The sequence below is a fragment of the Plectropomus leopardus genome, chromosome 8, assembly GCF_026936395.1.
Source record: "Plectropomus leopardus strain MGB_pleo_1.0 chromosome 8, ASM2693639v1, whole genome shotgun sequence".
NCBI classification, from domain to species: domain Eukaryota; kingdom Metazoa; phylum Chordata; class Actinopteri; order Perciformes; family Serranidae; genus Plectropomus; species Plectropomus leopardus.
In genome coordinates this window covers 16,038,204-16,110,292 of record NC_142183.1, presented here as the reverse complement: position 1 = coordinate 16,110,292, position 72,089 = coordinate 16,038,204, and the positions used below count along the sequence as shown (strand labels likewise).

Genomic DNA, 72,089 nt, shown 5'->3' with positions numbered 1-72,089 from the left:
CCATAGTCCATAGGCAGCATACCGCAAAAGTAAACCCAAAAACTAGAGAATTATTTCAGCGTATGTCTCAGACAAGCAACTCCATAGGAATGAATAGACACCATTTTTGGTCTGCCTTCAAGATATCATATAAGAGATGCGTCACGTTGGGCCCTCATCAGCCTTCAGTAGGCACTGTTTTGGCTCTGGTATTACCTACCTTGCCAGCTCAAAGGCGAGAAAACTCTGTCCCCTCACTCCGCAACCATAACTTTTATGCAGAACAGCGACGCAGCATAATGTCACGATATTCCTGCCTTGAATGGGCAGTGTAAAAAGGGCGACTGTCATCTCCATCTTCCCCAGTTCATCTTCTATGGAGCAGCTCTAGACTTAATACTCTTTAACGTCACAAATTCCAGTTTTAGCATTCCAGTTTTTTAATTTGGGGGACAGTTGTTCATAATTACTATTATTTTTGACTGTCTCAGACTTAAGGAATAACAGGTATGAATTTATAAAATGGGGTTAGCTCCCCTTTAATCAATGAACTGAGAGCATATTGTATGTAACTACAATTTAGATCTCTTCTAATTACTTCTTACCAAATGTGTCAACGTTTAGTTTTATTGATTGCATCTTACATGGGTTTCAATGCAATCTCTCAACAACACTGCTTTTATTTTGAAGGATTTTCCCGGAAGTTTCACTTTTTATGATGACTGCTGCTTTGGCACGTCGGATAGATAGTAATCAGACATATTTGTGGTTTCCTCTGAGGTTTACAGTGGCTCTTCGCATACCATGGACCTCCTTACTGAATGGTGGTAAACGGCGACAGGGAATCGACCAGCTCAGTGATCATACTGGACTGACTCTGGCCATCCCAGTTTACCCACACCAAAAAACATCAAGCTGTGAGGCTGAAGATCTGCTCCATGTGTTCTCAGTGAGGAGCTTGTGCGCCCCCATTTGGATTCAAAAACATACTTTTACCCTTATCATGCAATGAGACCAAAACAACACAATTCGCAAAGGAAATGAGTGGGAAAGACCACTTCCTCTGAGGGTTTCTGTTTATTTCAGTGTTAACATCCTTAAAAACTAAAGACACAGGACCAGATCTTTGCTGTCCCCAAACCTTTTACCGACAATAAGAGATATATCAAATGGCTTAACATGCTTTTTGGAGTTCAATAGGAAGAAAGATGTACAGTACAATGCAATTGTGTCATGGGTGACTCCTGGTTGGTTTCTTTTCAAAGAACACTGGCGGAAAGTGTGACTGCAGGCTTTTTTTTCCATGGGTTTATGCTGAGGCATTCAGCCACATCCTTCCGCCCTCTGTCCCACCTCCATTGTTTCACTGAGGCCATAACAATGTAGGGTGTTAACCGCGCAAGGGGGAGCAGGGGATGGAATCAGGGTGTCATGTGGGGTTAGAAATGAGAGTGTTGATGTGAAGCGAGAGATCCGACAAAAAGACATGTTGACTGAGTCGTTTTCCCTTATGTTGTGATTTTGAAGGACACATGCAGAAACACAGAAAGGGAGGGCGAGCAGAGGGATTTGCAGGGATTTATTTAGATTAATCGCCGGAGGAAAAGAGAGCAGATTGTGTACACGCAGCGAGCAAAGCACATAGAGGGCCCGGTGCTCACACTGAGGCCTATCTCTGATCTGACACGTTTTAAAGTAAGAGCACAAATGGAAGGGCAGAGTTCAACAATAGGCTACCGCTTTGCTGAAAAGTGCACTGTGGCAGCGAGTCTTCTTACTTCAGCATCAGAATCAGAAATTAATTTATTCCCGGGCAAAGTGCTATGTTACAGTCGCTCTGATGCCAAGCAGCAAGAGTTATAGAAAGTAGAAATAAATAGGCTACAAGCACAAAGTGTGTAAAAATACAAAATATAAATACAGTGATAATAAAAACAATTAGCATATTTATAAATATGTGATTTTCTGAGTTTGTAAAGTGTGTGAAAATATGAAATAGAAATGCAGTAATACTGAGAAACAATTATCACTGATATGTGAATATTTATAAATATGTGACATTCTGAGTGTTTAAAGAGTGTAAAAATATGAAATATAGATATTGTAATAATGAGAAAAAATAGCACTAGTATGCAAATATTTACAATTCTGAATGTGTATAATGTGCTGAGTGTGTAGTGTGTAAAGATATAAAAGTTTGTACCCATATGCTACAATACAATGTAAGTTAGAAATTTAAAATATGGGTGAAATGCAAATGTACAACAGATATATGCATGAGTAAGAAGAACAATAAGAATTTAAAAATGTGTATAACATATTAAAAATAGCTTGCGTTTAAGATTTCAAAGAATATTGCACATCTGAATAAGTGAACAGAGGATTGCTGTTGCTGAATAAATTATTGCAGTTAAGACAGTGTATAAAAAAAATGCTGCACCTTAAATAATATTGCACTTAAATTTAATAGGCTATGTTTGTGCTGATTGATAGGACTTGTAGACTTACTGTGAAGTGACATAGATCTCAGTTATAGATTGTTTATTTTTCTCCCCTTGCATTATCACTCAAGCGTAAAGATTGCAAGAAATTTGCAGGCCGAAAACCCTGTCTGACCTCCCCTGGACTCAGCCCACATTAAGCGCTCTCAGCGGTGAGACTTTGGTTTCACCATTAGGATTAAAAACAAGCCAACTCTATAGCTCATGCAGTAGACGTACAGCAAGTTGCTACCGGTTTTGGGTAGGTCTATTGATGCATCCTGCCATGGGTCCACCCCATGAAATGCATGCAACCCTGTGCTTTTGATTTAAGATTAGAATTAGGGTGACAATTGTAAAAAAAAAAAAAAGCAAATATAATGAAATTGTTCATACTTTCCATACTAATGGTGTTCTGACAAATTACTGTATTATTAATGCAGTATAATATAATCATTATTATACTGAGGAAAAAATCTATGGGTTATTATTATTATTATTATTATTGTTGTTGTTGTTGTTGTTGTTGTTGTTGTTGTTGTTATTATTATTGTCATAACCGCCTGCTTTGGCTGTGCTGTGACTCTGTGTTGTCACTGGAACAACCGAAATAGCGACGGTCGACCTCAGAATCGTTGCTACGCTGTTGCTATGATAGAACGTTGGAACGTTCTGTTAGAATGTACCAACAAAAACAGAAAAAGAACGCAGATAAATCAGAACGCTGACGCCATCTGCAGATAAATGTGAAGCTCCAGCAGCAGGGGAGGTACCAGAGCAAAAGTGACTACACTTCTAAAATAGTTTCAGAATAAAAGCATGATTTATATAAATGGGTGAGGCTACCCACATAGTCAATCATGAAAAAAATATAATGAAACAAATAACATAGATAAAATAATGTAATAAGACAAAAATAATGATTTTATTTCTGATTACAATATGATTGTGTTTGTTTATTGTCGAGAGGATGGCTACGTTTCAAAAATCAGTGCACGCATAGAGCCTTTACTGTAGGGTGTAATGACCGGTAGCAACAGCTTGAGGCAGCAATGCGCCTAGTCTGCCATAAAATCCAACAGAAGAAGAAGAGTCTTTACGTGACGTAGCAAAACCGGAACTTCCGGTAGTATGACTGCTGTTGTTGACACTTAGCATCTTAGCACCTAGCAGCACAGTAGCACTACTATTTGGTAGATGTCGGTGATTTAAACATCGCGCCTTTTTTTGCCTTCTCATGCCGTCGTGTTAATTTGGTCGCAATATACCGTTTTATTGTCTGGTCGTTCGTTTAATCTCCGCTGACACTGCTAATTTTGCGACGTTGGTAGCTTAAGACGCTAGCCTTCAGTGGAGGAAGCTAGCTAGTTAGGACATCATGGAAACATGATTTAAGTTTAGACAGATTTTAACGGTATACTTTGCATTTTAGCTTTTACTGTAGCTTCGTGCTTGAAGCTGGTTGGGGAAACGTTCAAAACAAGGTATATTGTGTGTTTGATGCTACTTGTAGTGACGCTAAGCTAATCTCACATCTGGTAGTTGATTGCTACTTAACATCTCCTGACCCACTTGCTTATTCTTTTTTCACACAGATGGCAGTAGAGCTGGATGTGTTCGTGGGTAACACCACTATCATGGATGAGGAGGTTTACCAGCTCTGGTTGGATGGATACACAGGTTTGAGTCACAACACAGATTTATTGAGTCGCATTGTAGGACTACCTGAGGACACTGTGGACATACGTCCTTGCATGGTTGAATTATCTTGCAAAGATGCACACAGTGTATTGTTTAATTGAATTTGGGTAAAACATAAGTAAATTGTAGTGGTTGCCAACCGGGCAGGCAGTTTTGTTTATAAAGCTCACTTCATTCACAGAGGTATGTTCAAGGTTCAATACAGTCAATTAAAAGGCAAAAAATAATTTAAAAGATTTAAAATTGTAATATCAATATAATTATAACAAGACCATTGGACTTAAAAAAATATTTAGTTAAAACCACTTGAGGGAGAACCCTCAGTGTGGTTTCCGAGGCTTTAATTAAAATAAATTAATAAGTGACGACCAAAAGGTAATTGGCTGTGCTGCATAATGACTAAAAGCCACTGCTCCTTGTTCAGATTGTTCAGACACGCAGCCCGCTCCCCAGTGATCTGAGAGGTCTTGCAGGGCTGTATTGCTCAGACATGTCACTCATATTTAGGGCCAACTCCATATGCAGATTGATAAATAAGCAGGATGCTTTCAAAATCAGGTCTGTGACATGCTGGCAACCAGTGTAGATTGGCGGGCTGGGTTGATGTGGGCTGTCCTTTTGGTTTTGGTCACACTGATGATCTCTAAGCTAGATTTGGGCGGGGATGTTGCCAAAAAAAAAAAAAAAAAAAGAAGGTTGCTACACGAATTATATGTATGTCCATGTATATCTCCACTTTTGCTTTTTTATGTAAAAACAGGGATAGTGCTTTTACCTCTTCAGGCCTCTGGAAACTATTCAAATGAAATAATCATTGTTTGATAGTAATATATGCTACCTATGTCAAGGGGTTGCGAATAGATGTTTTTTGTTGCTTTGAAGAGTTACTGCTAATGCGCTAAATGTGTAACAGAATTTTGAAAAGACATAATGAAGCGTATAATGAGCTGCACGTCTCCTGCAGCATTCACATCCACATCCGGCACATTACTAGTAGCCAGTATGAAGTATGATGATGGAGTAGCGGTTTAGTGCTGCTGTATATTCACACCACACCAGCAGCTTTGTTAGTAGCGTTGTCCCAACACTGGAATCCTCTAACTTTTATAAATTATCTTGAAAAGTGTCTCTCATTTTCAGTACCTCAGGGAAAAAAATGAATTGATGAAGAATACAAAACAAAATACACATAATATGACAAGAAATACTTTTCTTTTTTGATTGGTAGCAGAGAACAGCTGTATGACTGCAGTAAACATAAACAGAGAGAAAGCAAAGCCGGAACAGATGTGTCGATGCTGCAAAAAAAAAGCATTAAAACCATTCATAATCAATTTAATAATACTACTACTACTAGTACTAATTATAATGATACTGATAATAATAATGATAGTAATAATAATAACTTTATTTACATAGCAACTTTAAAAACAGAGTTTACAAAGTGCTTTGACAAAACAAAACAGAAGCAGGAACGATTTCTTGCAAATGCAAAATAACTTTAGGAGCCAAACAATAATGCCGAACTAAGGCCAGGCAAAATTTTAGGTAGAATTAAACATGACTTATGAGGCAGAAACATATTTGAAGGAAGACAGATAATAATGAGAAATTTAGATATAACAATAACAACCCATACCACTAAGAGCAAATACAATTCAAAGAATATAAGCAGTAAACTCGGAAATTATATAGTAACAGAATCAAGCATGATCAAGATGGAATAAAAGAGTGAATTAAAAGATCAATTATCAAATAGATTAATTAAACTAGGCGACATCACATTAAACAAGTCTATAAAAATGGGTTTTAAGAAGTGATTTAAAAGATGTCACTGATATGAAGTCTGTCAGTGGGTTGATATTTTGGACAACCGTGTTTGTTCGTGCAGGTTATCACACATAACTTCAGCCACGATTGGCTCACCAAGCTTTCCTGATTGCAGTGAACGATGCAGTGAAAGTAAGAATGGAAGGAGGAGTGCTGGAGGAGTGTGAGGCGAGTTCGGACGTTCTGCTGAGCGACACCATGGACCAGTACAGGACTTTCCAGATGTGTGAGCGTCTGCTGCACAATCCATCCAAACTGGCCAACCAGCTACTGTTTCAGATCCCACCTCATCGACAAGCCATGCTCATAGAGAGGTGCGGTAATGATGCTCTCGTTATTTCTCCTTCACTTATTTGATTTGTTTGTAGGGTCTAATATGAAGGTATATGACACATATGTGAAGTATGTTATTCTCCTCTCAAGGCAGTTACCATGACATGTATTTGCTTTTAAACAACACTACTTTATTCTTGTTTTTTTGACGTAATAAATAAGAATATATGCTCACAAGTTTCATCTTATGCATCTGTGTTTCCTGTTCAGATATTATGCTTTTGATGATGCATTTGTTCGTGAGGTCCTGGGAAAGAAACTCTCCAAAGGGACCAAAAAAGACTTGGACGATATCAGTGCCAAGACAGGCGTGACGCTGAAGAGCTGCAGACGACAGGTAAGAGCCTTCTAAACAGCATAAGTTAGGACTTTTTTATCTGTGTTATCAGTTTTTAAATGGTCACTGCTCCTTGGTTTGCTCCTGGTCCTATGTGACGCCTTGATTAACAAACTACCTTTATTCTAACTTTTGAGTTGCAGTGACAAGTTAAATTTCCAACACTTATACATTTCAAAAACATCTTTTACTGTCTAATAAAATATATTTTTGTACATGTTTTATGTAGTCATGTTGTGAATTCCATAGATCTCCTGCGTCCTGTGTTTAATTTCAGTTTGACAACTTCAAACGTGTTTTCAAAGTTGTGGAGGAGCTGAAGGGACCCCTGGTGGAGAATATCCGTCAGCACTTTCTTCTGTCTGACAAGCTTGCAAGGTAATCAGTTTGAGGAGCAGAGTAAAAGCCTTCCTGCCTCAGGTTTATTTTCCAAAGCACTGGTACTGCTTCAAATATTGTTTTTTTGCAGTTTTTCTGATGAGTTATTACATGGGTTTGTGTTTTTAGCTAACGCTAACAAAACCGCACTAGAAAAGGCTGCCATTCAGGATATTTTAACAAGTGAAAACATCAGAGTTCTGTCTGATTGTCTTGTTTTAGCTCATATAAATGCCTCCTCTGCTTATTTCAGGGATTACGCTGCCATTGTTTTCTTTGCCAACAATCGCTTTGAGACGGGGAAAAGAAAGCTGCAATACCTCACATTTCAGGACTTTGCTTTCTGTGCCGGGCAGCTTATCAGCAACTGGACCGTTGGGGCTGTTGGTGAGCAGTTTGTCTTGTTTCCTTTGGCAGTTTGCTGCTATTTTTATCTGAGATTTAAGGGACATGTATAACATGTAAATCACTTGTATAACAGATACATTAATCATCTGGAACTCTCTTAATGTATCTTAGTTTGAAGCCTACAGAGTGATAAAACACTGGTGATAAATCCAAAAGCAATACAAATAGAAAAAAAAACATTTGAAACTGTGAGACAGAATCTATAAAAGGCTTAAAGGAAATGTCTCACATAAGAACAAAAAGTGTTCAGCCAGACAAAGTGACAGACTGTCACTACTATAGGCATTTTAGGCTTTGAGAATATTTTACAGTATTCTAAGCACCTCCTTTTACTGTGTCTGCAATGTAAGAACAAGGAATGATTGTAGTTCTTAGATCGCCATTTTTGGGGCTTTTTAAAACTCAGATATCAGAGTATTCTACCAGCATAACGTTGAGTGAGGTAAGTTTACGTTCATTGGTGGAATACATGAGCCGATTGCCATTTTTAAAAACCTTCAAGCTGTGTAAAGAAGAGACAGCACAAAACAACAAAAGTCTGCGTTTAGGAAAAAATGGAAGAAAAGAGACAAATGGACTGATGGTGAAGTCCAGGCTTTACAGAGCATTAGACTGTGTTTGTGTATTGCACAGAATTGACTTTGCAATACCAGCTGCTGGCCGGTATACGTCACCTCAGTGTTCATATTGGCAATGCAAATTATGGGTCGACTGATTATCGGCCTGTCTGATTAATGGGGCTGTTATTTGGCATTTTGCCGATTATTTGTGTCAGCGTTTTATTTTAATGATGCTGATAAAATGAATTGATTAAAAAGTGCAAAGAGAGTATCAGCATGGGAGGAAATTTTACTTTGTAAAACCTCAGAGAGCCATTTTTAATTATTCATTTTTATTTAAATTTTCACTCCCAGCAAGACCTGTCGCACAAACACACAAACAGTCAGTCACACAGACAACATCGTTGACTTGACCAGTGGTTCCCAACTGGTGGTTGTGTTCCAAAACTGGGTTGCAGGTCCGTTCTGAATGGACCACAAGTGACTCATGAACGTGTGAAGTTCGTAAAAATCACACTTTATTTTGAAGAACAGTGAATTTTCAGCACAGATCTTTTATTTTGAAGTGCTGTTTCTCTCGCGCTATGCTTTATTTATTTTTGTTCTCCGCCAACGTGTTGTTTACATTTTGTGAAATAAAATGGCATATGTGGAGGTTCATAATGTGTGGACTCTGGCCTAATGACTGAGGAGTAATCTGGACCCCATGAACTGACCAGCTTGGAACCGCTGGGCTGGACGATGTCACTTACATACATAATTTACACAAATACTGTCAAATACACCCTGATAAAATGTTAAGAAGGTATAAAAAATAGATAAAACTCCAAGCCTAATAGTTTTTATGATTAAGGAACAGTAAGAGCAGTACCTCTTTCAGTGAGGCCCGATAACCACCAGAGGTCCTTCAGGTTTGAAGTTCCTCGTTGGAATGAAGGCTGATTAAAAATTTATCAGTTACCAATTAGTAAAGCGGACATTTATAATTGAGTTAGGCAGATATTAACAGTAAGGAAAAGAATAAGCTGCGATAACAAAGTCTTACTCGAGTTTTCTTTGTAGATAACATGGTGGAAGACATGGACGTAGATCTCGATAAAGAGTTTTTACAAGAGCTGAAAGAGCTGAAGGTGTTAATCACAGACAAAGATCTGCTGGATCAACACAAAAGGTAAATGAATGACGGGGAAACCCTCACGTTTTGCTCATTACTGGCTATTTTACTGGCTTTAATTAACAGTTTTATCCACACTCTCTTATTGACGGTGTCTCTTTTTTCCATTCTGCCCTGTCTGTTCAGTCTGGTCTGTACAGCCCTCAGAGGAAAGACTAAAGCTTTTACTGAGATGGAGGCTAATTTCAAGGTGAAGAACATTAATCCTCCATTAATATCTAAAATGTAATTGGTCAATGATGTCTGCAATGAAAAGATAATTCTTTCCTTCCCGTAGAATCTTTCCAGAGGTCTTGTCAACATTGCAGCAAAGTTAACCAACACAAAAGATGTCAGAGATTTCTTCATTGATCTTGTGGAGAAGGTGTGTACTTCTACCTATTTTTTTCCAAGCCTTTTAAGCCGAAGACAGATCATTCGACCCGGTTTTCCGAGGCCGGTTTTTAAGTCTGCCTTTGAGATGTCGTGATGTAACATCTTCCCCTCCTCCTTTTTCTCTCTCAGTTTATTGAGCCGTGTCGTTCAGACCGATGGACAGCTGCGGACATGAGACTCTACCTCACTCACTACAGCAACTCTGCACACATACTTGACACTTTCAAGTGAGTTAATGAGCTTTTATTCTATAATGCTTATCAGTTAGGGTGCGGCTCCAACCGTGCTGGAGTTATCAATCCCCACACGGGGGGAAGCAAGGCTAAAAATACACTCAAGGTTTTGTAGAGCTCTTTGAGAAAACTAACCAATAACTGAGCAATATGTACACTTATTTAAGCTGCTCGAATCTTACAGTTGTATGTTAAAATCCTCCTTAATATTGACGTCTCTGTTCTGCCAGTGGGTGTCACCCTATCTCGCCCCTGATTTCTTAAACTGTAGTTACCTTGTTTCTCTTGCAAACACTCTGGAATGTAGTTAAGGGTTTACACAGCCCTGCACCACTACATGCTTAACAAAGAGATATTCATAAAGAGAAACATAGACCCCCCCCCTATTACTCTGAGTGGACAGAGATTGCCTCATTACTTTCCTCACCCAGATTTCACAATTATACTTTGTCACGAGACCTCTCTGCTCCGTTTACTTACAGTTTGCTCTCTTTTTGTCTCTCTCTTTTCTGCCCTTCAGACATCAGGTTGTGTGGGACAGATACATGGGCGTCATCAAAAGCTGTATCTTTAAAATGTATCACGACTGAAGCGTTTTCTTTGCAGCTTGCCCCTCATTTCTCCCCACTCTTCCCTCTGTATGTTTTCCGGCTTTTCTCCCCCGCTGTAGCCGTTATCTTCAGTTTGTGCTTTCTGTGTCATTTTGTCAGCACTGATAAATCCGCTTAAAGCTCCCTGGTTGCTCCCCATAGTGTCCCAGCAGTGTCTGTACATTTGATTTGTAAATAAAAAAAATAATGTATTTACATCAAAATGTCATTCTATTTTATGTTACCGTTTTATCTGCCGTGTTATATGGAGAGATGTTAACATTAACTCACTCCAGGGACAAGATTTACTCATCTTGTGAGTGTTGGATGAAGATGAGAGGCAAAGGGAGGGAGAGAGAGATACAAATCATAGTGTAAAAGTGAACAAGGCAGGTTTATAAAGCACTTTCATACTATTTTCAAACTGGTGACTGCTCAGCAGTATGAAAATATACTGTATGAATGTTTTTGACCTTAAATACGACCTGTACTTTACCTGCGTCATTAATTATGACGTCTCCCAGCGTGTTGGATGCAGAGATATCATAGTTTTGTATTTTTCATTAGTTTTGATTTTTATTTTGTGTCTAATTCAATTCAGTATTATTTATAAAGCCTGGTATCAGTATACAGCCCAATATCAACATCAAGCCAGGTTAATAACAAGTTTTAATGAGACATCAATGTTTGCAAATAGAGAGAGGAGAGAGGAGCTCAATGAATTAGAGGAATTCCCCCAACCGACTAGGCCTATATCGGCCTCACTAGGGGCTGGTTCAAGATAAGCCTGAGCCAGCCCTTAACTGTAAACTTTATCAAAGAGAAAAATCTTAAGTCTTCTCTTAAATGTGCAAACAGTCTTTGCCTCCTAAACCCAAAACTAGAAGAGTTTTTCTTTTCAGTTCAGTTTAAGTTTATTTGCAGCAGAGGTTTGACGGTTTTGGTTTCTTTTTTTTATTTGTTGTTTACAAATGTTTAGCTTTAGTTTGGTTTTGATTAGTTTCAGTATTAGTTTTAGTTTTTATGAGGGGTACTTTTTCAGGGTTAAGATTTAAGGAGGTAAGGGTATCACAGTACAACACAGATGACTCACAGTCACACTGAAATCCAAGTCTTAACAAACATGCACCAATCTCTCTCATGGTTGTTATGGTTGACAAATTTGACCAATTTAACAAAGACTGAAGATATTTCCTATACTTTTATTTTATTTTTGTTAGTTTTGTAGGCATGTAAGTAATATAAACTTTATATTTAAAGCACTTTATAAAAACAAAGTTACAAAGTGCTTTCCATGGTTTAATTATTTTACTTACTTACTTTATTTCAAACATTAAATAATAATAAAATACAATGTTATATTTAAAAACAACAAACCTATCACGTGTAAAAGATTTTCAAAAAGCAGCATAAATTTATATTTCATGTCTAAAAGTAGCTTGTCTTACCGCTGCTCTATTCTAACCCATTAATATGCAATCAGTCTCATGACCTAACTCTCTGTTCAAGTGTCCTTCCCTACATCTAGACAACTCTGTTTACGCTCTTTATATAGTTATATATAGTCAACAACACTATATAGAATAAAGAAAACCATTAACAAATATCTTCATGAGCGTACCTCACAAAAATTCTTCTTTCATACATCTTTTTTAACTGTCTGATATTTTTTTTTTTTTAACTTTGTTTAATTTCCTCCTGCAGTCCTTTCCACAAAAGCCCCGCAAAATAGACTCACACTTTTAATGTCGCTGCAAGCATAACATTGATCCATATTTGTACCAGGACATAAAATGATTCAGGATTTAGCAAATAAAAAGATAATTATTATTTATAATTTTTTAAAGTCATTTTTTAATTTTTATTTTGGATTACTAAAACAAATTTTTCACACATAGTTTTAGTTTTAGTTTACTATAATAGCCTAGGTTGGATGTCTGTGTGTGGTCACAGGAATAATGGACCAATGCAGGGGGGCACAGTTGGTCCAGCCAGGGGGTTGTCAGTGTGACTTTTAACAACATCCCCCGTAATGACAGCTGCCACCTCTGCCACCACCCAGGAAGTCAGGAAAACAATCTGAGGCTAAGTGGAGGTTTTTAAACCAAAGATTTACTTAAAAAAAAGAAACAGGAGAAAAATACAATAATTACTCTCATAATGTTAAAAAATAGCATGATTGTGCACTCCGAAAAGATAAGTATGTCTATTAAAGAAAATTTGGTTGTAAACTTTAACAAATGCAATCTTTTTGTAATTGATGTCATATTAAATTCCTCAAGTATTTTGCAATAATACCTGCAATTATAGCAAAGTGACTGCTGCTCATTTAATTTTGAAGAGGCTTTTATTTTGTGGGGAAACACATGAGTGACCTTCAAGATGAGTCAGACTAAAACTAATAAAAGCTAACTTGGATTAAGCAACATCTTGACCGGTTTGCAACATAACAGACGGCTAATTTTGCAAGAAGAAACAGTGCCGGAAATGATTCCAACAGCAGTAATGGATTAGTCATGTGCAAACAGAGCAGCAAAGTTGGTCAAGAATAATGATAGCATTTTATTTTCTCTATTTCATCCCAGAAAGCGGCACTGGTTTATTCTGAGAAATACGCTGACAAATTTTCCGAATACGTCTCCACTCTCTCTCTCTTCCACTCTCTAATTTTTGTCCACATTCCATTAACTTCTCTCTCCCCGACTATAAATATCCTGCATGTCAGATTGGACGAGAGCAAGGGCTTTAGTAGCTTTATGGAAAAAAAAAAAAAAGACGGGGGAGGTAAGTATAGATAGATGGGGGGTAAATGGGAGAAGGGAGGGAGGAAAAAGGGTGGGAGAGCTTGGGGCTTTTGTGGGGGTTTAGTTTAAATGAAACCAGGTGTGTTGTGGGACCCGTAAGAGGGGGATTGGTTAAGAAGAGGGGGGGGGGGGGGCAAGTGTGTGAATCTGTGAGTTGTTGTTCCGCCTGCGATTTGGACGGATTTGGAATTTTGGTATTTGGGCCGCAGACCAGGAATTTGCATCCTGGGGGGTCAGGGAGAGGGGGTTTGGAGAGTGGCAGTGCAGGGGCCAGATGGGGGAGGAGGTCAGGGGTGGGGGTTGGGGGTGGGGGGTAAGAATGGGCTGTCCCGCTCCTCCCTCTCTCCTCTCAGTTTCTCCCTCGCTCTCTCTCTCCCTCCCTTTGCATGTGTTCAGCTGCTCCAGCTGTCGGTCTCCCCACTCACTCTCTCAGGGTCATACAGGCAGGAGTTTAAGGGACCACTTCTGTACGCCAACTCAGCCGGGACGACCACAGCCAGCAGACGGACACACCGGTCAGCGGAAGAAGATCCATCCAGAAAAATCCTCTGTGAGTTCCCCTTTGTTTCTTTATTGTCTTGTAAAACAAACTATGCTGAAAAAGAGAATGACTTGTCCTGTTTGCTGAGTTTTAAGCAGTAGTAACAGAGGTGAGATGTACCTCTTACCCACTTTTCTGGTACAGGCCATACACGTCACAGCTGCACCGCTGCTCTGCTCTCCGCTCTGCTCTCCGCTCTGCTCTCTGCTCTCTGCTCTGCTCTCCGCTCTGCTCTGCTACACTTTGCTCCTCACAGGAGCCAAGATACTGTGGCTCACAGTCTGTGTTGTTGCTTCTTGGCTCTGTGCTTCAGAGACTGTAATAGGGGGATACACAGGAAGAGAGGTAATGAGTCACAGGGCATGTATTATTGTACAGTATGTTACAAAAGTTCTTCCACTTAATCCATCTTCTTTATTTAAAGTCGGTGTCACAATCTCTGTTTAGTCACTCAGAGTGGGGGGGAATTCTTCAGAGCTACGATTGAACACGACGGTGAAACAGGTGGCAGCTACAGAAACAGACACACAAACCTCTCTGGAGAACAACACAGACAGTGTAGGATGCCTCTATTTGACAGTGTATTTTACCGCTATTTGCACAGTAATAGCTAACATGTGACAGCTCCACCGTGACTGTAATGAGTCAGATGGGATTATAAAGGCAACATGAAGGAAGCACACTTCCCCTGAGAGCCGCCCATCATCTTGTGCCACATTGTATGCATACACTAACACATCACAGCCCTTTAAAACAGGGAGACAGAGCAGTATCAGTACTGAGAGAACAGACCAGCCCCGGAGGGATTTATCACTGTTAAAGTGTGTGAATTTCTCCTGCAGGCCACTATCCATCACTGACGGAGGAGTTTCCCAGAGCAGGAGTTAGTGTGTGTGTGTGTCTGTGTGACCCCCCGGATTGTGGATTTGCAGGTTCACTGCCACAACGGTAACAAAGCGCAGCTGGAGGAGCGCGCTGGGCCACCATGTTCTCAGGCTGCTCCACGCACAACCGAGCAGAACAACACAACGTTGGCTATGTATACACTACAACACATGATGACCATCCTGCAGTTTACACTCTGTGTGTGTGTGTGTGTGTGTGTGTGTGTGTGTGTGTGTGTGTGTGTGTGTGTGGTCCAACTGTGTGTTTTTTCTGGTCCCCATGTGGTCACATTTGTAAGGCGCCTGACATTTTGCTTGTTAAATTGTGCTGACTGTGTGAATTTAGAAATGGGTCAGCCTGCTGTGACTGAGGCCAACACAAGCCCCAAATGGTAATTATATTATTGTTGTTACTAAACACAACAGGTGCTGGAGCAGAGATATTTTGAGGTTTTACAAGGGCCAGAGGTGGGGCCAAATCTTTGTTTTGCAAGTCACAAATATAGGTTTTTGCACTCCCGATTCAAGACAAGTCCAAACTTTGACTTTCTAGTTCCAAACAAATCTCAATGCACTCTTCTCCAAATGTAATGTCATTTTAACAACAGACTAATAATATATTAGATTTAAAATAATCTTGAATACTTTTTAAAATTTGTGTTTATTTGTTACTACTGCGACTGAACTTAATCATAAAAAGGTATCGTGATGTTGTACTTTCAAGCACAAGAGCTGTTAACTAGTACCACAAATGTTACTCATAGCACCCACATTAGCTTGCTTACTATGTTTCAGTTTGGCTTCTTCAACATCTTCCCTTGTTCTTTGTGCACCTTCAGATGCTGAATGACGTAGACATTTTTTTTTGACACGCCTTTTGTACTTATTGCAATTCTTTTCTGGGGACCATAGTTCTTGTATATGAACAAAATGATCTTTGGTCTCATTTTTGCCAGCTGGCGCTCAGTAATGTAACATGATGTTCTTCATGGTTCAGTTGTTGGGGATTTATAGTGTTATTGTTAGTTGATTCAGTAAATTAATTGTTCTGTTGTAGACTTCTTAGATGAAATATTTTTCAATCTTGTGGCTATAGGAAAGATATCAAGTATTTTCAAGTCTAAAGGCTCAAGTCCAAGTGAAGTCACGAGTCATTGGTGTTAAGGGTGGGAATCACCAGAAGCCCCATGATATGATATTGTCACCATACGTGAGTCAAAATACAGTGTTATTGCGATTTTCAATTCATGCTACTGAAAAAATTGATACTTGGCATCTGTATATCGATATAGTAATGCCATGTGATCCATTCAGAATGGACCTGCGACCCACTTTGGGAACACTGACCACTACTTGGGAACCACTGCTCTAGTCCACACTTCTAACAAGGGCTGCAGCTAATGATTATTTTCATTTTGCGTTAATTTGCTTATTTGCTTTATTTTCTATATAAATTGGTCAGTCTAATAAATGTCAAAACACTCCAAAAGCCCCCCACACAAATTCCCAGAGTTCATTGCGATGTCTTAAATGTCTTGTTTTGTCTGATCAACAGTCCAAAACCCAAAGATGTTACAAATTGAATTATTTGTGAAGCTGGAGCCAAACAAAAGAACATTCTTGATTGAAGAATGATACACACGATAAATCAAAGTAGTTGCTGATTATTTCTCGTAGTGACGCAGTTACACAGTGAACCTGTGTTTCTTTACGTCAGTCAAAACCCAGACGATGAATTCCTGCACTCGGATCACATTCTCTGGCGTCCTCCTACACAATGAGGGGAGATGAGAGGTTAGGGGAGCAGTGGCTGGAGGTTTGGCACCAGCCATCCTCTTATGTGAACCATGGGGGGTTTCCCAGAACCTGATACTCTGGGAACCACGGCCGTGGCAGGGCATCCCAGCTGGGAACTGGCGCCCACATCCTTGCCACGGGCATTCCAGAGGTCCACCGCCACTTGATCTCCACCGGCATCAGGGAAACACCCATGCATCCCTGCTGCCCACACTCAGTAGCCAGTGAGTGACTGGACCCCAGACTGATGGTCAGTTTGTTTTTGGGTGGTTTTGGGCCACATTCTTGCTGGTTGTAAGTGTCCGCTGGGCAAAGTCAGAGAGGTCACGTACTGCGGCTGTCTGATTGCACGGTGGTATGTGTTACCGTCCGTGCTTACAGTGTGAGGGCATGTTTTGCTGCTTTTCACCATGCAAAGGTCACAAATGGCCGCTGATGTCATCCATCAAGTATTTGAGGGTGTCCACGTCACCTTGTGGCCTTCTGTTTGTCTCAAAATGAAATACAGCAATAAGCAGAGCCTGCAAATGTGGCCTCTGGAGTTTACATCAGAGTGTGTGTGTGTGTGTGTGTGTGTGTGTGTGTGTATGTGTGTGTGTGCACGTAGACAGTCAGTGATTATAACCTTCCCGTCATGTATTTTGACTGGAGCTCACTGACTTTGCAAACAGCACTTGCTAAGAATTTTTTTCATACCTTCAATTGGCCTGTTTTTTTCGACTTATTTTGGTCTGTGGGAGTTGGAATAGGTGATTTGTTTATGTTTAGAGTCAGCTTAAACACTTATAGCCTCTCTCCAGGAACATGAACTGAAGGGTGGTTGTGTGTTTGCTGGGAGAAAAGCCCAGTCTGTCAGGATACTCAGCAAACATAATACACTATAAATCTACCTTAAACACACCACACTGTACAGAACGCTGCCGTAGATACGAACTCAGATGCTTTATGTAAGTGAAAGAAGCAGTACCACAGTGTAAAAATACTCTGTTGCAAGTGACAGTCATCCAATCAAAATTATACTTAAAAGGACATAACCAGTCCCTGCAAATTGAACTTAAAAATATCCAGAGACAAAGTACTCATTTTGACCCCTTTCAATATGGGGTCAAAAATGCTAAACTTTGGGGGCTCTTCTGTTAGTTTTGTTGCAGGACAACTTTACAATTCTAGTTGGTGACCTCATGTAAATCCCAGCAGAGCTTTTCATAAGTTCAGCTCATGCAGGTCTAATCTTTCACATGAATGAATCACCTGTGAGCGAGGGCCCATGCTTTCGTTTCAACATTGGGAGTGATACATTTGAAGTGAGGAGTTAAGGGGTCCTCCGTCAAGAAAGTTTGAGACTTAATTTCCTGCGCTCTCTCTCTCTTTTCTGCACCAACTTGTGCCTTTTTTGAATCAATTTCTGATGGAAATTTCTTTCTTTCCAACAAAACATTTTTGAATTTTTTTAGGTAATTTGTGAATCGTAGGATAGTGAAGGAATGGCCGGCCTTACTCTGCCTCTGATTGGTTTCCTCTAACACTCCTGTCCTAACCCTAACCCTAACCAGTCCCACATACAAAGGCAATGGGTACTAGCCAGAGTAGGGCCTCTGCTTTCATACGTTTTGCAAATTTGTGCTTGCCCCGCTACCCCCCTGAGACTAACACCTATGCCTGTTAGGGTGTGCAGGACCTTTGATTTATAATATCTCACCTTTATTAGCTGATCCTTTTAAGTAAAATCAAAGTAACTACAAACTTTAGTTGCCAGATAAATGTAGTGGAGTAAATATACAAGCACAATATTTCCATGCTTCCTTGAGCTCACTAGCTTGTAGCATGCTTGTTAGCATAAACATGCTAAGTGTTGTTAGCTCAGGCAGAATTCTGGTTAGCTTAGCATGGTCTTATTAGCACGCTAGTTACCATAGTGGGCTAGTTAGCAGGTTGTTTGCTGTATTCTGTGGCTCGACATTTTGATACCATGTTCCTTTTATGGTGCCATGCAACTGTTCCCAAGGCGCAAAATTTCCAAAACCCAAGAGTTTAAAAAATGTTCGTACGCCCATTTGTCCAGCAGCCTGGTCTCCTGAAAAACAAATGTGCATTGCTCCAATTGTCCGTTTGTCCAAAATAGACCTCTAATTATTTTTCAGAGTACTGTTATTACTACTAGTCTTACCATGGTAAAGGCATCACCTGCCTTACTCTTCCTCTGATTGGCTTACCCTGATATTCATACCCTAACCCAGGCATGTCAAAAGTCCGGCCGAGGGGCTAGTTGTGGCCCGAGAATTTTAAATGGCCCTCATCTTAAATTTCACCACCATCACCAAACAAAACTGCTTAATCAAGCAAGATCACTTTGCATTTTTCCCCTTCACCGCACAATGGCAGGAATATCATACAGTTTGTAGACATGCATCAAGTCAGAACTATGCAGACGGAAATGATGTGTTTAAACAGACAATAAACAAGCAAACGGAACGGTTACCTAACAGCAGACATTTCCTGCCATGCACCAGACATGGCCATAGCAAACAGGCGGAAAGTCGACAGCGAGGTCCTCTGCTTTCAGGAGCTGTGGAGAGTTGAATACTTTTTCACTGAACAATGAAACAGTTGCGTTTGTCACATTTGAAGTAATATATATATATATATATATATATATATATACATATATATAAATTATTTGTTTGATTTTAGAACCAACTATTCAAAAAGGTTTGGACACCTCTGCTCTAACCGATCAAACCCCTCATATTTGTTTTTGGGATACTGAGTGCCAATATTTTTCCTACCATATCGTAGGCAAGACCTGCCCTACTCTGCCTGTGATTGGCTTGTGCAAACTGCCTTTGTTTGTTTGGTTCGGTTCGGTTTAGCTATGATGAGTGTGATTGGTTAGGGTAAAAATTTCAGGTAAGGCAGATTAGGGTGGATCATTCTTTCGTGTACTAGGCTGCCGAACATTTGGGCTTTCTGTTGGTCCAATGATTTCATTTTTCCACAGCTTGCGCTTCCAAATTCTGAGCTGTCAGAACAATGGGCAGTCCTCTTTTCTAATTCGGTAAAGCAAGTCAAGGGACATAATTAGTGAATTCCTTTCCTACCAAATTTATTGCTAATTTGTGGCAACTTGTGAAACTAGTGGGACCAGTTGCAATGGTGATGCTGGTTGCACAACCGATGAGAACATTCAGGTGAAGTTGCCATCTGTCAAGTCTAATCAGAGCAAATACAGTGTAGATATGAAGCTGGGTCAAGCCGCCTTTCACCTGTCAGAGGACACAGTAGATTTATGACGGTACGGCCTGATACCCCATTTAATATGAAAACTAGGCTTCTATAGAAAGTTTTCTTCAAGTTTTGGCACATTTTACTTGGAGCTTCAACCATTAATTGATAGGTTTTCAACAATTAAATTCATCACCAACTATTTTCATAATCAATTGGTTTTAGTATTTTTTTTTTTTAAAGATTATTTTTTTGGGCATTTTTGCCTTATTAGACAGGACAGAGCAGCAGTGTGAAGGGGGGAGAGACAGGGGATGACATGCAGCAAAGGGCTGTGAGCTGGACCTGAACCTGTGACCACTGTGGCATGGGCAGTGCCATTATTCATGGGGTGCCTGCTTAATCCACTAAGCCACAGGATGCCCTGGTTTTAGTATTTTTTAAAAGAAAAAAAGCAAAAATTCTCAGTTTTCAACTTCTTAAATCTGAATATTTTCTGGTTCCTTTTACTCCTCTGCCATAGAAAACTATATATCCTCAGGTTGTGGACAAAACAAGACTTGAGGACATCTTTTTAGGCTTTTAGAAACACTGATAGACATTTTTCACCATTTTCCTACCAAACAACTAATCGATTAATTGAGAAAACAATGAAAATAAAAAATCACAATCTTCAGTTGTAGCCCTGATTTTTGTGAGCAGACATGGATTTAGTACCTAAACTATCTGTCTATATCTGCAGGGACTCCTTGTCTCAGAGACAAATTAACTTGAGTTGCATCTCCCAGGCGGAAGCAGCTGAGCAGGAGACGCTGTTGTAAAATATGCGACCAATAGCCAGGATTTATTTGCTCCCGGCGACGTTGCTCTGATACACAGTGAACCTCTGGGGGCAGCTCGGCGAGACGATCATTCCTGTGAGTTGTAGTCTGCCAGTCTGCAGACACAGAGTGTCTTCTGTGAGCAGCCAATATGAAAGTATTTCAGTGATGTTGACTTTGTTATTTTCAGCTGAAGGATGCAGTACGTCACAATGTTTATGTTTTTACCTGGCAGAGTGATTCATGCGTTTATTCCCGCTGCGATCAAGGGGGGACTGTTTGGTTGACAAACAGTGAACCAAGTCCAAGGCGCTAACTGTTTGTGTTCTGACTGACTACTTAAAAACGGGGCTCCAGTGCCTTGATTTATCCATTTCAGCCACGGTAGCACTTACAGCACCAGTGTGTTTTGAGACTGAACCCATTTTGTGATTTCTGAGTTTCTAATGTTCCTTTTTTTATGTCTTTCCCTTTGTCTCCCTCTGATATACAGATACCACCTCCTGGCTGCCTGTCTCATCTGTAAAGCAGCTCTACTTGTCTGTCTGCAGAGTGTGTGTGTGTGTTTGTGTGCATGTTTTAGGTGTGTTCCCGTCCCTTCTCCTGCAAATTAGTGCATTAGTATGCAGGGTGCTTGTGTGTCAATCTTGTGCGTGTGCATATGTGTGTCTGTGCTCCTCCGCAGTGCTATTTCACAGCCGCCTACAGAAAGTGACACCTACACGGTAAGGATGGACGAATCTCTCTGCCTCCCTCTCTTATTCTTCTCCCTTTAGTTTTCTTTGCATCTTCCTTTTTTTCCATATGATATATTAAATATTCTTTATGTGGAAACGTTGGCATCTGCATGTCATTTAGCTCTTTTTCATTTCCTCATCTTTTCCGTGTTTAATATTCCACAGCAGCTTTCCCCTTCCAGCATTTTATAGTAGTCGTAGCTGGGGGTTATTTTAGCTTTTAATTCCATGTTTCTTTTAGGCCTCACATTTTCTTTCCATGCAGCGCACAGCAATATTTTTTTCCCCCAGAATGATAATGACATTTTTTCCAAACAGTGGCCTTAAATTATTTGTTTTTTGAAGTGACATTTGGCTTAAGGAAAGTAGTTTAAAATGTCACAAATCCTTTAACAGCAGCAGACTTCTCCTCCTTTTGGCTCAGCTTCATGAACACAGAGGAAACAAGTTGATTCTTTTTTTAATGTCCCACTACTGGGGATTTATAATGTATTATGAATATATTATGCAACTACTTGGCTCAGAGGGCCTGTTCACATCTTTCTTTCCATCATTTTCTCACACTCTCTTTCGCTCTGCACAGGAATGCACAGATGGGTATCACTGGGACCATCAGACTGAACACTGCAAAGGTAAAGTGCTCTTTTACCTGAGTTTTTTCCATCTCACCACCAAACTCTTTTTCTTGAAAAACATTTTTATTAAACAGACTTCAAAACATGTTATAGACAGCACAGATATTGATTGCAAAACAGAAGTCTGACAGTTTTTTTCCCCCCCAAACGATAAACAAACATACCGACAGACAGCAGCACATTGCACACCTTCACCCGGGGTCACCCTCCCGCATGTCCCAGTGAGAATGTAACATGCAAAGTGACAGATGAGAGAAAGAAGAAGAAAAAATAAACACAAAACATGACAAAATAAAACAAATAAAAACAAAGCATTGTGTTGCTCTTTGTGTTTCATCTTTGGTGCCTAAAGTTTTGTGTCTGTGTTTCCCATCAGACATAAATGAGTGTGAGACCATTCCAGATGCCTGCAAAGGGGAGATGAAGTGCTTCAACCACTACGGAGGGTACCTGTGCCTCCCCCGCTCCGCGTCAGTCATCCCAGCCCCAGAACCCGCCATCACGCCCACTGAGACCAACCCCTGCCCACTGGGCTATGAGGCGCAGGGAGACAGCTGTGAGGGTGAGTGTCTGGTTTGTAGGTCTGCGGGGTTGGAGATGGACAGGTGGCCACAGGATGAGTGATCATTAAGCATGTTTGTCTGTGTGTGATTGTGTAAGTTTATTGTCTGTGGCCACAGATTGCGAGGGACAGGTGGTCGTAGCAGGTGTTGGGACCGTAGGCTGCATGTTGGTGCAAGCTGCATGAGTGTGAGTGAGTATGAGTCCACGGGGGGCAGACAGACAGTGTAGGAATTTGGAAGATTTCACGCGAGGACAGCTGCTGTGTTTTTAAGAGTCTGACTTGCGGCGAGAAACCTACTCGCACTGGAGGACGGCGAGGTGTTCATCTGGGACTGCAAACATGATTCATCATGATGTGATATTCTCAGCTGTCGGGTGCAAATGAGGGGAACAGAGTCACCGTCTGCACTGCAACAGTCAGAGTGTGTCTATCAGTCATGGTGGATGATGCACACATTTTTTTTACATGCGTGTCCTTGTTTCACTTCACCCACAAACACAGATATCAATGAGTGTGAGCGAGACGAACATGACTGCCAGCCCAGCCAGCAGTGTATCAACACCCTGGGTGCCTTCACCTGTCAGTGCCCCGATGGTTACCGCAAGGTTGGCACAGAGTGCATTGGTGAGATTATCTGAATTTATCCTTTAAATAGTGCATCGAAGCAGGCTTAAATATCGCACATGGCCTGAGGAAAAGTGGAGTTACAGCTGCAAGAGTGACCTTAATAATCTGCAGATATGTGAATATCCCTCCTCTGACTCGATTCTTTCTCTCAGACATCGATGAGTGCAGGTACAGGTACTGCCAACATCGCTGTGTCAATGTCCCCGGCTCCTTCTCCTGTCAGTGTGAACCTGGTTTCCAGCTGGCAGGAAACAACCGATCCTGCATTGGTGAGTTGACGCCCTCTGAAACTGATTATAAAACTCAACTTTCACAGCCTCTGTCTCTGAAATCAGGCAAAAGATCTGCACACTGTACTGATCTCAAGTCAGATCCGTCTTACAGAGATCTTATCAGACTTTTGTCAAAAATTGAGGCCTTTGAAAATGCGGTTTCAAATCTTACAGATTTTACACATCAAAGTGTGTTTGCTTGGGTAGAACTATTGCTCATGTTCAAAATAGTTGTGTAAAAGCCTCTTGTGGCCACAAGTGAGTCAGCGTGAAATTAAAATGAAAAAAATCTGGTGTTTTTGAGTCACGAAAAGAAGTTATCTTAGCAGACCTCTGTAGCTCCTCATCTCTGCTTGAGGCCAAAGACTCGAGGCTATGTAGGTAGTGGTGGGGTTAAAAAAAAAAAAATCGATACAGCAAATACAGGAAATATTATATCGATACATATCAGCCACATATGATTTTTTTTACTGCATAAAATACTGATGTTGTAAATACAAATTAAACTTTTAGTAGCCTACTACAGTAATAAAATTGTGTTTTTAGTCCACTAGATACCTTTTGCTGCAATAAAAAATAATTGAAGTAAGATGAACAGACTGAAATCATGATCTTATTGGATATAAATTTGATGCTGATAAAGTTTTTCCTGAATTTGCAACTGAAAAGAGTTAATATATTGCAATGTAGTATTTTATTGCAATACTTGCATTGTGACTGAAGTATCGTAATAATATTGTATCATTAAAGTTTGACACAGCTGCATCAGCTGAGGTTGTTCACATTTGGTTGACAGTGTTAACAACTGTCATCACATTGATTTAGCATTGACAAGCTCGAATTGGGTCGTTGCCTGATATCAGACAGAACTTTCAACTTGTCACACTCCGTTTCCATCTTCAGTCCGACGTTGCGTCCCCTCACACTAACTGATTTCTGTGGTGGAGGGGGATTTGTTGTCCTTGACCCATCACAAAAGACAACATATCTGCCTGAAGTCTACATTGATGTGTAGCCATGCCAACACACCTGTTTTGCCAGGGCTCACTCCAAAGTTTAACAACATTAGCTGGCTGAAAAATAACTGATGAAAAGATGCTGAAAGATCAGTTCATGCAAAAGTGTCAAATTGAGCTCAGACGTATGACGACATGTGGCGTATATGTAGAATTTAAACGAGAGCTTAAACTGGAAAAGTATCTGTTGCATAAAAACAAAAGTACAGGCAGGATAGTTGTAATTTTCGGGTAAACATCATTAGAATTCCTGAAGTGGTTTGTAAATATAAAAAGTGTGTAAAATATAAAACTGTATTTTACAATAAGGCACAGTCTTATATTTGAAACACTTTTTTTATATTTCACACACTTTACACATGTATTTATTTCTATTTTTACATTTCTTGTACATATTTCTACTTGCTATAATCCTCTATGCTCTGCATCAGAGCGACTGTAACAAACCACAGTTTACCCCCGGGGATCAATAAAGTATTTCTGATTCTGGTTTTGGAAGATGTAACGGACTGGATAGAAACCAGAGAATCTGCATCTATGTAAAGACAATCATGTGAAAGATAAATATCATATTTTATTTGAATGTAAGCTTAAGAAAGGCATTTGCCAAAATATAATTTAAACCACAGATCTATGCTTCAGTTTATTTTGTTATCACAGCCAGATAAGCCAAAAGTTATCTGTTAATTAGGTGATTTTTTTATGAGTGTCCTTCCTTTGTTGAAGTAACAATAGTTGTACTTTTGCCATTTTTCTGTTGTTTTTGTACGTAATGTTTGTGCTCCATACCATGTGATATAGTCTTGAGCTAAATTAATAAATGACAATGACGATGAAAGGGTGCAGTGGAGCAAAGTAAAAACAAACTATAATGTCAGGTGATATTAAGAAGACATGTCAGTATAAAACAGCCCTGATAGCTGTGTAGCACCGGCCATCGATGTTACTCCTCATTGGTTTCAGCATCAGCTGACAACAGTTTGACAACAGCTAAACAACCGCGTCATACAGTCCCCCCAGCAGCGTGCAGTGGTCGCTTTTCATAACAGGGAAACTGCTGACTCGTGTCACAATGCCAGAGGAATCGGCCAACTTGAACTTGACTGAATTGGTGGATTCAAAGGTCTGGTCCCAGACAAAGTGGTGTAGTGATGTAGCCTACAGAGCCCGTGTGACTTTAAACCGGTCAGAAAAACAGCCCAGACAGAAAACCCTTGTGTAGAAACCAAAACTGTTTCAACTCTGGCAGAAAATTGTGTATTAATGTTGGACCCCATCACTCACAGTAACAAGATGATTGAAACAATATGTTTGCAGGACCTTTAAATTTATTTATTCATGCCGACAGTCTGAGTTTTTGATTTAAAGTGTTTGGGATGTGTGTGCTCTTTGACTATGTCAGCATTTAAAATCTATTTCCCTGCTCTCCAGATGTCAATGAATGTGAGATGGGTGCCCCCTGCTCCCAGAGGTGTTACAACACGTACGGCACCTTCCTCTGTCGCTGTGACCAGGGCTACGAGCTGGGGCCTGATGGCTTTGCTTGTAACGGTGAGAGATCAGCTTTTTCTCTCTGTCTGGGTGCAAATTTTAACCATCTCAGGGGTGTCAGTCTGCTCTGTTTTTTGTTCCCATTCCACCTTTAACTGAGAACAACTAATAAAACCTGAACTTTTAACTCAACAGACATCGACGAGTGCAGCTACTCCAGTTACCTGTGCCAGTACCAGTGTGTCAACGAACCTGGGAAGTTCTCCTGTATGTGCCCAGAGGGATACCAGCTGCAGGGCACCAGACTATGCCAGGGTAAGCACACACCCGCCTCCATTTCCTCCCGACACCTTCCTCTCTGTGTTTTCAGAGTCACAAATGCTGCACTAAGTCAAAACTTATTCATTCTTTGACAGCAGCTCTGTTCAAATCAAACATCAGCTGTTTTTCTCCTGCAGATATAAACGAATGTGAGACGGGTGAACATCAGTGCACCGACACACAGACCTGCGTGAACATCCACGGACGATACCAGTGTGTGGACACAAACCGCTGCCAAGACCCTTATGTGCAGGTGTCTGAGAAGTGAGTGACACCTCATGAAAGTTTGTGTGTGTGTTCCTACGCAAACACGTTCACACACCTTTTCCCAATTACTAAAATATGTGCTGGCCATCGGCTCTGAATATAATCAGCCCCTGTATGCAGTATGGCTCAAACTGCAAGATTACCCCAATTACTTTTTCCACGTATGAGTCCAACTTTGCAACCTTTTCTTCTGAACATGGTCCAGTGCAATAAGAAAACTATTACACTGTTACAAGTGTTGGATTGGTAACAGGTGTGGGTCACTATTAACAAATCCCAGATGATTTGGTAGTATAAAGTGTGTTTTAGAAAAACATGAGGGCAAAAATGGCTACTGTTCAATATTTATTTAGATCTTTTTTTGCTCTTAGTCACATGACTCCCTCTGCTGGCTGATACATGAACTACTGTTAATGCTTTTCTACACCTAATGTTACCATTTGTATTTCTTTCTTTGTGTGTGTTTAGCCGCTGTGTGTGTCCCGTCAGCAAGCCCGTCTGTCGAGATCTGCCTTTCTCCATCGTCCACCGCTACATGAGCATCACCTCCGAGCGCTCCGTCCCCTCTGACATCTTCCAGATTCAGGCCACCAGCGTCTCTCCGGGGGCGTACAACACCTTCCGCATCCGCTCTGGAGATGAAAACGGAGACTTCTACATCAGGGTAAGAACTTTTAAAGGGACAGTTCACCCCCTAATCAAAATGACATATTTTCCTCTTACACATTGTGCTATTTATCAGTCTAGATTATTTTGGTGTGAGTTGCAGAGTGTTGGCGATATTGGCGTTAGAGATATCTGCCTTCTTTTGAATATAATGTCACCAGGTGGCACTTGGCTTGTGATGCTTAAAACACAAAAATAAACCCCAAAAATGAAAAAGACCAACTCAACAGTAATGTCTCTTTCCAGAAATTAGGACCTACTTGCTCAAGATAATCCATAGACCTTATAGAGAGCAGTTTAATGCAGGACCTATTTTCTTCACCCCAAACTACATTTACCAACTGTATTAATTTTGGTAATTTGGTTGGCAGGTGTAGTTCGGTAGAAAGAAAAAAATTCCACCATGAACATCAACAAGGTCTGTGGATTGTCTTGAATAACGGGGTTATGTGCTGTGAATTTCATTGCACCTGTTAGGAGTGAGAGATGTACTATACTATGACTTTTCTTTCTGTCTTTTACAACATACCGTACTATATACGTACTATACATACCGTATCTTAGATATGTATTTTTCGCTTTTCACAATATACTGAGTTTTTTTGTCCGCTTTGTATGACATACTCTATTATGACATTTTTCTGCTTTTTGACAACAAACTATACTGTAATGTTTTGTTTTTGCTTTTTACAACATACTCTACCATGACGTTTTTCTGCTTTTAATGACATACTATACATTTGTTTTGCTTTTTACTACATCCTATCGGGAAACCATCCTCGATAGGATGTTGTAAAAAGCAAAACAAATGTCAGTATAGTATGTCATTAAAAGTGAAAATATATATATATATATATATATATATATATATATATATATATATATATATATATATATATATATATATATATATATATATATATATATATATATATATATATATATATATATATATATATATATATATATATATATATATATATATATATATATATATATGTATATATATATATATATATGTATATATATGTATATGTATATGTATGTATGTATATGTGTATATATATATATATATATATGTATGTATATGTATATGTATATATATATATATATATATATGTGTGTGTGTGTATATATATATATATATGTATATGTATATATATATATATATATATATATATATATATATATATATATATATATATATATATATATATATATATATATATATATATATATGTATATGTTTTCTTTTCAGTTTTTATGACCGACTGTACTATGAGGTTTAGTATGACTTTTTAATCATATTTTGGATGACAAACAATACTATGACTTATGGAAAACATATAAATGTATGACTTTTTGGTTCTATTTTGGGTGACTTACTAAGCTATGACTTATTGGTGATGTTTTGGACGACATACTATACTATAACTCTTTGCTCATATTTTGGACCACATTCTATACAATAGTATGACTGTTAGGACATACTGCATTTTGCAACATAGTATACTATAGTATACCTTTAAGCCATATTATGGACAACATATTAAAGTTTAACTTTTTGGGCTTATTTTGGGTGACATACTATGCTATGACTTATTGGTGATTGTTTGGACGATATACTTTAGTACGACTCTTTGGTCATACTTTGGACGACATACTGTACAATGACTTTTTGGTCATAATTTGGATAACATTCTTCAGTCTGACTTTTTGTTCAAATTTTGGTTGACATATTATAGTATGACTATTTGGTCATATTTTGGACCACATACTATACTATGACTTTTTGGACATATTTTGGACCACATACTATACAATGAGTTTTTGATGGGATCTTGGAAGACAAGCTATACCATAAGCTTTTTATGGTATTTTTGATGATGTGTTATGTTACTTTTTGTGCAATTTTGGACGGCATGCTATACTATGACCTTTTTGTATTTAAATAATTTTCAAAAAAAACATACAATTCTGTCACTTTTGTGATATTTCTTTTCCATACTATAATAAGTCTTTTTTTTTTTTTTTTTTTTTTACATTTTCATGGCTTATTATTACTATATTTTTATGGCGGGGGATGGTGTCATTACTGTAGAATTTCTTTAACACCACATTTTGCAGGTAGCAATTTCCTATCTGTGAAAAGTATAGAGAAATGTACTTACTAATTTTTTTCTTTTGTCTTCTCCAGCAAATCAATAATATCAGTGCCATGCTGGTGCTGGCCCGTGCTGTGTCTGGTCCCAGAGAGTACACGTTGGACCTGGAGATGGTGTCAGTTAACCCTTTGCTCAGCTACCAGGGCAACTACCAGACCAGCTCCGCCCTCAGACTCTCCATCTACGTCGGACCATACACCTTTTAAAGAAGAAGAAGAAGAAGAGTGGAGGGACACAGAGAAAGATGAGGGGAGACAGAGAGAGAGCAGGGGAGGAAAAGGAAAAATGAAGCTGTAAAACAAAAGTGGTCAATGCAGTTCAACCAGTCACTGTGATGTTATACTCTTAGCGTTTGATATTTCCAACGAAAGCCACACATTTCAGCCAAATACATTCAGCACAATATACGAATACAATGTAGCAATAATGTCTCACAGATAAATAACAGCCTGAAAATAATTAGTCCAAGTCAAATTTCTTCCCTTGTGTTTATTGTGCCATGTTTACTCTTATTTTTCACTCAACACCTCTCTGACAGCATCGATGTGTATGAAAAAGAATTTCAATCTTCTCACATCTGTTAAAGGTGATGACAAATCTGTGACACATTTTCTCTCTATCTTCAGGTGGAGGTATTCATGCGCACATTAATCTGTTTTCACCAGTTTACATCCTTATCCTCAGTTCTGCTCTGATTGTCACTTTGTCCGTTTCAGCTCCGTTTCCTGTTGACAGATGCGATTCTGTAACCACTCACATCAGACCTCAGCAATCCATGCTCCTCCTTCACTGTTCATGCATATGTTCAAGTGCTCCATCACTGCCTTTTAAAGGTTTGTCACATTGCAGATTATGTTGTAAGATTCAAACCCACATAAAGATATATACCTTTTCCTCAGTGTCCAAGGAAAATTGATTACTAGGAAAAAGCAGAAAAAAAACCCCAAAATGTTGTAATATAGCATGTTGAATGAAAAGCTGAAAACGACATAGAATAGTTGGTCGAAAAATGTGAAAATATGTAATGTTGAAAAAATATATCTCCCCAAAACAGCAGAGAACTGCATAAAATAGGCCACCGCGATACATCATAGCACAGAATGTAGCAAAAACGGTGAAAAACACCATAATATGGCATGTCCAGAAAAAGGCCAAAATGCCATACTAGTATAGCGAAAAAATGTAAAAACATAACGTCCCAAAAACAGCTGAAAAACGCATGAAATAGCGTGCTGAAACACCCCATACCATAGAATGTTAAAAAAATGGCCGAGAATGCCATAATATAGCATGCCGAATAAACGCCCAAAGATGACATATGATAGCACTGCAAAAACTTTCAAAATACCCAAAGTCCCAAAAACAGATGAAAATTGCATAAAATACCATGCTGGAACGTGACATGACATAGAATATTGCAAAAATGGAAAAAACATCACGATATAGCCTGTCAAAAAACGGCAGAATAGGCAATACTATAGTATGGTCAAAAATGTCAAAATGTGACATGTCCCAAAACTGCTTAAAACTACTGAAAACTGCCTAAAATAGCCTACCGAGAAACACCTTAGCATAGAATTTTGGGCCTTAAACCTTTTAATATGGCCTTAAACCTTTTAATATGGCATCTGATAAAAATGACCCACCATTCAAGGCTATAGTCTGGCAAAAATGTCAAAATATGGCATGTCCCAAAAACAAACGAAAACTGCTGAAGACTGAATGAAATAACTGGCTGAGACACGCCTTAACACAGCATTTTGCAAAAACGGCCTAAAACCTTTTAATAAGGAATCTGAAAAAGTTACCCAAAATGCAAGGCTATAGCATGGCAAAAATGTCAAAATATGACATGTCCTGTTGTGACACTGTTGAGACATGTGATAGTATTAAATATAATCAAACACGGCCCAAAGCACTCTCATATGACATGTCCCAAAAAACAGCTGAAATCTGCTGAAAACTGCCTAAAATAACCCCCTGAGACATGCCATAGAATTAAATGTTTCAAAAATGGCCCAAAACACTGGAATATGGTATGTGGAACACCCCAAAAGCAAGGCAATAATATAGCAAAAATATCAAAATATGTCATATCCCAAAAACTGCTTAAAACTACTGAAAACTGCCTAAAATAACCTGCCGTGAAACACCATTGCATAGAATTTTGCAAAAACGACTTTAAACCTTTTAATATGGCATCTCCTTAATTTACCCAACATTCAAGGCTATAGTATGGTAAAAATGTGAAAATATGGCATGTCCAAAAAACTGCTGATAACTGCTGAAAACTGCATGAAATAGTCTACTGAGACACACAATGGCATAGAATTTTGCAAAAACAGCTGAAAACTGTCCAAAAAAAAGCTGAAAACTGCTGAAAACTGATTAAAAAAGCCTGCCGAGACATGCCACAGCATAATATTTTGCAAGAAAGGCCTGTAACACTTTAGTATGGAATGTGGAATAAATGACCGAAAATCCAAGGCTATAGTATGGCAAAAATTTCAAAATATGGCATGTCTCAAAAACAGCTAAAGTCTGATTAAAACTGCATAAAATAGCCTGCCGAGACATGCCATAGCACAATATTTTGACATATTTTGACAACACAAAACACTCAAATATGGCATGTGGAAAAAATGACCGAACATCCAAGGCTATAGTATGGCAAAAATGTCAAAACATGGCATGTCTCAAAAACAGCTAAAATCTGATCAAAACTGATTAAAATAGCCTGCTGAGACCCGCCATAGCATAATATTTTGCAAAAACAACCCAAAACACTCAAAGATGGCATGTGGAAAAAAATGACCGAAAATCCAAGGCTATAGTATGGCAAAAATGTCAAAATATGGCATGTCCCAAAAACATCTGAAAAGTGGTGAAAACTGCATAAAATAGCCTGCTGAGACATGCCATAGCACAATATTTTGCAAAAACAGCCCAAAACACTCAAATATGGCATGTGGAAAAAATGACCGAACATCCAAGGCTATAGTATGGCAAAAATGTCAAAATATGGCATGTCTCAAAAACCGCTAAAATCTGATCAAAACTGATTAAAATAGCCTGCTGAGACATGCCATAGCATAATATTTTGAAAAAAACAGCCCAAAACACTCAAATATGGCATGTGGAAAAAATGACCAAAAATCCAAGGCTATAGTATGGCAAAAATGTCAAAATATGGCATGTCTCAAAAACGGCTGAAAAGTGGTGAAAACTGATTAAAATAGCCTGCCAAGACATGCCATTGCATAATATTCTTCAAAAAGAACCCAAAACACTCAAATATGGCATGTGGAAAAAACGACCGAAAATCCAAGGCTATAGTATGGCAAAAATGTCAAAATATGGCATGTCTCAAAAACCACTAAAATCTGATCAAAACTGATTAAAATAGCCTGCTGAGACACGCCATAGCATAATATTTTGCAAAAACAGCCCAAAACACTCAAATATGGCATGTGGAAAAAATGACCAAAAATCCAAGGCTATAGTATGGCAAAAATGTCAAAATATGGCATGTCTCAAAAACGGCTAAAATCTGATCAAAACTGATTAAAATAGCCTGCTGAGACACGCCATAGCATAATATTTTGCAAAAACAGCCCAAAACACTCAAATATGGCATGTGGAAAAAATGACCGAACATCCAAGGCTATAGTATGGCAAAAATGTCAAAATATGGCATGTCTCAAAAACGGCTAAAAGCTGATCAAAACTGATTAAAATAGCCTGCCGAGACACGCCATAGCACAATATTTTGAAAACAGAACCCAAAACACTCAAATATGGCATGTGGAAAAAACGACCGAGAATCCAAGGCTATAGTATGGCAAAAATGCCAAAATATGGCATGTCTGAAAAATGGCTGAAAAGTGGTGAAAACTGATTAAAATAGCCTCCCGAGACATGCCATAGCATAATATTTTGCAAAAACAGCCCAAAACACTCCAATATGGCATGTGGAAAAAACGACCGAAAATCCAAGGCTATAGTATGGCAAAAATGTCAAAATATGGCATGTCTCAAAAACCGCTAAAATCTGATCAAAACTGATTAAAATAGCCTGCTGAGACACGCCATAGCATAATATTTTGCAAAAACAGCCCAAAACACTCAAATATGGCATGTGGAAAAAATGACCAAAAATCCAAGGCTATAGTATGGCAAAATGACAAAATATGGCATGTCTCAAAAACGGCTGAAAAGTGGTGAAAACTGATTAAAATAGCCTGCCAAGACATGCCATTGCATAATATTCTTTAAAAAGAACCCAAAACACTCAAATATGGCATGTGGAAAAAACGACCGAAAATCCAAGGCTATAGTATGGCAAAAATGTCAAAATATGGCATGTCTCAAAAACCACTAAAATCTGTTGATCAAAACTGATTAAAATAGCCTGCTGAGACATGCCATAGCATAATATTCTTCAAAAAGAACCCAAAACACTCAAATATGGCATGTGGAAAAAATGACCGAAAATCCAAGGCTATAGTATGGCAAAAATGTCAAAATATGGCATGTCTCAAAAACAGCTAAAAGCTGATCAAAACTGATTAAAATAGCCTGCCGAGACATGCCATAGCATAATATTTTTGCAAAAACAGCCCAAAACACTCAAATATGGCATGTGGAAAAAATGACCGAACATCCAAGGCTATAGTATGGCAAAAATGTCAAAATATGGCATGTCTCAAAAACGGCTAAAAGCTGATCAAAACTGATTAAAATAGCCTGCCGAGACACGCCATAGCATAATATTTTGAAAACAGAACCCAGAACACTCAAATATGGCATGTGGAAAAAATGACCGAAAATCCAAGGCTATAGTATGGCAAAAATGCCAAAATATGGCATGTCTGAAAAATGGCTGAAAAGTGGTGAAAACTGATTAAAATAGCCTGCCGAGACACGCCATAGCATAATATTTTGAAAACAGAACCCAGAACACTCAAATATGGCATGTGGAAAAAATGACCGAAAATCCAAGGCTATAGTATGGCAAAAATGTCAAAATATGGCATGTCTCAAAAACGGCTAAAAGCTGATCAAAACTGATTAAAATAGCCTGCCGAGACACGCCATAGCACAATATTTTGAAAACAGAACCCAGAACACTCAAATATGGCATGTGGAAAAAATGACCGAAAATCCAAGGCTATAGTATGGCAAAAATTTCAAAATATGGCATGTCCCAAAAACATCTGAAAAGTGGTGAAAACTGCATAAAATAGCCTGCTGAGACATGCCATGGCATTATATTTTGCAAAAACAGCCCAAAACACTCAAATATGGCATCTGGAAAAAATGACCGAAAATCCAAGGCTATAGTATGGCAAAAATGCCAAAATATGGCATGTCTGAAAAATGGCTGAAAAGTGGTGAAAACTGATTAAAATAGCCTCCCGAGACATGCCATAGCATAATATTTTGCAAAAACAGCCCAAAACACTCAAATATGGCATGTGGAAAAAACGACCGAAAATCCAAGGCTATAGTATGGCAAAAATGTCAAAATATGGCATGTCCCAAAAACATCTGAAAAGTGGTGAAAATTGATTAAAATAGCCTGCCGAGACATGCCATAGCATAATATTCTTCAAAAAGAACCCAGAAAACTCAAATATGGCATGTGGAAAAAAATGACCAAAAATCCAAGGCTATAGTATGGCAAAAATGTCAAAATATGGCATGTCTCAAAAACGGCTAAAAGCTGATCAAAACTGATTAAAATAGCCTGCCGAGACACGCCATAGCATAATATTTTGAAAACAGAACCCAGAACACTCAAATATGTCATGTGGAAAAAATGACCGAAAATCCAAGGCTATAGTATGGCAAAAATGCCAAAATATGGCATGTCTGAAAAATGGCTGAAAAGTGGTGAAAACTGCATAAAATAGCCTGCTGAGACATGCCATAGCATAATATTTTGCAAAACCAGCCCAAAACACTCAAATATGGCATGTGGAAAAAAATGACCGAAAATCCAAGGCTATAGTATGGCAAAAATGTCAAAATATGGCATGTCCTAAAAACATCTGAAAAGTGGTGAAAATTGATTAAAATAGCCTGCCGAGACATGCCATAGCATAATATTCTTCAAAAAGAACCCAAAACACTCAAATATGGCATGTGGAAAAAACGACCGAAAATCCAAGGCTATAGCATGGCAAAAATGTCAAAATATGGCATGTCTCAAAAACCACTAAAATCTGATCAAAACTGATTAAAATAGCCTGCTGAGACATGCCATAGCATAATATTTTGCAAAAACAGCCCAAAACACTCAAATATGGCATGTGGAAAAAATGACCAAAAATCCAAGGCTATAGTATGGCAAAAATGTCAAAATATGGCATGTCTCAAAAACGGCTAAAATCTGATCAAAACTGATTAAAATAGCCTGCCGAGACATGCCATAGCATAATATTTTGCAAAAACAGCCCAAAACACTCAAATATGGCATGTGGAAAAAATGACCGAACATCCAAGGCTATAGTATGGCAAAAATGTCAAAATATGGCATGTCTCAAAAACGGCCAAAATCTGATCAAAACTGATTAAAATAGCCTGCCGAGACATGCCATAGCATAATACTTTGCAAAAACAGCCCAAAACACTCAAATATGGCATGTGGAAAAAACGACAGAAAATCCAAGGCTATAGTATGGCAAAAATTTCAAAATATGGCATGTCCAAAAAACATCTGAAAAGTGGTGAAAACTGCATAAAATAGCCTGCTGAGACATGCCATGGCATTATATTTTGCAAAAACAGCCCAAAACACTCAAATATGGCATGTGGAAAAAATGACCGAAAATCCAAGGCTATAGTATGGCAAAAATGCCAAAATATGGCATGTCTGAAAAATGGCTGAAAAGTGGTGAAAACTGACTAAAATAGCCTCCCGAGACATGCCAAAGCATAATATTTTGCAAAAACAGCCCAAAACACTCCAATATGGCATGTGGAAAAAACAACCGAAAATCCAAGGCTATAGTATGGCAAAAATGCCAAAATATGGCATGTCTGAAAAATGGCTGAAAAGTGGTGAAAACTGATTAAAATAGCCTCCCGAGACATGCCATAGCATAATATTTTGCAAAAACAGCCCAAAACACTCCAATATGGCATGTGGAAAAAACGACCGAAAATCCAAGGCTATAGTATGGCAAAATTGTCAAAATATGGCATGTCCCAAAAACATCTGAAAAGTGGTGAAAACTGATTAAAATAGCCTGCCGAGACATGCCATAGCATAATATTCTTCAAAAAGAACCCAAAACACTCAAATATGGCATGTGGAAAAAACGACCGAAAATCCAAGGCTATAGTATGGCAAAAATGTCAAAATATGGCATGTCCTAAAAACATCTGAAAAGTGGTGAAAATTGATTAAAATAGCCTGCCGAGACATGCCATAGCATAATATTCTTCAAAAAGAACCCAAAACACTCAAATATGGCATGTGGAAAAAACGACCGAAAATCCAAGGCTATAGTATGGCAAAAATGCCAAAATATAGCATGTCCCAAAAACATCTGATAAGTGGTGAAAACTGCATAAAATAGCCTGCCGAGACATGCCATAGCATTATATTTTGCAAAAACACCCCAAAACACTCAAATATGGCATGTGGAAAAAACGACCGAGAATCCAAGGCTATAGTATGGCAAAAATGTCAAAATATGGCATGTCTCAAAAACGGCTAAAAGCTGATCAAAACTGATTAAAATAGCCTGCCGAGACACGCCATAGCACAATATTTTGAAAACAGAACCCAGAACACTCAAATATGGCATGTGGAAAAAATGACCAAAAATCCAAGGCTATAGTATGGCAAAAATGCCAAAATATGGCATGTCTCAAAAATGGCTGAAAAGTGGTGAAAACTGATTAAAATAGCCTGCCGAGACACGCCATAGCATAATATTTTGCAAAAACAGCCCAAAACACTCAAATATGGCATCTGGAAAAAATGACCGAAAACCCAAGGCTATAGTATGGCAAAAATGCCAAAATATGGCATGTCTCAAAAATGGCTGAAAAGTGGTGAATACTGATTAAAATAGCCTGCCGAGACTTTCCATAGCATAATATTTTGCAAAAACAGCCCAAAACACTCCAATATGGCATGTGGAAATAACGACCGAAAATCCAAGGCTATAGTATGGCAAAAAATGTCAAAATATGGCATGTCCCAAAAACATCTGAAAAGTGGTGAAAATTGATTAAAATAGCCTGCCGAGACATGCCATAGCATAATATTCTTCAAAAAGAACCCAAAACACTCAAATATGGCATGTGGAAAAAACGACCGAAAATCCAAGGCTATAGTATGGCAAAAATGTCAAAATATGGCATGTCCTAAAAACATCTGAAAAGTGGTGAAAATTGATTAAAATAGCCTGCCGAGACACGCCATAGCATAATATTTTGCAAAAACAACCCAAAACACTCAAATATGGCATGTGGAAAAAATGACCGAAAACCCAAGGCTATAGTATGGCAAAAATGTCAAAATATGGCATGTCTCAAAAACGGCTGAAAAGTGGTGAAAACTGATTAAAATAGCCTGCCGAGACATGCCATAGCATTATATTTTGCAAAAACACCCCAAAACACTCAAATATGGCATGTGGAAAAAACGACCGAGAATCCAAGGCTATAGTATGGCAAAAATGCCAAAATATGGCATGTCCCAAAAACATATGATAGGTGGTGAAAACTGCATAAAATAGCCTGCCGAGACATGCCATAGCATTATATTTTGCAAAAACACCCCAAAACACTCAAATATGGCATGTGGAAAAAACGACCGAGAATCCAAGGCTATAGTATGGCAAAAATGTCAAAATATGGCATGTCTCAAAAACGGCTAAAAGCTGATCAAAACTGATTAAAATAGCCTGCCGAGACACGCCATAGCACAATATTTTGAAAACAGAACCCAGAACACTCAAATATGGCATGTGGAAAAAATGACCGAAAATCCAAGGCTATAGTATGGCAAAAATGCCAAAATATGGCATGTCTCAAAAATGGCTGAAAAGTGGTGAAAACTGATTAAAATAGCCTGCCGAGACACGCCATAGCATAATATTTTGCAAAAACAGCCCAAAACACTCAAATATGGCATGTGGAAAAAATGACCGAAAACCCAAGGCTATAGTATGGCAAAAATGCCAAAATATGGCATGTCTCAAAAATGGCTGAAAAGTGGTGAAAACTGATTAAAATAGCCTGCCGAGACTTTCCATAGCATAATATTTTGCAAAAACAGCCCAAAACACTCCAATATGGCATGTGGAAAAAACGACCGAAAATCCAAGGCTATAGTATGGCAAAAAATGTCAAAATATGGCATGTCCCAAAAACATCTGAAAAGTGGTGAAAATTGATTAAAATAGCCTGCCGAGACATGCCATAGCATAATATTCTTCAAAAAGAACCCAAAACACTCAAATATGGCATGTGGAAAAAACGACCGAAAATCCAAGGCTATAGTATGGCAAAAATGTCAAAATATGGCATGTCTCAAAAACCGCTAAAATCTGATCAAAACTGATGACAATAGCCTGCTGAGACACGCCATAGCATAATATTTTGCAAAAACACCCCAAAACACTCAAATATGGGATGTGGAAAAAAATGACCGAAAATCAAAGGCTATAGTATGGCAAAAATGTCAAAATATGGCATGTCTCAAAAACGGCTAAAATCTGATCAAAACTGATTAAAATAGCCTGCCGAGACATGCCATAGCATAATATTTTGCAAAAACAACTCAAAACACTCAAATATGGCATGTGGAAAAAACAACCGAAAATCCAAGGCTATAGTATGGCAAAAATGTCAAAATATGGCATGTCCCAAAAACGGCTGAAAAGTGGTGAAAACTGATTAAAATAGCCTGTTGAGACATGCCATAGCATTATATTTTGCAAAAACACCCCAAAACACTCAAATATGGCATGTGGAAAAAAATGACCGAAAATCCAAGGCTATAGTATGGCAAAAATGTCAAAATATGGCATGTCCCAAAAAAGGCTGAAAAGTGGTGAAAACTGCATAAAATAGCCTTCCGAGACATGCCATAGCATAATATTTTGCAAAAACAGCCCAAAACACTCAAATATGGCATCTGGAAAAAATGGCCGAACATCCAAGGCTATAGTATGGCAAAAATGTCAAAATATGGCATGTCCCAAAAATGGCTGAAAAGTGGTGAAAACTGATTAAAATAGCCTGCTGAAACATGTCATAGCATAATATTTTGCAAAAACAGCCCAAAACACTTGAATATGGCATGTGGAAAAAATGACCGAAAATCCAAGGCTATAGTATGGCAAAAATTCCAAAATATGGTATGTCTCAAAAACGGCTAAAATCTGATCAAAATTGATTAAAATAGCCTGCCGAGACATGCCATAGCATAATATTTTGCAAAAACAACCCAAAACACTTAAATATGGCATGTGGAAAAAAATGACCGAAAATCCAAGACTATAGTATGGCAAAAATGTCAAAATATGGCATGTCTCAAAAAAGGCTAACAGCTGATCAAAACTGATTAAAATAGCCTGCTGAGACATGCCATAGCATAATATTTTGCAAAAACAGCCCAAAACACTCAAATATGGCATGTGGAAAAAACGACCGAAAATCCAAGGCTATAGTATGGCAAAAATGTCAAAATATGGCATGTCCCAAAAACATCTGAAAAGTGGTGAAAACTGCATAAAATAGCCTGCTGAGACATGCCATAGCATTATATTTTGCAAAAACACCCCAAAACACTTAAATATGGCATGTGGAAAAAAATGACCGAAAATCCAAGGCTATAGTATGGCAAAAATGTCAAAATATGGCATGTCTCAAAAAAGGCTAACAGCTGATCAAAACTGATTAAAATAGCCTGCTGAGACATGCCATAGCATAATATTTTGCAAAAACAGCCCAAAACACTCAAATATGGCATGTGGAAAAAATGACCGAAAACCCAAGGCTATAGTATGGCAAAAATGTCAAAATATGGCATGTCTCAAAAACGGCTAAAATCTGATCAAAATTGATTAAAATAGCCTGCCGAGACATGCCATAGCATAATATTTTGCAAAAACAGCCCAAAACACTTGAATATGGCATGTGGAAAAAACAACCAAGAATCCAAGGCTATAGTATGGCAAAAATGTCAAAATATGGCATGTGTCAAAAACGGCTAAAATCTGATCAAAACTGATTAAAATAGCCTGCCGAGACACGCCATAGCATAATATTTTGCAAAAACAACCCAAAACACTCAAATATGGCATGTGGAAAAAAATGACCGAAAATCCAAGGCTATAGTATGGCAAAAATGTCAAAATATGGCAAGTCTCAAAAACGGCTGAAAAGTGGTGAAAACTGCATAAAATAGCCTGTCGAGACATGCCACAGCATAATATTTTGCAAAAACAGAACAAAACACTCAAATATGGTACATGGAAAAAACGACCGAAAGTCCAAGGCTATAGTATCGTAAAAATGTCACAATATGGTGTTATACGTGCCGGCGGTTGTCTGTGTTTTTTTTTTCTGTTTCTTTTGTTCTATTTCTCCATGTTTGTGTGAGTGTGTTTCTCTCCTCCTCCAGGTCCTCCACATCACAGGGTGGTGATAAAAAGCAGGGTAATGATGACGCTTGGGCTGGGTATCGGTGCTAAAGGCGTGAACCACGGTCCCCGCACCCAACAGCAAACATACAGAAAAAGTAGAGCTAATGCCCTCTATGTTGAGATTCCTTTTCTGTCATTCTGTTTGGGATTGGAGGTCGCTGGCAGCATAGGTTTTCGGTCTTTGTTTTAAAGTGTCTTATTTTGTTGAGGGGGATGAGCTGGGTCTGACTGCCCATTGCGTGGTTGGCCCAGCGATTCCCCATCTTTTGTTTGTATTGGCCAGGATCTCCAACTCCCTCTTTTGGGTTTTTGATTACTTGTTGGTTAAAGAGTTTCTTAAATAAAAACTGGATATTGTGCTCCGTGGATCAGTGTGGCGTTCTTTTATGTGTTCGGCTGGTCTTTGAGCCGTGTTGTGTGTATGAGGCCGTAACAATGACATGTCCAAAAAAAAAAAAAACTGAAACTGAATAAAATAGCTTGCTGAGACACACCATATCACAGAATTTTTCAAAAACCGCCTTATACCCTTGAATATGGCATGTGGAAAATATGATCGAAAATTCAAGGCTATAACATGGCAAAAATGTCAAAATACGGCAAGTTGGCTGAAAAGTGGTGAAAACTGCATGAAATAGCTTACCAAGACACGCCATAGCATAATATTTTGCAAAAACACCCCAAAACACTCAAATATGGCATGTGGAAAAAAATGACCGAAAATCCAAGGCTATAGTATGGCAAAAATGTCAAAATATGGCATGTCTCAAAAACGGCTGAAAAGTGGTGAAAACTGATTAAAATAGCCTGTTGAGACATGCCATAGCATTATATTTTGCAAAAACACCCCAAAACACTCAAATATGGCATGTGGAAAAAAATGACCGAAAATCCAAGGCTATAGTATGGCAAAAATGTCAAAATATGGCATGTCTCAAAAACGGCTGAAAAGTGGTGAAAACTGATTAAAATAGCCTGCCAAGACATGCCATAGCATAATATTTTGCAAAAACAACTCAAAACACTCAAATATGGCATGTGGAAAAAACGACCGAAAATCCAAGGCTATAGTATGGCAAAAATGTCAAAATATGGCATGTCTCAAAAACGGCTGAAAAGTGGTGAAAACTGATTAAAATAGCCTGCTGAGACATGCCATAGCATTATATTTTGCAAAAACACCCCAAAACACTCAAATATGGCATGTGGAAAAAATGACCGAAAACCCAAGGCTATAGTATAGCAAAAATGTCAAAATATGGCATGTCTCAAAAACTGCTGAAAAGTGGTGAAAACTGATTAAAATAGCCTGCCGAGACATGCCATAGCATAATATTTTGCAATAACACCCCAAAACACTCAAATATGGCATGTGGAAAAAATGACCGAAAACCCAAGGCTATAGTATGGCAAAAATGTCAAAATATGGCATGTCTCAAAAACGGCTAAAATCTGATCAAAACTGATTAAAATAGCCTGCCGAGACATGCCATAGCATAATATTTTGCAAAAACAGCCCAAAACACTCAAATATGGCATGTGGAAAAAATGACTGAAAACCCAAGGCTATAGTATGGCAAAAATGTCAAAATATGGCATGTCTCAAAAACGGCTGAAAAGTGGTGAAAACTGATTAAAATAGCCTGCCGAGACATGCCATAGCATAATATTTTGCAGAAACAGCCCAAAACACTCAAATATGGCATGTGGAAAAAATGACCGAAAATCCAAGGCTATAGTATGGCAAAAATGTCAAAATATGGCATGTCTCAAAAACGGCTAAAATCTGATCAAAACTGATTAAAATAGCCTGCCGAGACATGCCATAGCATAATATTTTGCAAAAACAGCCCAAAACACTCAAATATGGCATGTGGAAAAAATGACTGAAAACCCAAGGCTATAGTATGGCAAAAATGTCAAAATATGGCATGTCTCAAAAACGGCTGAAAAGTGGTGAAAACTGATTAAAATAGCCTGCTGAGACATGCCATAGCATTATATTTTGCAAAAACAGCCCAAAACACTCAAATATGGCATGTGGAAAAAATGACCGAAAATCCAAGGCTATAGTATGGCAAAAATGTCAAAATACGGCATGTCTCAAAAACGGCTGAAAAGTGGTGAAAACTGATTAAAATAGCCTGCCGAGACATGCCATAGCATTATATTTTGCAAAAACACCCCAAAACACTCAAATATGGCATGTGGAAAAAAATGACTGAAAATCCAAGGCTATAGTATGGCAAAAATGTCAAAATATGGCATGTCTCAAAAACGTCTGAAAAGTGGTGAAAACTGATTAAAATAGCCTGCCGAGACATGCCATAGCATAATATTTTGCAAAAACAACCCAAAACACTCAAATATGGCATGTGGAAAAAAATGACCGAAAATCCAAGGCTATAGTATGGCAAAAATGTCAAAATATGGCATGTCTCAAAAATGGCTGAAAAGTGGTGAAAACTGATTAAAATAGCCTGCTGAGACATGCCATAGCATTATATTTTGCAAAAACACCCCAAAACACTCAAATATGGCATGTGGAAAAAATGACCGAAAACCCAAGGCTATAGTATGGCAAAAATGTCAAAATATGGCATGTCTCAAAAACGGCTGAAAAGTGGTGAAAACTGATTAAAATAGCCTGCCGAGACATGCCATAGCATAATATTTTGCAAAAACAGCCCAAAACACTCAAATATGGCATGTGGAAAAAATGACCGAAAATCCAAGGCTATAGTATGGCAAAAATGTCAAAATATGGCATGTCTCAAAAACGGCTGAAAAGTGGTGAAAACTGATTAAAATAGCCTGCGAGACATGCCATAGCATTATATTTTGCAAAAACAGCCCAAAACACTCCAATATGGCATGTGGAAAAAAATGACCGAAAATCCAAGGCTATAGTATGGCAAAAATGTCAAAATATGGCATGTCTCAAAAATGGCTGAAAAGTGGTGAAAACTGATTAAAATAGCCTGCCGAGACATGCCATAGCATTATATTTTGCAAAAACAACCCAAAACACTCAAATATGGCATGTGGAAAAAAATGACCGAAAATCCAAGGCTATAGTATGGCAAAAATGTCAAAATATGGCATGTCTCAAAAAGCGGCTGAAAAGTGGTGAAAACTGATTAAAATAGCCTGCCGAGACATGCCATAGCATAATATTTTGCAAAAACAACTCAAAACACTCAAATATGGCATGTGGAAAAAACAACCGAAAATCCAAGGCTATAGTATGGCAAAAATGCCAAAATATGGCATGTCTGAAAAATGGCTGAAAAGTGGTGAAAACTGATTAAAATAGCCTCCCGAGACATGCCATAGCATAATATTTTGCAAAAACAGCCCAAAACACTCAAATATGGCATGTGGAAAAAATGACCGAAAATCCAAGGCTATAGTATGGCAAAAATGCCAAAATATGGCATGTCTCAAAAATGGCTGAAAAGTGGTGAAAACTGATTAAAATAGCCTGCTGAGACATGCCATAGCATTATATTTTGCAAAAACACCCCAAAACAATTAAATATGGCATGTGGAAAAAATGACCGAAAACCCAAGGCTATAGTATGGCAAAAATGTCAAAATATGGCATGTCTCAAAAACGGCTGAAAAGTGGTGAAAACTGATTAAAATAGCCTGCCGAGACATGCCATAGCATAATATTTTGCAAAAACAGCCCAAAACACTCAAATATGGCATGTGGAAAAAACAACCGAGAATCCAAGGCTATAGTATGGCAAAAATGTCAAAATATGGCCTGTCTCAAAAACGGCTGAAAAGTGGTGAATACTGATTAAAATAGCCTGCCGAGACATGCCATAGCATTATATTTTGCAAAAACACCCCAAAACACTCAAATATGGCATGTGGAAAAAATGACCGAAAACCCAAGGCTATAGTATGACAAAAATGTCAAAATATGGCATGTCTCAAAAACGGCTGAAAAGTGGTGAAAACTGATTAAAATAGCCTGCCGAGACATGCCATAGCATAATATTTTGCAAAAACAGCCCAAAACACTCAAATATGGCATGTGGAAAAAATGACCGAACATCCAAGGCTATAGTATGGCAAAAATGTCAAAATATGGCATGTCTCAAAAATGGCTGAAAAGTGGTGAAAACTGATTAAAATAGCCTGCTGAGACATGCCATAGCATTATATTTTACAAAAACACCCCAAAACACTCAAATATGGCATGTGGAAAAAATGACCGAAAACCCAAGGCTATAGTATGGCAAAAATGTCAAAATATGGCATGTCTCAAAAACGGCTAAAATCTGATCAAAACTGATTAAAATAGCCTGCCGAGACATGCCATAGCATAATATTTTGCAAAAACAACCCAAAACACTCAAATATGGCATGTGGGAAAAAATGACCGAAAATCCAAGGCTATAGTATGGCAAAAATGTCAAAATATGGCATGTCTCAAAAACGGCTGAAAAGTGGTGAAAACTGATTAAAATAGCCTGCCGAGACATGCCATAGCATAATATTTTGCAGAAACAGCCCAAAACACTCAAATATGGCATGTGGAAAAAATGACCGAAAATCCAAGGCTAGAGTATGGCAAAAATGTCAAAATATGGCATGTCTAAAAAGCGGCTGAAGAGTGGTGAAAACTGATTAAAATAGCCTGCCGAGACATGCCATAGCATAATATTTTGCAAAAACAGCCCAAAACACTCAAATATGGCATGTGGAAAAAACGACCGAAAATCCAAGGCTATAGTATGGCAAAAATGTCAAAATATGGCATGTCTCAAAAATGGCTGAAAAGTGGTGAAAACTGATTAAAATAGCCTGTTGAGACATGCGATAGCATTATATTTTGCAAAACACCCCAAAACACTCAAATATGGCATGTGGAAAAAATGACCGAAAATCCAAGGCTATAGTATGGCAAAAATGTCAAAATATGGCATGTCTCAAAAACGGCTAAAATCTGATCAAAACTGATTAAAATAGCCTGCCGAGACATGCCATAGCATAATATTTTGCAAAAACAGCCCAAAACACTCAAATATGGCATGTGGAAAAAATGACTGAAAACCCAAGGCTATAGTATGGCAAAAATGTCAAAATATGGCATGTCTCAAAAACGGCTGAAAAGTGGTGAAAACTGATTAAAATAGCCTGCCGAGACATGCCATAGCATAATATTTTGCAGAAACAGCCCAAAACACTCAAATATGGCATGTGGAAAAAATGACCGAAAATCCAAGGCTATAGTATGGCAAAAATGTCAAAATATGGCATGTCTCAAAAACGGCTAAAATCTGATCAAAACTGATTAAAATAGCCTGCCGAGACATGCCATAGCATAATATTTTGCAAAAACAGCCCAAAACACTCAAATATGGCATGTGGAAAAATGACTGAAAACCCAAGGCTATAGTATGGCAAAAATGTCAAAATATGGCATGTCTCAAAACGGCTGAAAAGTGGTGAAAACTGATTAAAATAGCCTGCTGAGACATGCCATAGCATTATATTTGCAAAAACAGCCCAAAACACTCAAATATGGCATGTGGAAAAATGACCGAAAATCCAAGGCTATAGTATGGCAAAATGTCAAAATATGGCATGTCTCAAAAGCAGCTGAAAAGTGGTGAAAACTGATTAAAATAGCCTGCCGAGACATGCCATAGCATTATATTTTGCAAAAACACCCCAAAACACTCAAATATGGCATGTGGGAAAAAATGACCGAAAATCCAAGGCTATAGTATGGCAAAAATGTCAAAATATGGCATGTCTAAAAAACGGCTAAAAAGTGGTCAAAACTGATTAAAATAGCCTGCCGAGACATGCCATAGCATTATATTTTGCAAAAACACCCCAAAACACTCAAATATGGCATGTGGAAAAAATGACCCGAAAAATCAAGGCTATAGTATGGCAAAAATGTCAAAATATGGCATGTCTCAAAAATGGCTGAAAAGTATGGCATAAATGACCAAAATATGGCATGTCTCAAAATGAAGTGGTGAAAACTCAAAATGCCATAGCCTCAAATATGGCATGTGTGGAAAAATGACGAAAATCCAAGGCTATAGTATGGCAAAATGTCAAAATATGGCATGTCTCAAAAGCTGAGTGGTGAAAACTGATTAAAATAGCCTGCGAGACATGCCATAGCATAATATTGCAAAAAGCAACTCAAAACACTCAAATATAGGCATGTGGAAAAATGACCGAAAATCCAAAGGCTATAGTATGGCAAAATTTCAAAATATGGCATGTCCCAAAAACAGCTGAAAAGTGGTGAAAACTGATAAAATACCTGCTGAGACATGCCATAGCATATATTTTACCAAAACACTAAAACACTCAAATATGTGTGGAAAAAATGACGAAAATCCAAGGCTATAGTATGGCAAAAATGTCAAAATATGGCATGTCTCAAAAGCAGCTAAAATGTCAAAACTGATTAAAATAGCCTGCCGAGACATGCCATAGCATAACTCTGCAAAACAACTCAAAACACTCAAATATGGCATGTGGAAAAAATGACCCGAAAATCAAGGCTATAGTATGCTTAAAAATGTCAAAATGGCATGTCTCAAAAATAGCTGAAAAAGTGGTGAAAACTGATTAAAATAGCCTGCCTCGAGACATGCCATAGCATTATATTTGCAAAAACAACTCAAAACACTCAAATATGGCATGTGGAAAAAATGACTGAAAATCAAAGGCTATAGTATGGCAAAAATGTCAAAATATGGCATGTCTCAAAAAAGGCTGAAATCTGATCAAAACTGATTAAAATAGCCTGCCGAGACATGCCATAGCATTATATTTTGCAAAAAACACCCCAAAACACTCAAATATGGCATGTGGAAAAAAATGACCCGAAAACCAAGGCTATAGTATGGCAAAAATGTCAAAATATGGCATGTCTCAAAAGCAGCTGAAAAGTGGTGAAAACTGAGTTAAAATAGCCTGCGAGACATGCCATAGCATTATATTTTGCAAAAACACCCAAAACACTCAAATATGGCGTATGTGGAAAAAATGACCCGAAAATCCAAGGCTATAGTATGGCAAAAATGTCAAAATATGGCATGTCTCAAAAAAAGCTGAAAATCTGATCAAACTGATTAAAATAGCCGAGACATGCCATAGCATTATATTTTGCAAAAACACCCCAAAACAGTCAAATATGGCATGTGGAAAAAACGACCGAGAATCCAAGGCTATAGTATGGCAAAAATGTCAAAATATGGCATGTCTTAAAAACAGCTGAAAAGTGGTGAAAACTGATTAAAAATAGCCTGCGAGACATGCCATAGCATATATTTAAAAACAACACAAAACACTTGAATATGGCATGTGGAAAAAATGACCGAAGATCCAAGGCTATAGTATGGCAAAAATGTCAAAATATGGCATGTCTCAAAATCGGCATGAAAAGTGGTGAAAACTGCAGTTAAAATAGCCTGCGAGACATGCCATAGCATTATATTTTGCAAAAACACTAAAACACTCAAATATGGCATGTGGAAAAAAATGACCCGAAAATCAAAGGCTATAGTCTGGCAAAAATGTCAAAATATGGCATGTCTCAAAAGCAGCTGAAAAGTGGTCAAAACTGATTAAAATAGCCTGCGAGACATGCCATAGCATTATATTTTGCAAAACACTAACCAAAACACTCAAATATGGCATGTGGAAAAAAAATGACCGAAAATCAAAGGCTATAGTATGGCAAAATGTCAAAATATGGCATGTCTCAAAAACAGCTGAAAATCTGATCAAAACTGATTAAAATAGCCTGCGAGACATGCCATAGCATATCTTTATTTGCAAAACATTAAAAACACTCAAATATGGCATGTGGAAAAATGACTGAAAACCAAGGCTATAGTATGGCAAAAATGTCAAAATATGGCATGTCTCAAAAGCATCTGAAAAAGTGGTGAAAACTGATTAAAATAGCCTGCTGAGACATGCCATAGCATCTATTTTACAAAAACACTAAAACACTCAAATATGGCATGTGGAAAAAAAATGACCGAAAATCAAAGGCTATAGTATGGCAAAAATGTCAAAAAATGGCATGTTTCAAAAACGGCTGAAAAGTGGTGAAAACTGATTAAAATAGCCTGCCGAGACATACCATAGCATAATATTTTGCAAAAACACCCCAAAACACTCAAATATGGCATGTGGAAAAAAATGACGAAATCAAGGCTATAGTATGGCAAAAATGTCAAAATATGGCATGTCTCAAAAAGCAGCTAAAATCTGATCAAAACTGATTAAAATAGCCTGCGAGACATGCCATAGCATTATTTAAAAACACTAAAACACTCAAATATGGCATGTGGAAAAAATGACCGAAAATCAAAGGCTATAGTATGGCAAAATGTCAAAATATGGCATGTCTCAAAAAGCAGCTGAAAAAGTGGTGAAAACTGATTAAAATAACCTGCCGAGACATGCCATAGCAATCCTATTTTGCAAAAAACACCCCAAAACACTCAAATATGGCATGTGGAAAAAAATGACCGAAAAATCCAAGGCTATAGTATGGCAAAAATGTCAAAATATGGCGTAATGTCTCAAAAATGAAGCTGAAAAGTGGTGAAAACTGATTAAAATAGCCTGCTGAGACATGCCATAGCATTATATTTGCAAAAAACACTAAAAACACTCAAATGTGGCATGTGGAAAAAAATGACGAAAATCAAGGCTATAGTATGGCAAAATGTCAAAATATGGCATGTCTCAAAAAGCGAAAATCTGATCAAAACTGATTAAAATAGCCTGCGAGAGACATGCCATAGCATAACTATTTACAAAACAACCCAAAACACTCAAATATGGCATGTGGAAAAAATGACCCGAAAATCCAAGGCTATAGTATGGCAAAAATGTCAAAAATATGGCATGTCTCAAAAAATGACTGAAAAGTGGTGAAAACTGCAGTTAAAATAATAGCCTGCGAGAGACAATACCATAGCATTATATTTTAAAACACCCCAAAACACTCAAATATGGCATGTGGAAAAAATGACCGAAAAATCCAAGGCTATAGTATGGCAAAAAATGTCAAAATATGGCATGTCTCAAAAAGCAGCTGAAAAGTGGTCAAAAACTGATTAAAAATAGCCTGCGAGACATGCCATAGCATATATTGCAAAAACAACAAAACACTCAAATATGGCATGTGGAAAAAAATGACCGAAAATCCAAGGCTATAGTATGGCAAAAATGTCAAAATATGGCATGTCTCAAAAAGCTGGCTGAAAAGTGGTGAAAACTGATTAAAATAACCTGCTGAGACATGCCATAGCATTATATTTTGCAAAAACACTAAAACACTCAAATATGGCATGTGGAAAAAAATGACCGAAAATCCAAGGCTATAGTATGGCAAAAATGTCAAAATATGGCATGTCTCAAAAAGCGGCTGAAAATCTGATCAAAACTGATTAAAATAGCCTGCCGAGACATGCCATAGCATATATTTGCAAAACACTCAAAACACTCAAATATGGCATGTGGAAAAATGACCCGAAAATCCAAAGGCTATAGTATGGCAAAAAATGTCAAAATATGGCATGTCTCAAAAATGGCTGAAAAGTAGTGAAAACTGATTAAAATAATAGCCTGCTGAGACATGCCATAGCATCCTATTTTGCAAAAACACTAAAACACTCAAATATGGCATGTGGAAAAAAAAATGACCGAAAAATCAAGGCTATAGTATGGCAAAAATGTCAAAATATGGCATGTCTCAAAAGCAGCTGAAATCTGGTGAAAACTGATTAAAATAGCCTGCGAGAGACATGCCATAGCATATTTTTGCAAAAACAATAAAACACTCAAATAGTGGCATGTGGAAAAAAATGACCCGAAAATCAAGGCTATAGTATGGCAAAAATGTCAAAATATGGCATGTCTCAAAAAGCGGCTGAAAAGTGGTGAAAACTGATTAAAATAGCCTGTTGAGACATGCCATAGCATTATATTTTGCAAAACAACTCAAAAACACTCAAATATGGCATGTAATGGAAAAAAATGACCGAAAATCAAGGCTATAGTATGGCAAAAATGTCAAAATATGGCATGTCTCAAAAGAAGCTGAAAAGTGGTGAAAAACTGATTAAAATAGCCTGCGAGACATGCCATAGCATTATATTTGCAAAAACACCCAAAACACTCAAATATGGCATGTGGAAAAAAATGACCGAAAATCAAGGCTATAGTATGGCAAAAATGTCAAAATATGGCATGTCTCAAAAAGCGGCTGAAAAGTGGTGAAAACTGATTAAAATAGCCTGCGAGACATGCCATAGCATTATATTTTGCAAAAACACCCCAAAACACTCAAATATGGCATGTGGAAAAAATGACTGAAAATCCAAGGCTATAGTATGGCAAAAATGCCAAAATATGGCATGTCTGAAAAATGGCTGAAAAGTGGTGAAAACTGATTAAAATAGCCTGCCGAGACATGCCATAGCATTATATTTTGCAAAAACAACCCAAAACACTCAAATATGGCATGTGGAAAAAAATGACCGAAAATCCAAGGCTATAGTATGGCAAAAATGTCAAAATATGGCATGTCTCAAAAACGGCTGAAAAGTGGTGAAAACTGATTAAAATAGCCTGCCGAGACATGCCATAGCATAATATTTTGCAAAAACAACTCAAAACACTCAAATATGGCATGTGGAAAAAACAACCGAAAATCCAAGGCTATAGTATGGCAAAAATGTCAAAATATGGCATGTCTCAAAAACAGCTGAAAAGTGGTGAAAACTGATTAAAATAGCCTGCCGAGACATGCCATAGCATAATATTTTGCAAAAACAGCCCAAAACACTCAAATATGGCATGTGGAAAAAATAACCGAAAATCCAAGGCTATAGTATGGCAAAAATTTCAAAATATGGCATGTCTCAAAAACGGCTGAAAAGTGGTGAAAACTGATTAAAATAGCCTGCGAGACATGCCATAGCATTATATTTTGCAAAAACAACCCAAAACACGCAAATATGGCATGTGGAAAAAATGACCGAAAATCCAAGGCTATAGTATGGCAAAAATGTCAAAATATGGCATGTCTCAAAAACGGCTGAAAAGTGGTGAAAACTGATTAAAATAGCCTGTTGAGACATGCCATAGCATTATATTTTGCAAAAACACCCCAAAACACTCAAATATGGCATGTGGAAAAAATGACCGAAAATCCAAGGCTATAGTATGGCAAAAATGTCAAAATATGGCATGTCTCAAAAATGGCTGAAAAGTGGTGAAAACTGATTAAAATAGCCTGCCGAGACATGCCATAGCATAATATTTTGCAAAAACAACCCAAAACACTCAAATATGGCATGTGGAAAAAATGACCGAAAACCCAAGGCTATAGTATGGCAAAAACGTCAAAATATGGCATGTCTCAAAAACGTCTGAAAAGTGGTGAAAACTGATTAAAATAGCCTGCTGAGACATGCCATAGCATTATATTTTGCAAAAACACCCCAAAACACTCAAATATGGCATGTGGAAAAAATGACTGAAAACCTAAGGCTATAGTATGGCAAAATGTCAAAATATGGCATGTCTCAAAAAGGCTAAAATCTGATCAAAACTGATTAAAATAGCCTGCGAGACATGCCATAGCATAATATTTTGCAAAAACAGCCCAAAACACTCAAATATGGCATGTGGAAAAAATGACTGAAAACCCAAGGCTATAGTATGGCAAAAATGTCAAAATATGGCATGTCTCAAAAACGGCTGAAAAGTGGTGAAAACTGATTAAAATAGCCTGCTGAGACATGCCATAGCATTATATTTTGCAAAAACAGCCCAAAACACTCAAATATGGCATGTGGAAAAAATGACCGAAAATCCAAGGCTATAGTATGGCAAAAATGTCAAAATATGGCATGTCTCAAAAACGGCTGAAAAGTGGTGAAAACTGATTAAAATAGCCTGCCGAGACATGCCATAGCATTATATTTTGCAAAAACACCCCAAAACACTCAAATATGGCATGTGGAAAAAAATGACCGAAAATCCAAGGCTATAGTATGGCAAAAATGTCAAAATATGGCATGTCTCAAAATCGGCATGAAAAGTGGTGAAAACTGATTAAAATAGTCTGCCGAGACATGCCATAGCATTATATTTTGCAAAAAAAACCAAAACACTCAAATATGGCATGTGGAAAAAATGACCGAAAATCCAAGGCTATAGTATGGCAAAATGTCAAAATATGGCATGTCTCAAAAACGGCTGAAAAGTGGTGAAAACTGATTAAAATAGCCTGCCGAGACATGCCATAGCATTATATTTTGCAAAAACAGCCCAAAACACTCAAATATGGCATGTGGAAAAAAATGACCGAAAATCCAAGGCTATAGTATGGCAAAAATGTCAAAATATGGCATGTCTCAAAAATGGCTGAAAAGTGGTGAAAACTGATTAAAATAGCCTGCCGAGACATGCCATAGCATAATATTTTGCAAAAACAACCCAAAACACTCAAATATGGCATGTGGAAAAAAATGACCGAAAATCCAAGGCTATAGTATGGCAAAAATGTCAAAATATGGCATGTCTCAAAAACGGCTAAAATCTGATCAAAACTGATTAAAATAGCCTGCCGAGACATGCCATAGCATAATATTTTGCAAAAACAGCCCAAAACACTCAAATATGGCATGTGGAAAAAATGACTGAAAACCCAAGGCTATAGTATGGCAAAAATGTCAAAATATGGCATGTCTCAAAAACGGCTGAAAAGTGGTGAAAACTGATTAAAATAGCCTGCTGAGACATGCCATAGCATTATATTTTGCAAAAACAGCCCAAAACACTCAAATATGGCATGTGGAAAAAATGACCGAAAATCCAAGGCTATAGTATGGCAAAAATGTCAAAATATGGCATGTCTCAAAAACGGCTGAAAAGTGGTGAAAACTGATTAAAATAGCCTGCCGAGACATGCCATAGCATTATATTTTGCAAAAACAGCCCAAAACACTCAAATATGGCATGTGGAAAAAAATGACTGAAAATCCAAGGCTATAGTATGGCAAAAATGTCAAAATATGGCATGTCTCAAAAATGGCTGAAAAGTGGTGAAAACTGATTAAAATAGCCTGCTGAGACATGCCATAGCATTATATTTTGCAAAAACACCCCAAAACACTCAAATATGGCATGTGGAAAAAAATGACCGAAAATCCAAGGCTATAGTATGGCAAAAATGTCAAAATATGGCATGTCTCAAAAACGGCTGAAAAGTGGTGAAAACTGATTAAAATAGCCTGCCGAGACATGCCATAGCATAATATTTTGCAAAAACAGCCCAAAACACTCAAATATGGCATGTGGGAAAAAATGACCGAAAATCCAAGGCTATAGTATGGCAAAAATGTCAAAATATGGCATGTCTCAAAAATGGCTGAAAAGTGGTGAAAACTGATTAAAATAGCCTGCTGAGACATGCCATAGCATTATATTTTGCAAAAACAACCCAAAACACTCAAATATGGCATGTGGAAAAAATGACCGAAAATCCAAGGCTATAGTATGGCAAAAATGTCAAAATATGGCATGTCTCAAAAACGGCTGAAAAGTGGTGAAAACTGATTAAAATAGCCTGCCGAGACATGCCATAGATTGCAAAAACAACCAAAACACGCAAAAAGGGCATGTGGAAAAAACGACCGAAAATCCAAGGCTATAGTATGGCAAAAATTTCAAAATATGGCATGTCTCAAAAACGGCTGAAAAGTGGTGAAAACTGATTAAAATAGCCTGTTGAGACATGCCATAGCATTATATTTTGCAAAAACACCCCAAAACACTCAAATATGGCATGTGGAAAAAAATGACCGAAAATCCAAGGCTATAGTATGGCAAAAATGTCAAAATATGGCATGTCTCAAAAATGGCTGAAAAGTGGTGAAAACTGATTAAAATAGCCTGCCGAGACATGCCATAGCATTATATTTTGCAAAAACAACCCAAAACACTCAAATGTGGCATGTGGAAAAAAATGACCGAAAATCCAAGGCTATAGTATGGCAAAAATGTCAAAATATGGCATGTCTCAAAAACGGCTGAAAAGTGGTGAAAACTGATTAAAATAGCCTGCCGAGACATGCCATAGCATAATATTTTGCAAAAACAACTCAAAACACTCAAATATGGCATGTGGAAAAAACAACCGAAAATCCAAGGCTATAGTATGGCAAAAATGTCAAAATATGGCATGTCTCAAAAACGGCTGAAAAGTGGTGAAAACTGATTAAAATAGCCTGCCGAGACATGCCATAGCATTATATTTTGCAAAAACAACCCAAAACACTCAAATATGGCATGTGGAAAAAAATGACTGAAAATCCAAGGCTATAGTATGGCAAAATGTCAAAATATGGCATGTCTCAAAAAGCGTCTGAAAAGTGGTGAAAACTGATTAAAATAGCCTGCCGAGACATGCCATAGCATAATATTTTGCAAAAACAACTCAAAACACTCAAATATGGCATGTGGAAAAAATGACCGAAAATCCAAGGCTATAGTATGGCAAAAATGTCAAAATATGGCATGTCTCAAAAACGGCTGAAAAGTGGTGAAAACTGATTAACATAGCCTGCTGAGACATGCCATAGCATTATATTTTGCAAAAACACCCCAAAACACTCAAATATGGCATGTGGAAAAAATGACCGAAAATCCAAGGCTATAGTATGGCAAAAATGTCAAAATATGGCATGTCTCAAAAACGGCTGAAAAGTGGTGAAAACTGATTAAAATAGCCTGCCGAGACATGCCATAGCATTATATTTTGCAAAAACACCCCAAAACACTCAAATATGGCATGTGGAAAAAAATGACCAAAAATCCAAGGCTATAGTATGGCAAAAATGTCAAAATATGGCATGTCTCAAAAATGGCTGAAAAGTGGTGAAAACTGATTAAAATAGCCTGTTGAGACATGCGATAGCATAATATTTTGCAAAAACAACCCAAAACACTCAAATACGGCATGTGGAAAAAATGACCGAAAATCCAAGGCTATAGTATGGCAAAAATGTCAAAATATGGCATGTCTCAAAAGCAGCTGAAAAGTGGTGAAAACTGATTAAAATAGCCTGCGAGACATGCCATAGCATAATATTTTGCAAAAACAACTCAAAACACTCAAATATGGCATGTGGAAAAAACAACCGAAAATCCAAGGCTATAGTATGGCAAAAATGTCAAAATATGGCATGTCTCAAAAACGGCTGAAAAGTGGTGAAAACTGATTAAAATAGCCTGCCGAGACATGCCATAGCATAATATTTTGCAAAAACAACCCAAAACACTCAAATATGGCATGTGGAAAAAAATGACCGAAAATCCAAGGCTATAGTATGGCAAAAATGTCAAAATATGGCATGTCTCAAAAATGGCTGAAAAGTGGTGAAAACTGATTAAAATAGCCTGCCGAGACATGCAATAGCATAATATTTTGCAAAAACAGCCCAAAACACTCAAATATGGCATGTGGAAAAAATGACCGAAAACCCAAGGCTATAGTATGGCAAAAATGTCAAAATATGGCATGTCTCAAAAACGGCTGAAAAGTGGTGAAAACAGAATAAAATAGCCTGCCGAGACATGCCATAGCATTATATTTTGCAAAAACACCCCAAAACACTCAAATATGGCATGTGGAAAAATGACCGAAAATCCAAGGCTATAGTATGGCAAAAATTTCAAAATATGGCATGTCTCAAAAATGGCTGAAAAGTGGTGAAAACTGATTAAAATAGCCTGCCGAGACATGCCATAGCATAATATTTTGCAAAAACAGCCCAAAACACTCAAATATGGCATGTGGAAAAAATGACCGAAAATCCAAGGCTATAGTATGGCAAAAATGTCAAAATATGGCATGTCTCAAAAACGGCTGAAAAGTGGTGAAAACTGATTAAAATAGCCTGCCGAGACATGCCATAGCATTATATTTTGCAAAAACACCCCAAAACACTCAAATATGGCATGTGGAAAAAAATGACCGAAAATCCAAGGCTATAGTATGGCAAAAATGTCAAAATATGGCATGTCTCAAAAACGGCTAAAATCTGATCAAAACTGATTAAAATAGCCTGCCGAGACACGCCATAGCATAATATTTTGCAAAAACAACCCAAAACACTCAAATATGGCATGTGGAAAAAATGACCGAAAACCCAAGGCTATAGTATGGCAAAAATTTCAAAATATGGCATGTCTCAAAAACGGCTGAAAAGTGGTGAAAACTGATTAAAATAGCCTGCCGAGACATGCCATAGCATTATATTTTGCAAAAACAACTCAAAACACTCAAATATGGCATGTGGAAAAAATGACCGAAAATCCAAGGCTATAGTATGGCAAAAATTTCAAAATATGGCATGTCCCAAAAACAGCTGAAAAGTGGTGAAAACTGCATAAAATAGCCTGCTGAGACATGCCATAGCATTATATTTTGCAAAAACACCCCAAAACACTCAAATATGGCATGTGGAAAAAAATGACCGAAAATCCAAGGCTATAGTATGGCAAAAATGTCAAAATATGGCATGTCTCAAAAACGGCTGAAAAGTGGTGAAAACTGATTAAAATAGCCTGCCGAGACATGCCATAGCATTATATTTTGCAAAAACACCCCAAAACACTCAAATATGGCATGTGGAAAAAATGACCGAAAATCCAAGGCTATAGTATGGCAAAAATGTCAAAATATGGCATGTCTCAAAAATGGCTGAAAAGTGGTGAAAACTGATTAAAATAGCCTGCTGAGACATGCCATAGCATTACATTTTGCAAAAACACCCCAAAACACTCAAATATGGCATGTGGAAAAAATGACTGAAAACCTAAGGCTATAGTATGGCAAAAATGTCAAAATATGGCATGTCTCAAAAACGGCTAAAATCTGATCAAAACTGATTAAAATAGCCTGCCGAGACATGCCATAGCATAACATTTTGCAAAAACAACCCAAAACACTCAAATAGGGCATGTGGAAAAAATGACCGAAAACCCAAGGCTATAGTATGGCAAAAACGTCAAAATATGGCATGTCTCAAAAACGTCTGAAAAGTGGTGAAAACTGATTAAAATAGCCTGTTGAGACATGCCATAGCATTATATTTTGCAAAAACACCCCAAAACACTCAAATATGGCATGTGGAAAAATGACCAAAAACCCAAGGCTATAGTATGGCAAAAATGTCAAAATATGGCATGTCTCAAAAACGGCTGAAAAGTGGTGAAAACTGATTAAAATAGCCTGCCGAGACATGCCATAGCATTATATTTTGCAAAAACACCCCAAAACACTCAAATATGGCATGTGGAAAAAAATGACTGAAAATCCAAGGCTATAGTATGGCAAAAATGTCAAAATATGGCATGTCTCAAAAATGGCTGAAAAGTGGTGAAAACTGATTAAAATAGCCTGCCGAGACATGCCATAGCATTATATTTTGCAAAAACAACCCAAAACACTCAAATATGGCATGTGGAAAAAAATGACCGAAAATCCAAGGCTATAGTATGGCAAAAATGTCAAAATATGGCATGTCTCAAAAACGGCTGAAAAGTGGTGAAAACTGATTAAAATAGCCTGCCGAGACATGCCATAGCATAATATTTTGCAAAAACAACTCAAAACACTCAAATATGGCATGTGGAAAAAATGACCGAAAATCCAAGGCTATAGTATGGCAAAAATTTCAAAATATGGCATGTCTCAAAAATGGCTGAAAAGTGGTGAAAACTGATTAAAATAGCCTGCCGAGACATGCCATAGCATAATATTTTGCAAAAACAGCCCAAAACACTCAAATATGGCATGTGGAAAAAATGACCGAAAATCCAAGGCTATAGTATGGCAAAAATGTCAAAATATGGCATGTCTCAAAAACGGCTGAAAAGTGGTGAAAACTGATTAAAATAGCCTGCCGAGACATGCCATAGCATTATATTTTGCAAAAACAACCCAAAACACTCAAATATGGCATGTGGAAAAAAATGACCGAAAATCCAAGGCTATAGTATGGCAAAAATGTCAAAATATGGCATGTCTCAAAAATGGCTGAAAAGTGGTGAAAACTGATTAAAATAGCCTGCCGAGACATGCCATAGCATTATATTTTGCAAAAACAACCCAAAACACTCAAATATGGCATGTGGAAAAAATGACCGAACATCCAAGGCTATAGTATGGCAAAATGTCAAAATATGGCATGTCTCAAAAACGGCTGAAAAGTGGTGAAAACTGATTAAAATAGCCTGCCGAGACATGCCATAGCATAATATTTTGCAAAAACAACTCAAAACACTCAAATATGGCATGTGGAAAAAATGACCGAAAATCCAAGGCTATAGTATGGCAAAAATGTCAAAATATGGCATGTCTCAAAAACGGCTGAAAAGTGGTGAAAACTGATTAAAATAGCCTGCCGAGACATGCCATAGCATTATATTTTGCAAAAACAACCCAAAACACTCAAATATGGCATGTGGAAAAAAATGACTGAAAATCCAAGGCTATAGTATGGCAAAAATGTCAAAATATGGCATGTCTCAAAAACGTCTGAAAAGTGGTGAAAACTGATTAAAATAGCCTGCCGAGACATGCCATAGCATAATATTTTGCAAAAACAGCCCAAAACACTCAAATATGGCATGTGGAAAAAATGACCGAAAATCCAAGGCTATAGTATGGCAAAAATGTCAAAATATGGCATGTCTCAAAAACGGCTGAAAAGTGGTGAAAACTGATTAAAATAGCCTGCCGAGACATGCCATAGCATTATATTTTGCAAAAACACCCCAAAACACTCAAATATGGCATGTGGAAAAATGACCGAAAATCCAAGGCTATAGTATGGCAAAATATCAAAATATGGCATGTCTCAAAAACGGCTGAAAAGTGGTGAAAACTGATTAAAATAGCCTGCCGAGACATGCCATAGCATTATATTTTGCAAAAACACCCCAAAACACTCAAATATGGCCTGTGGAAAAAATGACCAAAAATCCAAGGCTATAGTATGGCAAAAATGTCAAAATATGGCATGTCTCAAAAATGGCTGAAAAGTGGTGAAAACTGATTAAAATAGCCTGCTGAGACATGCCATAGCATAATATTTTGCAAAAACAACCCAAAACACTCAAATGTGGCATGTGGAAAAAAATGACCGAAAATCCAAGGCTATAGTATGGCAAAAATGTCAAAATATGGCATGTCTCAAAAACGGCTGAAAAGTGGTGAAAACTGATTAAAATAGCCTGCCGAGACATGCCATAGCATAATATTTTGCAAAAACAACTCAAAACACTCAAATATGGCATGTGGAAAAAACAACCGAAAATCCAAGGCTATAGTATGGCAAAAATGTCAAAATATGGCATGTCTCAAAAACGGCTGAAAAGTGGTGAAAACTGATTAAAATAGCCTGCCGAGACATGCCATAGCATAATATTTTGCAAAAACAACTCAAAACACTCAAATATGGCATGTGGAAAAAATGACCGAAAATCCAAGGCTATAGTATGGCAAAAATGTCAAAATATGGCATGTCTCAAAAATGGCTGAAAAGTGGTGAAAACTGATTAAAATAGCCTGCCTAGACATGCAATAGCATAATATTTTGCAAAAACAGCCCAAAACACTCAAATACGGCATGTGGAAAAAATGACCGAAAATCCAAGGCTATAGTATGGCAAAAATGTCAAAATATGGCATGTCTCAAAAACGGCTGAAAAGTGGTGAAAACTGATTAAAATAGCCTGCCGAGACATGCCATAGCATTATATTTTGCAAAAACACCCCAAAACACTCAAATATGGCATGTGGAAAAAATGACCGAAAATCCAAGGCTATAGTATGGCAAAAATGTCAAAATATGGCATGTCTCAAAAACGGCTGAAAAGTGGTGAAAACTGATTAAAATAGCCTGCTGAGACATGCCATAGCATAATATTTTGCAAAAACAGCCCAAAACACTCAAATATGGCATGTGGAAAAAATAACCGAAAATCCAAGGCTATAGTATGGCAAAAATGTCAAAATATGGCATGTCTCAAAAACGGCTGAAAAGTGGTGAAAACTGATTAAAATAGCCTGCCGAGACATGCCATAGCATAATATTTTGCAAAAACACCCCAAAACACTCAAATATGGCATGTGGAAAAAATGACCCGAAAATCCAAGGCTATAGTATGGCAAAATGTCAAAATATGGCATGTCTCAAAAGCGGCTAAAACCTGATCAAAACTGATGAAAATAGCCTGCCAAGACACGCCATAGCATAATATTTTGCAAAAACAACCCAAAACACTCAAATATGGCATGTGGAAAAAATGACCGAAAACCCAAGGCTATAGTATGGCAAAAATGTCAAAATATGGCATGTCTCAAAAACGGCTGAAAAGTGGTGAAAACTGATTAAAATAGCCTGTTGAGACATGCCATAGCATTATATTTTGCAAAAACACCCCAAAACACTCAAATATGGCATGTGGAAAAAATGACCGAAAATCCAAGGCTATAGTATGGCAAAAATTTCAAAATATGGCATGTACCAAAAACAGCTGAAAAGTGGTGAAAACTGAATAAAATAACCTGTTGAGACATGCCATAGCATTATCTTTGCAAAAACATCCCAAAACACTCAAATATGGCATGTGGAAAAAACGACCGAAAATCCAAGGCTATAGTATGGCAAAAATGTCAAAATATGGCATGTCTCAAAAAAGGCTGAAAAGTGGTGAAAACTGATTAAAATAGCCTGCCGAGACATGCCATAGCATTACATTTTGCAAAAACACCCCAAAACACTCAAATATGGCATGTGGAAAAAATGACCGAAAATCCAAGGCTATAGTATGGCAAAAATGTCAAAATATGGCATGTCTCAAAACGGCTGAAAAGGGGGGAAAACCGATCAAAATAGCCTGCCGAGAAAAGGCATAGGATAATATTTTGCAAAAACAACCCAAAACACTCAAATATGGCATGTGGAAAAAATGACCGAAAATCCAAGGCTATAGTATGGCAAAAATGTCAAAATATGGCATGTCTCAAAAACGGCTAAAATCTGATCAAAACTGATTAAAATAGCCTGCTGAGACATGCCATAGCATAATATTTTGCAAAAACAACCCAAAACACTCAAACATGGCATGTGGAAAAAACGACCGAAAATCCAAGGCTATAGTATGGCAAAATGTCAAAATATGGCATGTCTCAAAAACGTCTGAAAAGTGGTGAAAACTGATTAAAATAGCCTGTTGAGACATGCCATAGCATTATATTTTGCAAAAACACCCCAAAACACTCAAATATGGCATGTGGAAAAAAATGACCGAAAATCCAAGGCTATAGTATGGCAAAAATGTCAAAATATGGCATGTCTCAAAAACGGCTAAAATCTGATCAAAACTGATTAAAATAGCCTGCCGAGACACGCCATAGCATAATATTTTGCAAAAACAACTCAAAACACTCAAACATGGCATGTGGAAAAAACGACCGAAAATCCAAGGCTATAGTATGGCAAAAATTTCAAAATATGGCATGTCTCAAAAACGGCTAAAATCTGATCAAAACTGATTAAAATTGCCTGCTGAGACATGCCATAGCATTATATTTTGCAAAAACACCCCAAAACACTCAAATATGGCATGTGGAAAAAAATGACCGAAAATCCAAGGCTATAGTATGGCAAAAATGTCAAAATATGGCATGTCTCAAAAACGGCTGAAAAGTGGTGAAAACTGATTAAAATAGCCTGCCGAGACATGCCATAGCATAATATTTTGCAAAAACACCCCAAAACACTCAAATATGGCATGTGGAAAAAAATGACCGAAAATCCAAGGCTATAGTATGGCAAAAATGTCAAAATATGGCATGTCTCAAAAACGGCTGAAAAGTGGTGAAAACTGATTAAAATAGCCTGCCGAGACATGCCATAGCATAATATTTTGCAAAAACAACTCAAAACACTCAAATATGGCATGTGGAAAAAACGACCGAAAATCCAAGGCTATAGTATGGCAAAAATTTCAAAATATGGCATGTCTCAAAAACGGCTGAAAAGTGGTGAAAACTGATTAAAATAGCCTGCCGAGACATGCCATAGCATAATATTTTGCAAAAAAAACCAAAACACTCAAATATGGCATGTGGAAAAAACGACCGAAAATCCAAGGCAAAAATGTCAAAATATGGCATGTCCCAAAAACGGCTGAGAAATCGTGAAAACTTCATAAAATAGCTTGCCGAGACACACCATAGCACAGAAATTTGCAAAAACCGCCTTATACCCTTTAATATCGCATGTGGAAAATATGATCGAAAATTCAAGGCTATAATATTGTAAAAATGTCAAAATATGGCATGTCGCAAAAACGGCTGAAAACTGCTGAAAATTGCATGAATAGTCTGCCGAGACACGCCATAGCAAAATTCTTTGCAAAAACAACCTAAAACATTCGAATATGGAATGTGGAAAAAATGACCGAAAATCCAAGGCTATAGTACGGCAAAAATGTCAAAATATGACATGTCCCAAAAACTACTGAAAACTTTTGAAAACTGCATAAAATAGCCTGCCGAGACATGCCATAGCATGGAATTTTGCAAAAACGGCCTCAAACCCTTTACTATGACGTGGAAAAAAAGGCAGAAAATGCAAGACTATAGTATGGCAAAAATGTGAAAATATGAAGTGTCCCAACAACGCCTGAAAACTGCTGAAAAATGTATAAAATAGCTTAATGAGACACATCATACTATAGAATTTTGCAAAAATGGCCAGAAACACTTAAATACAGCATGTGGAAAAAATGACCAAAATGCAAAAACGGGTCAAAAAGTAATCATTCCCAATGCTGATAAAACGTTTAACATTTCAAGGACGTTTCAGTGTAGAAAACACTAAAGACAGACAAAGACAAAGAGAAACACTCCAAAACATCAACATTTAAAATATTGAAAAAAAGTCTTACTATAGTATGTCAAAAAGCGTCCTACTATATAGTACGTCCAAAAGCGTCATACTATAGTATGTGGAAAAAACAGTCGAAAAAGTTGGTGTTCCAAATGTCAGTGAAATTTATGATGTTGCATTTTGAAGAACATTTCAGTTAAGATTGTGGAAGAAACATTCCAAAAAGTGAACATTTAAAATGTTGAAAAAGGTCATGCTATAGTATGTTAAAAAATGCCATACCATAATGTTTAAAAAAATGGTCCAAAAATGTCAAAAAAGGTCACGGTGAAGCATTTTGAAGAACGTTATAGTATAGAATGTGGAAGAAACATTTCAAAAAGTCATCATTTAAAATGTTGTAAAACAAAAAAAGTCATAGTTTACAATAGCATGTGGATAAAACGGTCTAAAAATAATCACTCCAAATGTTGATACAACTTCAGGTAAAGCATTTTGAAGAACATTTTAGTTTAGCTTTTGGAAGAAAAAGCCCAAAATGTTATGGTATAGCAAGTTGAAAAATGGTCTGGAGAAGTAGATGTTTTCGATGTCCAAAAATGTCATAGTATATCATCTTGAAACACAACATAGTATAGCATGTTGAAAAACAATCCAGAAAGCTGACCTTTTTCATGTCGAAAACGTCACGCTTTAGCATGTCGAAATACACCATAGTATAGCATGTCGAAAAATGGTCTAAAAAAAGTTGACCTTTTCGAGGTCGAATAACTCTTTACTGAAAAAAAAGACCCAAAAAAAGCCATTTTTTTATGTTGAAAACATCATAGTATAGCATGTCAAAAAAAAAAATCATAGAAAAAAGTCACTTTTTATTACAAAAAATGGCATCGTAATTGCATGTTGCATGTGCAAAATGTCATGACTAATGATAATTAAAACAATCAGGACTCACCAATGTCAGATGTCTCCAGATGTCTTCATGTGTCTCCAGATGTCTCTGATAAACAGTCCTCCTGTATATTCGGTTTCCTGCATCTGGCGAGGTCAGGCGAGACGCAGTGATTGGAGGAGAGAGCTGTCATTCATCTGCGTCCCCTCAGAACGACAACAACCCATCAGGAGTTGGAGGACCTGTCAAAATCACAGTCTCGCTCCAAAAAGAGCTTCTTCAGGTGCTCCCTGCTGTAGCCGCTCCTCCTCAAGCCTGCAGGACGATACACCTGTGGAGAGACAGGAGAACGTCTTCATCAGAACCTTCTGGAACATTTCTGTTAGCTCCTCTCTTCTGCTACTGTTGTTACTTCTGCAGTCACCTCAGCAGGTGGGGAGGACTTGGTGGCGATGAAGATGAAGAGGAGGGTTTTACATTGTATTTTATTATTATGAATATTTTTGACCAAAGCTAGTCTGAAGTGGTGCAGAGGTCTCGGAAACAAAGTTTAGAACCAAAGACTGAAGTCTTCACAGCTCATCAACACTCACACCTCTACACATTAGACACATATCTATCACTATAATCTGTGACATTATTGACATTATTTTATCTGTGACACATGAAATAAAATTGAAATCCACTAATTTCTTGTAATTTGCAGAACATTTCTTGCAGAGTTGCCCCTTGTTTCTTTCCTCATGTTCTCCAACGAAAACAAACCAGTTTTCAGACGTTTAAATTCTTGTGAAAGGCGTCTGAATACAGCACAAAGAAAAGTGATGTCCCTTCAGGTTTTAAAGGGTTAAACTCTCAGAGTTCACCATCAGTGTTTCTCGGATCGAACATTAATGATAATAACAAAACACAGTGCTGTGCTCAGTGTTGTTTTCTATATTTTATTTCTATATTTTGTCTTTAACATGAAACCTTAACAGATTTTTTTTTGAACATTTCAGATGAATTTTTATTGTTTGAATTCTTATTTCTTCAGTCTTTTTCAACAAACATTTATTTAGATAACTCAACTCACTTTACAAATCATTAATCAATTCATGACGCCTGGATTTAAATCAGTTTTTAAATTAATAATTCTGCTTCCTCTTTATTAATAAAAAACTGTTAAAATGTTCATGAACGAAAGAACAGAGAATATGACAGAAAGACACAAAGACACAGGAAACAGAATTATTAATCGTTTATTTCAGTGATTGTGTTTTTGAGTTTGTGTTTGAAGACATTTTTTACAACATAGTTTGTTGTTCAGAAGGAAAAAGACATTTTTGTTTAAACATTTCAAGTGAAGAAAACAGCTCAGGCTGCAACTCGCCACGAAATGCCCTGCAAAGTCAAAAAATTAGTAAAAGGTGACAAGAAAATTACCTTAAAAAAGGGAGAGAATCATTATTATCATTATTATATTAAAATTATCAAATAACGAAGAAAAAAAATCAAGAAAGTCAATTTTACAACTATATATTTAAAACTTCACTAAACAAAAACATCATTATTTTATAAGACAGAGATGAAATGTTCAGCTCTCATCGACTCTTCGAACCAACTGACGTCTATAAACTCTTCTGATACCTCACATGTGGATTATTAATAAATTATATTTATAATAACCATGACTGTCTTTGTTTAAAAGCTTGACGGCGCTCTTTGATGATCTCTTGTTCTGCAGATATCTGAGCGATCGAATCGGCGCCTCCTGCTGGTCGTCTCTCTGAACTGATGCCCCTCATCCTCTCTGCAGCAGAGGAACTGTCTCTGTTTAAATCTTCAGAGACCCAAACTTCAGCATATGTAAGTATGTAAGTACTTCAGTATATAAAAACTCATACTATAGTGTATCGTCCAAAATTTGACCAAAAAGTCAAACTATATATATTTATTTATTTATTTATTATTTATTTATACTGTATATGTGTGTCACACTAGAGGTTGACCACGTTGTGTTACACATCTAACCCTCCACTGCTCTTTTGCTTCCAGACCTAAAACATGCTTTCTAACATCACAGCGGGTCTGCTTTATGTCTGCTTTTTGGTTCCATATCAAAATAGCAAAACCAATGTAATAAGGGGTCTTTGTTGCAGCCCTGATGCAGGATGTCTGTGTAAAAAAGGGCTTAGTGGTCAGATCCAAGCCTCTCTTCTCCACACTCCCCCCTCCTGTCCAAATATGGTCATACCACTCTTAAAAACAACCATAATGTCAGCGGCCAACATGCCAAACTCAAGGCCTCAAAACAGGAATCCACAAACCAATGAGTGACATGCCCGTGGCTGTTTGCATAACTTTTTAAACAGACAGCAAACAAGACAAAAGGCCAGATCGAAAGTACTTTTAGCTGCTTTTTACCCAGTCAAAGTGCAGATTGGATACTCTGTGGTATGACCCTGCCTTCAATCTGCAAAGCCACAGGACCACCTGGCTTGACAGCGTCTGAATGTCGTGGCCTGTTCTGTTATGCAACCATCATCACTGTTTATCCGGTTCACTAAACCTGTTTTTACAGAAGACAATTTTGATATGAAGTCGTGTGTGAGCATGCAGCAGGCAATTCTACCGGGTAACTGGTGTTTGGCTGAGTGGATCCCACGACGCAGAGAAGGCTCGACAGTGTGTTCCCGCGCATCAGAACCACCCCCCTCTTTACCTGCACCCACACACTCGACGCAACCCTCCGTAGCAAAATGTATTTGCTTCCCTCTTTAACTTCATCAGCTCACAACAACCAGCGAACAGCTAACATTGTCGTGATTTCTGTCAAACGTTTCTGTTCAGTCCTAAAATGCAACCTGAAATCTCTTTGCTACACGTTTAGTCACTGAAACACAGACAAAAGGATCACTGCCCCAAATAGATTATCTCGTCTTCACCAATAATCTAAAAATGTTTCATTTCTGCAGCCCAAAGAGGCAGATTAAAATGTCCTTACATCCTTAAATTAGAGAGAAAAGGCAATATGCCTGCAGTTTAAATCAAACAGGACTGAAGCTCTGCAGCCTTCTGTTCTATTTTTACTGTCACAGCACTTCACTTGTGTATTAACTTATTCTCCTGACCCACAAAAAAACTAAGGAAAAAGAGAGAGAGGGAGAAAAAGAGAGAGGGGAAAGCCCTTATTTCACAGTCCACTGCTGTTTGCTCCGCCCAGTCCTACACACAAACACACACAAACACAACACACACACCTCCCATCTGTCCTCACTAGGGGGTGATGACTCACACACACAGCCTGTTTTATGTAATCGGAGCAGACAGCATTCAGCCACAAGGGGGCAGCAGGCCACACAGATCTCCCCTCACAGCAGCAATCCAGGAATAGCAACAACCTGAGGAGAGAGTGTTGGTTTTATAACCTAATTGACTACTGAGCCTACATTTTCTCCAGTTTTCCATGAACTCATACACCTGTGGGAGGAAAAAGTGAAGGCAACTTTGTCTACTTTTCACAAATTATGTACCATACAGCGACTACAGCAGCGTACAAATACTTTCCCAGCTCTGAAATATGTTGTAGCGCAGACTTTTTCTTGCATAACCTGGCATCTTGTGATGATGCAGAACAAAGATGACAGAGCCTGGTGATGGTGTTAAAGAGTGCAGTAGGGTAGGAGGTGTGCGTGTGTGTGTTCACATTAGAGGAGAGAAGTGGTACAAGTCCCCTGGCATTTCCTGTTGGTATTCAGACAGAAAGAAAACCTGACTGAAACAGGATAACACTGTTACAGATGGATTACTGAACGAGCCCAGCAGGCACAGACCCAGGGGCCCACTTGGTCAAGGGGCCACAAAGAGATGCACACTGACTGCGAAAAGACACAAAATGACCACAAAGAAACTCAAAATAACCATAAAGAGACAAAACAACTACAGAGCAATGCAAAAGGGCCACAAAAAGATGCGAAATGACCACAAAGAGACATAAAACTACCATAAGGACAAGGAACAACAAAGGGACTCCAAATGACCACAAGTGCACCAGAGATCCAAACATAGCACGTAGCCACTCAACATAACCTCAAAGAGAAGCAAAATGACCACAAAGAAATGCATAATAACCAAAAAGACACTTGAAATACCACAAAGAGATGCAGGATGACTACAGAGCCACAAAACAACCTTAAAAGAAATACGAAATGACCACAGAAACACACAACCACAAAGACCCAAAAATAACCAAACATGCAAAATTAACACAAAGAAATTTAAAATGACCACAAAAAGGCATAAAACTAGCAAAATGAGATATAAAATGACAAGAAAGAGACTCCAAATGACCATAAAGACACTGAAAATGACTAAAAAAAATCCACTAAGAGATACAAAACTAAGATGCAAAATGACCACAAAGAAATGCAAACCAACCAAATAAAAAGACTGCAAAGAGATGCAAAATGACCACAAAAGAGACACAAAATTAGCACAAAAGGATGCAGAATGACCACAGAGACACAAAATTACAACAGAGGCACAAAATGACAACATAAACATGTAAAATGATCACAAAGGGATACAAAATGAAAAAAAGAGACACAAAATGAGCAAACAAAGAGATGCAAAATGACCACTAAGTCTCACTTGAAACAAGAAATGACCAGAGTTGCAAAATAACCACAGACACTAAAATAACCAGACATCCAAAATGACTACAAAAAAAATGCAAAAACTACCACAAAGACACACATTTGACCACAAAGACACAAAAAATAACCGCAAAAGACACATAAAATCACAACAAAATGACCCAAAATGACCACAAAGAAATTACCACACACACAAAATTATTAGAAATCAACCCTAAACTACTGAATATTGTAGCAAAACAACCAGAGAGACACATTTGTGGTAATTGAGCGTGTTTTCGTCTAGTATCTCGCTAGCATAGGAAGGGTTGGGGGCCTTTTACATATTTGTGCCCAGGTGCTTGTTGTCTCATAATCCGTCCAGAGACTCCGTTTTAGCACAGTGGCACAGAGGAGAGTATGAGTGTGGTAATGTAATGGGGGATTTCAAAAAAAGCATTTAAAAAGTGTTTGTTTGTGCTGTTCGGTCTGTGTCTGTGTTCATGTTTGTTTGTGTCTCTGTGTGCGTGTGTGTGTGGGTGTTTACATGGGAGAGCATGTGTTTGAGAGTGGCATTGCCCACACAGACGAGTGGGAGGAGTGTTTGGGGTGGCAGAGGGGAGTGCTGGAGCGCCTGGGCCTCATTTTTTTTTTGGCACCTATGCCAGAGTATGAGCTAATTTCTGGGCAAGCCATGCCCTGTAGGCCGCAGTGGGGGACCGCGTGGGATCGGAAGCGGAGAAATGAAGGCCTGTGTGGGGCCAGAGTGCACCAAAAAACTCCAGTACGATGGAACAAACACGGTGGACAGAGAAGACACCTTTCCCTGTTACAAAATCCTGTTCTTTCTCTCAGTTTGAGACATGCTGCCATGACGGATGAGCAATCTGTTCCCCAGGTCTGACGCTTTGATCTTCTCCTATCGCATTACAAAAAGCTCTCAATGCCTCCCCCCTCCACTACACCACAATGCAGGTATTATATTTATGAATGAAAGAGCGAGGTGGAGTGTCATTTGCCTCCACCCACAGCCCCGGAGCACTGAGATTAGTTCATTAACGAAAAGAGCGGGCAGTGGAATCTGTAGGACATCAAAAACAGGCTGCACAATACAAAGAGGGCTGGGTGATTAGGGAGTGTAAATTAGTGAGGGCATGAGGCAGGAAATGGCTCGCTCTTCTGGATATTTGCATACAGTATATTAAACAGATATATGGAGAGAGGGTAATCAGAGGAGAGGGACAATTACACAACACTACATGAACAATCACACCGGGGACTCATTTAAAAAACAACACACTACAGGCTTTTACAGATGCTTTATTTCATATAAATATGCTGCATGTAATGTTTTTAAATCTATGTTTTTCTACAGAAACATTAAGAAAAACTGTTGTGTAGAAATACAGGAGAGTAGCCTTTAACTACTATATAAATCCTACAGTGTAACAATAATCAGCAGTATTACCTATAGTATCTTGTAGTGGCAGGAACTAACATTATTTCACTTATTTAAGACTCCACAGCCATGTTAGCAGCTCTGTGAGGCTGTACTCTGGCACAGTAGTGCTTTGAGCGAAATGCTAACAATGATTCCTAATATTTTTACGTTTCCTAGGCCTACCTATCATAAAGGGGCGTAATTCTAATGATGTGTATAGGAGCCAACTTCGTTGTCGAGAGGTAAAGAGAGTGATGGATGGTATGACACTATGCCTGATGCCTGCCAAGCTGCAGACCACTGTTCAAGACCAACAAACAAAACTGTTTTCTTATCAAGATATCAGTTGCTTTTCCAGCAGGGATTATGGCCAAAACCAGGAGTATTTTTATGAGACGTCTGCAGTATTTCCAGTGCCGATTATGGCACAAAAGTTAAGTGATTGTGGCACCAAAACCAGGTGTTTTTTAGCAAGACATTGATGGCATTTTCAGCAGCTATCGTGGCACCAAAACCGAGAGTATTTTTTTAAACATCAGCTGCATTTCTTGTGGAGAATGTGAAACCAAAACTAGGTGTTTTAAGCAAGACATTGGTGGCATTTCTAGAGGTCATTGTAGCACCAAAAGCAGTTGTTTTTTTAGTGAAAAATTGGTGGCATTTCCAGCCATGATTGTGGCCCCCAAACTGGGTGTTTCAAGCCAAAACATGATCTTTACCTAACCATAACCAGACGGTTTTTGTGGTTAAACATAACCACAAGCTAACCACAGCATTGCTGAAAAATAAAGAAACAAATCCACAGATCTGTTGCATTGTAACATAGAAATGTTACATATCTGTGCTTTGCAAAAAAGTACAATGCCAACATTTATTCTGACGACCACCACAGCGACAGTACTAACATGTTAATATTATCAGGTATAATGTTTCCCATGAGTGTTAGAGCGTTAGCATGCTAAAGTTTGCAGAAAAGCACAAAACACAAAGTACAGCTGAGGCCGTTGGGAATACCAGTAGCCTAGATTTGCAAGTATTTGCTCACAAACATAAGTATTTGATAAATTTAAACTCTGAGTTGATGATAGCACAAGAGGAAGAGTCAGGGGATCACCAACGTTATTACAATTCATCCACTGGGGATTATAAATGAGCAAAATTTCAGGGCAATCCATCCAGTATTTGACATATTTCAATCTGCACCAAAATAGCAGACCAAAAAGCCAACACTATTTGCATAGCAACAAGAAAACAACATTCAAAGCCAC

At 37.9% G+C, this 72,089-nt stretch overlaps 2 protein-coding genes across 2 annotated transcripts; both read left to right on the top strand.

Annotated features, from left to right (window-relative positions):
- The first annotated feature begins 3,551 nt into the window (after positions 1–3,551).
- Positions 3,552–10,602, top strand: fibpa (fibroblast growth factor (acidic) intracellular binding protein a). The gene is made up of 11 exons (XM_042493158.2): positions 3,552–3,943; positions 4,055–4,139; positions 6,106–6,304; positions 6,534–6,660; positions 6,938–7,038; positions 7,292–7,425; positions 9,069–9,177; positions 9,307–9,370; positions 9,458–9,544; positions 9,685–9,782; positions 10,309–10,602. The coding sequence occupies exons 2-11, from the start codon at positions 4,055–4,057 to the stop codon at positions 10,376–10,378; spliced, it is 1,074 nt and encodes a 357-aa protein (XP_042349092.1). The 5' UTR covers positions 3,552–3,943; the 3' UTR covers positions 10,379–10,602.
- Positions 10,603–13,545: 2,943 nt separating this feature from the next.
- efemp2a (EGF-like fibulin extracellular matrix protein 2a) lies at positions 13,546–30,103 on the top strand. The gene is made up of 11 exons (XM_088080975.1): positions 13,546–13,732; positions 20,941–21,172; positions 21,768–21,816; positions 22,196–22,381; positions 22,886–23,008; positions 23,164–23,280; positions 25,731–25,850; positions 25,986–26,105; positions 26,249–26,375; positions 26,847–27,042; positions 29,242–30,103. Exons 2-11 carry the CDS (start codon positions 21,071–21,073, stop codon positions 29,413–29,415), a joined length of 1,314 nt encoding a protein of 437 aa, XP_087937101.1. The 5' UTR covers positions 13,546–13,732; positions 20,941–21,070; the 3' UTR covers positions 29,416–30,103.
- Positions 30,104–72,089: the final 41,986 nt, after the last annotated feature.

Bases quoted from the DNA above. Each gene is read 5' to 3' on its own strand.
- fibpa (XM_042493158.2), top strand. From the start codon at position 4,055: ATGGCAGTAGAGCTGGATGTGTTCGTGGGTAACACCACTATCATGGAT. The intron at 6,305-6,533 runs GTGCGGTAATGA...TTTCCTGTTCAG, and splicing joins CAAGCCATGCTCATAGAGAG to ATATTATGCTTTTGATGATG. The intron at 9,783-10,308 runs GTGAGTTAATGA...TCTGCCCTTCAG, and splicing joins CACATACTTGACACTTTCAA to ACATCAGGTTGTGTGGGACA.
- efemp2a (XM_088080975.1), top strand. From the start codon at position 21,071: ATGCAGGGTGCTTGTGTGTCAATCTTGTGCGTGTGCATATGTGTGTCT. The intron at 22,382-22,885 runs GTGAGTGTCTGG...CCACAAACACAG, and splicing joins GCAGGGAGACAGCTGTGAGG to ATATCAATGAGTGTGAGCGA. The intron at 23,281-25,730 runs GTGAGTTGACGC...CCTGCTCTCCAG, and splicing joins AAACAACCGATCCTGCATTG to ATGTCAATGAATGTGAGATG.